The following is a 72089-nucleotide window of genomic DNA, read 5'->3' on the forward strand; positions in this document are numbered from 1 at the left end:
GTTCATATCTGTTATATTTGTTTTTCGTAAATTGTTTTGTTTTAAATCAGGTCGGTAGTTTTCTCAATTGCATTGTTTCATATTTTTCAAGTTGTTTCCTTTTATAGTCGACTATATGGTATGGATTTTTCTCATTGATGAAGGCCGTACGGTTGCCTATCATTGCTTACATCCACTTCATTTCTTATTGGCAATCATATCATATCTCCTCATTTTTTTTTAACTCAGGTAATTTAACATGAACATACGAATCAGCTTTCAGTACCTGGGGGTACTTTAAGATCGGTACTCTGTGTCTTTCATCATAAAAATGTAATTGTTTTGGGCTTAATTCAATATTGATTAGTTGAACTATTTCCAACTGAATTTTACCGGTTTTATTTCTTATATCGTGTGCTGTTACACCAGAGTGTTGAACGCTGGTAAACGCGTTTAATCAGGCCAAATTCTATATTGGCTTTCCTAAGTCAGAAGCTTTCAATTCAGTGGATGTCGTTTTTTTACTTTCTGTCATTTTTGGGTTAATTTTACTCTTGTAAAGATGTCTTATTTTCGTTTGAACTGTTTACATTTTTCAAAATCAATGCCTTATATACTAGTATCTGATAATTATAATACGGTATGAGTTTTTGCTTATTGTTGACGACAGCAGGAGCCACTGTAGTCGTTATTCACGCCATTTGGACTCTGTTTGATATTTGGACGCTCAACACGGATCCAGATATATACATGTCGGATGAAATGGAATAAATCGAAAAAAGAATGCATGCTAAGCATACTAATGCTTTTGGAAAGAAAATTGAAACTATTCGTTGAACGGACAGACTGGCGGACGGACAGACAGGGTGATTTTAATATGAGTGCGGGTACAATACTTTGTCAGTGTATGTATCTTAGATGCTAGTGGTAAGGAAGTCTGGATCAAAACGGGGTAATCTTTACTTGTTAAAAAATATTTTATACTATTTAGAATAATAATTGCATGCTTACTGGATATAAATACAATAGCAAGTCACAAGGATAATGGAAGCTGTGAAACACCATTTTACTATGAAAACTAAGCTTTTTGATACAAAGAATCAAGGAGAATAATCAAACAAATTATGCAACAAAAAATGTTATCAAAACAAAACAAGTGTTGCTAGAATAATAAGATATGCACATAAAGCTTAAAACATATTAACAAGTTTTTATTAAATATGGGATTGACTGGTAGCAGGCTAGCCTCAATTACGGGTTCAATTATTTTGTTGGACCCCCAGTGTGTCTTTGTATCAGGTACGCTAATTTGTTACCTAGCATATGAAAATGCGACTCTTAAGTGTTGGTCATGTACAAAAAGGTATATTCATTTATCATTATCATTTCATCATCCTTAATATATATGTAATATTTGTCGCTGGATATAAGACATACATCAGTATCATCATCATCATCATCATCATCATAAGTATTATAGCCTGAGGTTAAATCTTCGTCGTATTTATTATAGCTTGCAAGTATTATAGCTTGAGGCTAAATCCTTATCTGATATTTTAGTCAATTTATGTCGAGAACTTTTTTTACGCATGCATCTCTTTGCTACATAGTTCAAGTTTTATAAATGTCCAAGTTAAAAGCAATAGAGATCATAGAAGTATGTTTATCAAATGGTCATGTCTATACTTACAGTTAAAACAGTAAGAAAGGGATTGACTCGTCCGACTAAAACGAAGCACAAAAACAGCAATTACTAGTATTACCAAATAAACTCTTAGAGTATTCACAGCTACTGAACACTATCTTGAAAACAACTACAACTAATAAATACAGAATAATTATCCAGTCTAGAATATTAATCAATTATTTCGTACTGTTACAACACTGTCCCAGGTAAGAGGGCCCGTTAACATGTTTAACCCCGCCACATTATGTATGGATGTGACTGTCCTAAGTAAGGAGCCTGTAATTCAATGGTTATCGTTTGTTGCTGTGCTTTCGTTCATTTTTTTGTACATTAGTTAGGCCGTTAGTTTTATCGTTATAGTTGTTTTACATTTGTCATCTGTGGCCTCTTATAGATGACTATTGGGTATGGGCTTTACTCATTGTTGAAGGTCGTACGGTGGCCTATAGTTGTTAATTGCTGTGTCATTTGGTTTCTTGTGAAGAGTTGTCTCATTGGCAATCATACTACATCTTTTTTGTACATATCACAAATTAAGTAAAAAAAAAACATAAACACTCTAGAAAAGCAAGACCTTGTGTCATGTCAAAAGCACAGAGTGTCGGTAGGACCATTAGTGTTCATAACTGTATAGTATATTATATGTAGTTTCTATAAAATGTAATGATAATTCATCAGTAAAAGATACATGATTATTTGTTAGTGGAATTATAAATAACTTAATAAATGAATATTTATATTAAAAGAAACATCAGAAACAAGAATATGTGTCCATTAGATTACACGCCAGTATCACATTTCCGTGTTAAGTGAGTTCTAAATCCAGGAAAAAATCCAATTCAGTATGTAGCCTTAAACTTTTAAATCCCGTGCGAGATGTCTAATATTCAAACATTGTTGTTTTTAAAACGTATTTATCAAAGTCAAACGACAATCCTTTAATTTTTTTTTTGTGCTATACAATTTGTGATTATGGCCGGATCCAAGATATTTGAAAAAAGGGCGTAGTTCCCGATAATTGAATTTATACTGCCGAGCGGAGCAACGCAAACAAAAAATTGGACGATTTTTTACTCAACATTTGTATAGATAACGTGGAAAACGTGAGATTTTCAAAATTATTTGGCGATCGAAAGGGGGGAGTACGCCCTCTCCCCCTGTATCTGCGAATGCACGTTTAGGTATACATGGACAAAAACCTCGTCCAATGCATTATCATAGTTAAAGAATAAAAAGTACTTTTTGATAAATGTATCAATGATATGAATTTCTGCTCACGTCAAATTATCTTGAATTAAATTATAGAAAAATTAGTCGCGTACACCTTTTACATTTGGGTGTGTTGGAATCTACTTTTCAAGCGTTAAAACTTATACAAACAAAAAAAACGAGATAACCTTCTCGCTTCGGATTTCATTATTTTAATATTTTCATGCTAAATTTTTACTTGGTAGTCTTTTAAATTCATATTTTGAGAAGAACTGAAATATGGGTCAAGTGAAATGACAAGAAATTATGGGTGTATTTGATTACAAGTTGCTAGCTTGCTTATTCCATTAAAATATTTTTGTCAATAAAATCATTCAAAATTTAATAACAAAATATTTAAAGATTAAAAAAAAGTAGTTGGGGTTGATTTTTACATTTAGTCTATATCAGCCAAAAATGCGTGTCGAAAGAGCAAAAAATGCATTTAGTGTATGCTCCCCTCCGGCATGCTTCAATGCAATAGGACGAAATACGCTGAGTTAGGTCGGTTATGTCGAGTAAAGTCATTTTATTGGAAATCTCTACTACCGCCTAATCATAGTACGTCACATCCCGTGCATACGAAAAAGGGTAAAAAAAAATATTCCCTTGACTTTGACAGTTGTAGGGCATTAATCCTACATTTCATTGCAGTAAAACAATTCTGAGTCACCAACATATATCTTGGGTGTTTCAAAGCACCATCCTTTTTTATTTAGTGTTTCTATAAAATATTTTGGAAACTTTAGGTAACATGGTTACTTAAGCTTGTAAACAGGAAAGAAAAGGGTGGACATTTGATTGGTTAACTTACAGTGATTTTTTTTTTATCTTATATGCACTGAAATGCTATGTGAAATTTTGTCTGTAGTACTGGACAGGATAAAACTTTACTCATGCTAAATATTTCTATATTTGAAACAAAGATAAATTCTGCAAATTTTTTTTTTAAAGTGCAAATATAACAAAGACTAATAGGGGAACGTCAATGGTGGTATTGCACCTAAAGACATTTAACAATTAATATCACATTTGTTTACATATAATTTATGAAGCCCAAAGTATAAAAACAACACGTTGAAAAATTAGGAAGTTACAAGGAAAACTTACAATACAGCAAAAACAATCATAATATAGAGATAATTTTAACTTTATCAATTAAAATAATACATCAATTGCTTATGGATCATGCTTTTATTCTACATTGTGTACGCCCGTATCACAGTATACTTATCTGTCTTGTAAATAACACCTACTGGCTGAACAATAACAGTAATACAAGTTTAATGTCTGGAAAAATATGTTAAGCTACTCACGATACAAAACATCATAATATCAAAAACATCAATGCATACAATTTATAAAATATAGCAAACATATTGTTGTAAAGGAAGTGCAGATGTCTGTCCAGTTAAATTAATCGTATCAACACAGACCTCAGAAAGGATAGTATGTATAAAGGAATACTACAAGGTATGCTCGATTTTTATAGTTGTAAACTGATTTTAGAGAAATTTAGCCATTTAAGAAGAACAAACATCGAGATATAAAGCAGATCTGCTACTTTCGTTATATGAGGTGTAAGCACTCGCGGAAATGTGGGTTATTGAATTACAAAACATCGTCGATATTTCCGATTGTGGAATCAATGAACTTTGCCAGGTGTTTTTTATCATTTTCTTTGGGATGATTTTGAAAATAAAGTTATGCCTACGGTGCTTATAGTTGCACAAGACATACATAGCAGAAGGTGCAAATCCTGCAATGTTCTCCTGTGTTATACAAATACATGTGACATTTAAACAAAACATCGGAATGACAGTAGTTATTTTATTTTCCTAAGTTTTGTACTCGAGCACCCTTTGATATACAAACAAAGAGATGTAATATGATTGCCAATAAACAAAAACGATTCAAATGACGTGGATACAACTTATAAGTCGCTGTACGGCCTTTGACAATGAGAAAACCTATTCCCCATAGCCAGTTGTACAATTAATATTCAACTTGTAAAACCAGGTTTGTATGTGTGCAACACATCTCACAATTTTACTTTTTTCACGAAATTTATGATTGCTTCATAAGATATGTGGGGTTTTTTCTTCATATAAAAAACAAGAATTGTTTTGTTATTGAATAATACCAACCGAGAGATTAAAAACAAAAAGTTAGTAAAAACGCTTTTGGCAATTATCTTTTTTGCAAACAAATGCTAAAAATATTTAGAAACAAAAGTGGACAACTTTACTTTGAACTCATGATCCATACCGAATAAAATAAAATAAAACAACCTTACCTAGTTCATTTATATGATTTTTAGGTTAAAAGCAACTATATGCACAGGATTCATTTGTTTTATTTTCACAGTTTGATTTTGAAGAAAAGTTTGATTTAGAAGAAAAACAATGGTTATAAAATACAAATAATTACACCATAACAAACACAATTCTATATTAATATTCTTGTAATGGTTAGAAAATACATCAAAATACACCATTACAAACTTAATCCCAATGTCATATTGTATTTTTAGAAATTTAACTGTGATGTCACTTTTTGTGGCGTTGATACATTCGTGTGACGCACAGTTCATTATTCTATTGTGTTGTATTTGTGGTCTGTCGTAAATTAATTTTAGGTGTTCGTTGTTATTCTGTGGTTTAAATGGACTATTATATTATTCATTTATGTATTTCTCTGTCCTGAATGTTCTTGCATTTATTTGTACTTTGTTCCTGTCACGTAATGTTGTCATTTTAGCGGATTTTCTAACATTGCTATATAAGTGGGAGGTTTGGCTAGCCATAAAACCAGATTCAACCCACCATTTTTTCCTCAAAATGTCCTGTACCAAGTCAGGAATATGGCAATTGTTGTCACATAGTCCGTTTTTTTTTTTTTTGTATGTTGGCGTTTGTTTTTATAACAGTTCAATGTTTCTGTTGTTCCGTTTTGTTTCCTCTTATAGTTGATGTGTTTCCCTCAGTTTTGGTTTGTGACCCGGATTTGTTTTCGCTTAATCGATTTATGACTATTGAACAGCAGTATACTACTATTGCCTTTATTTACGTTAAACTTGGACTTCACTAGTGTAATTATTTTCCTGTATTGTTTCTGTTTTGTAGAATTCAAATATTGATACAGATTAGGGGTAACATTTGATATATATGTATGAATTATTGCAAATGTTAACACGACACATGACAATTTTGAATATTGATAATGTTCCAAACAAGGCAACAATGCGTTTTGTATAAAATTTCATATAAAGTATTTCTTTGTGTATTGCAGACAGATGGACGACATTATGAAAAAAAAATACATCGGTCTGACAATTAAATTGGAATACGTATAACATGCGGTTTATATCGACTTATTCAGATGGGATCCTAGTTTTCTTGTTCATTACCAGTATACTAGATGTCAATTCTTCAATTTTGTAAAAGACATTTTAGACAAGATAAAAGGGGTACTGGAAAATCACAATAAAAACAAACAACACCATGTCAAAAAAATAAACGATAAAAGGACAAACAACAATAACAAAGAAAACTAAGACCTAGCATCCGTCGTGTTGGTCATGAAAATCCATTGTAAGGCTTTTGTGGTAAAATAGGAAAGATTGTTGTTATGACAAGTGGAACAGATTCATAGTTATATGGAATACAACTATTTCAAATATGTCAACCAAACTATGATTGCGTCCCCAAAGCCATTTAAGGAAAGCAACTATAATCGCGTCCGAAAAGCCATTCATATAGATATAAGAAGATGTGGTATGAGTGCCAATGAGACAACTCTCCATCCAAGTCAAAATTTATAAAATTAAACCAGTATAAGTCAAACATGTTTAAGGGATGCCACTTACATTAGTATTTGTATTCAATGTCTTCTGTGTTATCAGTAACCCTCTATCATGAAAGTCATGATTTAGTTATTAAATGCCTGGTTGAAAGAAGATAATAGAGAAAATGGAATCTAACAAAACCTAGTCAAACACCTCAACATTGAATTGAATGACCGGAGCATATAAACAAATCTGAATCATGGTAATATATACCTTTATCATAAATGTTGTGTATCAAAGATATCTGTATTTAATGGTCATTGCTAAATATTTAGCCTATAATAACAGGGTGTCTATTATCCGAACGAGCCTAGTGATTAAATATATTTCAAAATCATTGCTGTCAGAAATGACTGTTTTGACTATTTGTCGCTTACAAAAAACGTAGATAATACTTACACATAAGATTTCACTTCCTCTCTGAAAGACGAAACAGATCAATGGTGTCAGTGTCACATGTATAAGTGACAGTTTCCCAAACAAATATACTGATAGATGTGTTTTCGTTTACTCAGATAGCATTTCCAAAGCAAAACACACGGTTTCGAATAAAATGTGGTTGTTTACTTCATTGTACCACCTATTGTTGATTTATATTGTTAGTTAACCACTCAAAATCGTTATTGACAAAGATTACATTATGATGCTAACATTAACGGCATTACATTTTATTTATCAGACGTGCATTACGACAATTAATGGTCTCATAGGTGATGATTGAATCAGCAAATATAAGTATATAAAATAAATACATACGTAAAGTGTTTAAATTGATAAATATTCGCTGCATTGAGAGCTATACATTATGCTTCCATTGACAATTGTGTTATTATTTATGAGTCGTTTTATCGTTCTGAATATGTGAAACATAGCCGTCGAAAAAAGGGCCAATGTCGAATCATTGAAGATAAAGTTCAATGTTAAACTATAATTAGTGTATGTACGATTTGTCGTTCATTAATGAGGATTGTGGTTAAGTTCAATGTTGTTCTGGAATTTTCAATGAATCAAAACTACAATGTTTTACCAAGGTATAAGTAAATGTTTTTATTAACGTATCAAAATTGTCCTTACAACATTTTTTCCCTTAAAGTTACTTTGGGAAATTCGGTATCCAAGTGACTATTATACGTCCATTCATATCAATGATGGCACAACCGGACCTATGTTGCTCGTGACTTGCATATACAGGTGTTTTATTTATTTCAAATCTCAAAGTATTTACAAGTTATGAGGTAGATTTATACTAAGGAACTACTCTTGAAAACTCTTTCTGTTTTTCTTACATTAATGATCTTTAAGTGAATTTCTGAAACATTGCAATCATCTTGGTGTCCTCAGCCAAGTACAATTGAAAGACGTTGCATATTTCGAAGAAAACAGATATTCCGCACATCATTAAAACTTAAACATTTGAAACCTTTTTTTAATTCAAACATCGGATACTCCATATACATGATATAAGATAAATATATATCTTTACGTCATGTCCATAGAAACAATATTAAGGAACTTACCCACACTTATAACATCTGTACAAGTATTTGCCTTCCTCTTTTGGTTTCACATCCTGTTCATAATCACTATAATGAACACCATAATTGATTGAATTAAAATTAAACTTTTTTTTTAGATGATATAAACACTGAGCTATTACTAATTGGTACACAAATAAACAGTGTAAAAGTACCAAACAGCATTTGAATATACATGAGGCACTTACCAAGTCAGTGATTCTCAAGTTAGATAAACACAAATTATAATCTACCCATACCCAGACAGAGATATAACCTTTGCACCAGGAAGATATGTTTCCTAAATTTAGAAATAGTTCCTATGGTGTCCGTGTCGGATATTCTAGTGTTGATGATCATATTGGTCTATATCGTCTCTTTTTTACAAAACCTGATGATATCACCAAAACAATATTCGAATGTACACCAACTGATGTATCGACAAGGTAGTAACGAATTAACGACATTCTCATCTATATTCAAAATCCATGTAGAATTATTTATGTTTTATATATACCTTTCCCTCCTTTTCCCCGGCTTTCTTACAGCAAAAAATATCATGAACTGATGAAGTCTTTTGATTTAACAATACGCAAAACAGTTTAATTGTTCGGCATATTGGTAATATCACATGACTTTTATTCCAAACATTTTAAAAATAACTGGTAGTGTTATGTTAAGGTCATTCAGTGATAGTATACAGTCAAACGAAACAAGTAAATTAACACAAATACCAAACTCCGCGGAAAATTCAAAACGGAAAATCCCTAATCAAATGGCAAAATCAAACCAACTTTACTAACTTTTGTCGCTATTCGTGAATGTAATTGCTAAAGTCGTTGATCTCTTGATCAACAGCAGATTGTGAATGTGACTGCTAAAGTCGTTCATCCCTTTATCAACTGTCGATTGTGAATGTGACTGCTGGAGTCGTTGACCCCTTCATCAACAGTCGTTTCGAATGTGACTGCTGAAGTCATTGACCCTTTCATCAACAGTCGATTATGATTATGACTGCTAAAGTCGTTGACCTCTTCATCAATAGTCGATTGTAAATGTTGACCCCTTCATCTAAAATCAATTGTGAATGTGACTGCTGAAGTCGTTGAACCATTGATAACTACTCGATTGTGAATGTGACTGCGCAAGTCTTTGAACCCTCCATCAACAGTCGATTTTAATAATATTGTGAATCGAGGATATTTAAAAAAAGAAGTGGACCACATCAAAGTGGAGATTCAAAATCATACGTCGAAGACAAATTGGGAAAGATATGGCAAACAACGAAATTGACGAAAGGACACACGACAGTTATCACACAACTACCTAAATAGATACAAAATTAAAAGAAGTCTGCGCACCATGACTCGATAATGTCGTTGGTAAAACAGTATGGTGTCCTCAGCTTATATCATGCACAACTTGCCTTACTAGTGCTGATAATTTTGATGATTTTTTTTTACATTCAGTATCTTGGTTATATCGTAAATTTATAGTATCAAGATTCTAAATCTTCAACTAGACAAGCAGACACATTTTAACGAGCAGTATATTTACGAAATTAAATACAACTAAATTTTAGCGCTATGGAAAATAATCAACGAGATAAGTTTGCATAGCATTATCAGTATTAGTCACTTAATCGTAATCGTGCTAGATTTAGTGCTTCCTTACGTATGCAACCTATTACAAATGACTTTGTAGAAGATGTTAATCAAAACAAAACCAAATATTAAAACCAAATATATGTATCAAGAAATATAAGCAAATACGGCTTTAAAAACAGCTACTTAGAAACAATGTAATGAAGTTAAGTATATAACTAGTAAAAATGTCAACATTTAAACAGTGCTCTGGTTTACACAATATAGGATACCAATTCAATCAGAATCGTCGATAGAGGGGCTTCATTACGTAAAATTTGAAGGTATACATGAACAATTTACTTAAATAATTGACGAAGAGGTTACATTGTCATAAGAGTAAATTTAACACTGTAAAATATACAAACATATTGCCCTACCTCTTTGGTTTAGGTAATTCTTTCTCTCTGTGCCCGGATTGTAGTGTACGTACATCACTGTAAAAATAGTCCAATGAATTTGATTTTAGGTATGTGTTTCTTTAAGGCCTAATATCAAAACAAAACATTCTAACAATTCTTGAAAACAAATTTCACGGTACCGGTTTGAAAACTTAGTATTCCTGAATTACTTCACAATTTTACGAAGTATCGGGAGTACATTGTTATTTCATTTCGTAATGTACATAATTATTGGCCACATCTGTTTTAACTAAAGTACAATGTTAATCAATTATAAATAATAAACTGAAAATAATCACATATTTTGTTTTATTAGATTGTCTCCATCCGTCTTCCATGCGATTTACTTCAGAAATACATTAATATTTGAAAACAGAATTATGATTAACCAAATATATGGACCGGGAAAAACCCTACACGAATAAATGTCACATTATAGTTATCAAGCCATATAAAGCATATGTTACGACTTCATAAAGCAGTCGACTAATCAATACTCTTATCATGTGTTTTTCCTATTGGTTTACCTTATATTGAATGTGCCAAACAGCTGTGTGATGTCATGATTGGTTGTGGACTTAGAACTATAGTGTACGTCGGGATACTCGGTTATAGGCTCTATCGTCAGCTTTGCAATGTCATCTGTAAGCTTCTGTAAAGATTGTAACAATTTATCATCGTTTCGCGTCTTGTCTAGTTCATATATCTTCTTGTCTAAGTCGCTTCCCACTTTCAAATCTATTCTAGTATCTGATATGATCGTTGTCAATTTGTCCTTTTCCGTCCTGGATTGATCCTTGACCGATGCAATCATATGTGCGATACATTTATCAACCATAGCCTTTATATGTGTACCTTCTTCTGTAATAGCTTTGACAACTACTTCAACCTTCATATCAAATGCCCTTCAACCTTCTTCCTTATTCTTCATTTTTTTGGTTGCCTCTTGAACCTTTCTACGCAGTTCTTGTTTATTCTTCGCTTTCAACCGTGAGATGCTGTCATGAAGCTTCGAGAAATCGTGCCGTTTGTGACTTCCTGTCACACAACTGCTGCATACTGCTACGTTACAGGTATTACACACAAAACTTACGTCTTCATTGTGGTCTTTGCATTTTGATTTACTTTCCGGGATTATGTCTAATGCAGACTGAAACTGGTGAGTTTTTGATATTTTCTGCCTATTATGAAATGTTTTACAATTTTCACAAACGTATTGCTCACACTTTAAGCAGTATTGCGATCCTGAAGCACTTATGCAAATTTCACATGTTTTAGACGCCGCCTGAGCCATTTTATCGGAAAGCATATCCACTTATCACACAGGTAATTTTAAAAACCCGTGACACAGTAATCTATATTTAGATAGAATACGATTATATCAATATGTGTCGTTTATTGATTTGAAACGTTAGATATATTCCGATATAAGAGAAACCTCTGTATAAATTAGAAATAATAACGACAAGCGATCAAAATTAATAAAGTCATTATAATTAAGAAATCAGTGCAACCCGTTATACAGCAAAATACACAGGGATTGCACATAACAAAGTTGAAGCTGATAATAAGTTTATAAAAATATATAGAATGATTTTTTATATATACGTCGAACATTATAATTGAGGCATATGTAGTCTCTATATACCAACTACTGTTCCTTCATAAATATATATTATAAATTGTTTGATTGTTTTATTTTTGTATCCGTATGTTAAACACCTCGTGTTGTGGAAATTGATATACAGGTACAATGCCTACAAAAACATAATGCATTACTTAAATCTTTTGACATCAAAATGTGCATTTATTCAAATCATCAACGCAACGCTTTTGATGTTTATATAAGTACACAACAATAAAACATGTTTCATAATTTGTAGATCCATCGTGTATAGGTATGAAAGGTTTTACATGTATGAAATTTAAAGAGCTGTTTCTTTTGTTTGTTGTAATTTGTGCATGTATCTAGCGTGTTTCTGTACTAAGAAACGAACGAATGACCATTTGAGAATAATCAAAGCCAGAGCCATGATTTCATAACATATTCTAAAATTGTTTAATGAATTAGCTAAAACGATCCAGATTTTTATCTGATTCATATCAGAACTAAAGAAAAGTTTTACGAATGCCTTTACGAGTTTGTTAAACATTATATAATTTATGTTTTATAGATGTATTTTCTAATTGTCGTGATCACTATATCGTCCTTTTTAACTCGAATGTGGCATCCCAGAATTACTCTTATTAACGAACGTGTACTCAAATGAGAAACACAACAGGTGCCAAATATTGAGCAGAATCTGCTTTTAGAGCACTTGCATTTTGGTCGCTTTTCGGTTTATCCCATGGCGTTGTCAGTTTGTATTCGACTTATGATATGTACAACAACACAATTTACGAAAAACAAATATGACAAACATGAACCAAAGACAACCACCTAAATATAGGCTCCTGACTTGGGAGAGGCCCATTAAGAATGTGGCGGGATTAACCTTGTTTTGTACATAACCATGTTTTGTACATTGAACAAATAAAAAGACATTCCAAGATACTAACAATATGTTGAACATTTGAGGAGAAGAAGATCATTAGATTCAAACGAATCATAGTCAAAAATTTCAACTATTGCCCAAACGAATGAAAAAGTCCTCCTGAAGTAAACAATCTGTTCTTATTCTGTCTTTTAAGATCATTAAAGTGAAAATGTAAAACGCACTAGCTTCCAATAAAAATGGTGATACATTGTTTAGGTACAGATTTTGGATAATTGATAATGGAAATATAAACTAAAAAAGGGCGTTATCACGAACCAGCAGACATTTAAAAATACTTTATTGACATTGTTTATCGAATGTTTGCTGCAGTATATTCCGATTGGTTACTCAACACCAACTTTGAACGTTTAACAAATATATAGATATAACAGTACTACTACTACTACATCTACTTATACTTATACTACCATGTAGTAATAATTATCCAAATGATAATAGAAATAGATAAGAGAATAACGATAATGATAAAAACTCTACTATTATCAATCAAATAGAGAATAAAGAACTTACATCAGCAAAATTAATAAGACATACGCTATGTATTGTGCAATTAGAATAATAACAAGTATCGGATAAAAAGTTTATGTGTTGGCTCAACCGGCTTAACAACACTTTTTGATAATGGCTTTTTGTGAACAAAAACATAAATCATGAACACTAAAGTTTAAGCAATGTACGTCCATGGAATACTCAAAAAGTTTGTTTATTAAAGATATGTTTGTTCAGTTAAAAGTGTATACTATCTCATATGTTAAATTTGTATGCATGAATTTTCCAAAGTGACAGTTCAATTAGAATTCTAACACAAAAAAAAAGATATCTTTTGGATGATTAGTGTATATATTTAGTGACCATACCAAAATATAATTCCAAAAACCGACGAAAGAAAAAACCCAGTGTCGACAAAACACGTCATAGAAAACTCTTGAAAAAAACAACACACTTCCCACTAAATACCCGACCTGATGCTAAATGAGGATCATTATGTTATATATGATATGCTAATCTAATGAGGCTGACTTCATACAGGAACTTCTTAGATTGAAAGAAAAGAAGTTAGAAGTATCCTTTAACTTAACTATCCGCTATATAGATGATGTGCTCTAACTAAATAATTCAAAATCTGGTGACTATGTCGAACGCATCTATCCCATCGAACTTGAGATAAAGGATGCAACAAATACAGTTAAATCTGCCTTATACCTTGACTTACAACTAGAAATTGACAATGAGGGTCGGTTGAAAACAAAACTCTATTACAAAAGAGATAATTTCAGCTTCCCAATTGTGAACTTTTCATTTATATGTAGCAACATTCCAGCAACGCCTGCATACGGAGTATATATCTTCCAGTTGATACGATGTTACAGGGCTTGTATTTTCTATCATAATTTCCATGATAGTGAGTTGCTGCTCACAAGGAAGCTATTAAATCATGAGTTCCAAGTGGTGAAGTATAAATCATCTCTTCGTTAGTTTAACGGACGCAATCACGAGTTGGTTTACCGTTATGGCATATCCGTTTCACATATGAAAGTGGATGTCGTAACTACAATCCATCCCCTCTTCCACGGAAGTGACTTACCGAAAAAGACTTATTACCTGGTGTGTACCAATATGAGCAACACGACGGGTGCCTCGTGTGGAGCAGGGTTTGCCTATCCTTTCAGAGCACCTGACATCAACCCCAGTTTTCGATGGGGTTCGTGTTACTCAGTCTTTAGTTTTCTATGTGTAATGTACTGTTGTTTGTTTGTTGGTCTTATTTTTATTTGTTTAACCATGACGTTGTCAGTTTATTTTTTTAACCATGACGTTGTCAGTTTATTTATTTAACCATGACGTTGTCAGTTTATTGTTGACTTATTAGTTTGAATGGCCCTTTGGTATCTTACGTCTCTCGTTTAATCAAAAACAATTTCTTGAAATTTTTTGAAATTGTTATGCTGTTAACGCAAACTTAAATTCTAATTTAATACATTTCAAGCAACATATCTTTTAGCAAAAAGATGTTGCTAATATTTAATATTTAAGAATAGCTCATAATGAAACATTTTTATTGGGAAATTGAACTGTTTTGCTCTAAATATTAAACGTTTGAAGCATCTGTGAGACAAACATTAAAAGTATAAATACTTATGTTTTTTTTGTTAAATTGAAAGAAATTATTTCATAGTTTTATAATAAAATTTGAAAAGAGAGGCAAAAGAGTCAAACTCATAAGTCGAAAACGAACTGACAATGACATGGCAAACAATGAAAAGCAACACCACAAAATAAACAACAGTATTAAAAACAACGGACTGAGCAACCAACAAGAACACCACTAAATACCAGGGGTGATATCATGTCTCCGGAAGAGTAAGCTGAAACTGATCAACTTGTGGTACCCGTTTTGTTGCTCATGCAAGTTCAAACGCAGCGATCAATTTAATTCGGAAGTCACATACAATGAAGAGAATGGTATGTTGTGGTTACGACAATCGGACCATATCCGTCGTCATCAGCGAAACAGATATTCCATAGTGGTCAACTAACTAGTCGTAGGGTATATACAATTTTCGAAGGGATGATTTCAATTTCACCTTTTGGCAATCAAATACCAAGGGAATCAGGACAGGAAATGGTAGCTCTAGAATATCGTATCAACTGGGAGATATATATAGAAATAAGGAGATTAGGTATGCTTGCAAAATGAAACAACTATCCACCAAAGTTCAAATAAAGTGGATGTAATCAATTATTGGCAACAGTACGGGCCTTCACCAATGCGAAAAACCCACTCCGCTATAAAAAGCCCCGACATGAACATTATGAAACAATTGAGAAAACTAACGGCCTGATTTATAACAAAACAATTAACGATAAACTGCATATTCGGGCGCAGTTGTAATGTTGCGACATAAAAAAGGACAATTCTTATTTGGAAAGCTGAAATCATATATTTCGTCGTAAAGTTTTGTTTTCAACCGACCCTCATTGTCGATTTCTAGATGTAGGTCAAGATGTGAAGCAGATTTAAATATATCTGTTGTATGCTTTATTTCAAGTTCAAAGAGAAAAATAAGTTCAACATCGTCACCAAACTTTGATTAGATAGGAAGAGGACACCACTTATATAGCAGCATGTGAAACTAAATGATGGTGGTGCTTCTTTTCATTCTTCCGAAAAAGATCCTGCATAAGTAAGCCTCATAAACGTAACATCACGGTAAACAGAGTAGAACCGTTGGTTTCTATTAGAATACCGATTGTTTGTGGAAAAACACTTTCTACAAACGTAACACAATGTTGCCAATCCAGAAATCAAACTTCGAATAAAAAAGACTAAAACAGTCATGACAGTGGCCTTATACTACCTTTTCATTTGATTTCATTATTTTGTTAACGTATTGGCATGCAAATCGAAACTACTTTGAATTATCAATTCAATATTTGATTGTCACAGGAAAAACAGTAAAGTTCCTACTCACGATTATGTACACATAAATTGACTATAAAAATTCTTTTTTTTCAGGCAAGCTTATTTGCATACGTTTTCTCTGGAAGCATTACTATAAACTTCACCTATGATAAGGTGTCCAACCTATTTAAGCAAAGTCGTTCCAATATTGCATCGACACAACTGTCGGGCAAGCGCGCCATATAGGTTAAATGTCAAGTGCATGTGCCTGCTTAGAAGGATCCCATATTGATTCGATTACTACTAGAAACAACTGTAAAAACAAAGCAGCTTGTTCGACATCGGGAAATCTCAAATACGTTTATTGCACAACATTTTTCCCCTTTAGAGACACGCATGATTCACGTAAAGAAATATGTCCAATATCACAAGTTTTTTTTTGTTTCTGTTTTGATAGACTAGCTTATAAAATAGAACAACAACAAAAATGCAAATGTGTCTACTGATGCATATTTAAAGTGTTTATAAAACGTCTGAACGTTGACAAAGTAAACAGTCAGGGGCATTACTTAAACAAGTAACAATTTTTATAACTCAATCAAGTAATAATTTGAATCTGCTGGAGTTATCTCTCTTTATTTACTGGTTTTAAAAAATTACTTATTTAAGTAATTTTTTTTAAACTAGAGTTATCGCCCTTTTGGATAAAAATTACCTGTTTAAGTCATTTTTTGGTAAATAAAATAATTGAAACAAGTTATCTTTTTTAGCTGAAATAAACAAATATGTGTGAGCTTTTGGTAATGTGAATAACTTGGATTATTTCCCTTGTTTTCAAATATTTTGATTTGTGTTGTCTATGACTCTGTATATTTATATTATACAGTTGTATATTCAAATAAGAGAGGTGAAATATACCAACGGAACATTCAAACTCATAAATGTTTGGAAATATAAAACAAACACAATAAATTCTTTAAGTTTTAATTTTGATTGAATGAAACAAGGTAGCATTTATTATGATTATACATAAAAAAAAATGTGAACATCTATACCTTTCATTACACAAATCTGAAGTATGTTGCATTGATTGTGGTTTATACATATACTTTTTTATGTCATGCTTTATTTCTGAAAGATTTATTATTTTATTTTTGATCAGAGAACCTTTTATCATCTTATAAGACAATTTAATACAAAAATAATGGATTAACATGCATGTGATCACAACTAAGGTTCTTCTGAATTGAACATCCAAACTATCTAATAAGTCTTTGTAAGGTACATAAATGAAAGAAATGTTGATGCTTCATTATTTTGTTAAAATATTTATTTCAAACATGTAAATTTTGGGGATCTGAAATACATTGTCAACCATAAAAAAATTCCCACTGCTTTAAAAATTAAAATATGACGAACTTCCATTTCTTTATTCATTGTAAACAAAGGTACATTATCCCAAAAAATAAGCATAAAGAGTATTATGATTTTTTTTAAATCTAAGGTTTAAAAACAACAAAACAAAGATTACACATTTACTATTTGTATAAACAGTAATGATCAAAAACTATAATATATCTAAATAACGTTATCAAGATATTTAAAAAAATAGTTACCTTAAAGAGGTTTTTTTAATTACCAAAACATTTTTTTGTGGGGAAAATTACTCAAAGGAGTTATTTAAAATTTCAATAAAAACGTGGGCTACATGAACATTGTTGAGGTTGAAATGAGCGTTTTCATTACTTTATACAAAAAAAAAAGTAGATCTTACTTTGCTTAACATTTTTGCCATAACAGTTTATCTCTATCTATAATAAAATTAAGAGAAGTATACAGATGTATAACATTAATTTAAAAAAATTACAAAAATATAACTTATTTCAGTTATTTTTTAAATAATTAATTCCTTCATGATTTCTATAAAAGAACAAGAGGCTCTCAAGAACCTGAATCGCTCACCTGTAATTTTTTGCTTAAATCTTTCATCAATAATGAAATGCTATGTTCTATTCTTAGCCATGGGGGCCATGTTTCCTGAGGTAACAGAAAATAAAACACAAACGTTATACTAGTTACCCTTTAGAATTATTCAGCTTAAGTTTGATTGATTTTGTTTTGGTAGTTTCAGAAGATTTTTATTTAAGTGGGCAGCAAACATGAGGATAAAATTCTGAAAATTGTCATTAAAGGGCAATAAGTCTTTAAGGGGTCTATTGACAATTTTGGTCATTTACGTTATTTGTAGGTCTTACATTGCTTAACATTTTTGCCCTAACAGTGTATCTCTATCTATTATAATATTCAAGATAATAACCAAAAACTGAAAAATTACCAAATTACCAAATTAGTGGCAGCAACCTAATAATGGGTTGTTCAATGTGTCTTATAATTTCAGGGCTGATAAATCTTGACATAATAAACACTTATAAAAAATTAAAGTTCTTATTCATAGTTTTTAAAAATGAGAGAGAATTGAAAATTGTTTGAAATCAAATCAGAGATTTTGCTCAATAACAAAAAATCCTGACCTGAAATTGTTAAAAGGAAAAACAAATGTTATAACAGAAAACACTACTCACATTTCAACAGTTTTTTAAAAGACCCTGAGATGTATCACAACATATTTTAACTTTCACAAAACCAGAAACAAAGCCCTCCCTTAAGTATCCTACCATTGCCTACATCCAAAATCATAACGAATGACATAAAACACTACTTTAGATTTATACAGCAAATCAAAGGATCCTCAAAATATTAAGATGTGTTAAAAAACTGAGATTGTAGCAAGAAACCATGCACACCCTTTTCTGCATCCACAACAAATGACATTAAAACCTTTTCTATACACAAAATCACTTATCTAGTCAAACATAATAGGTTTATATCTAAAAAGTATAAAAACAAGAAACATATTCTATAAAACTTGCATATCATAATGGTCATACATATAAACTACAACAAAAATATGTAAAATCGTACTAAAAACATGGATATCATGCAGATTGTATAAGCAACACATTCAAAACTTGTTCAATGCTCATAGAACAGTGAACTAGGGGCCAAAATCATAACAAATGACATTAATCACTACTTTACATTAATACAACCAATAAAACAGACCCTGGTCATACATATAACTACAATAAAAAAAAAAACATCGAAATAAAAACCTAGATTTCATGGAGATTGTATAAGTAACATTTTCAAAACTTGTTTCAAAAAGAAACCTGCTAAAGTGAAATATCAACATCATAACAAATGACATAACACCTACGTTACATTCATACCGCAAGTAAAAAGAGGTTGAGATTAAACTTTTCTATTAACATCTTCACTTATCCATTAACAACTTCTATAAACAGCATCACTTATTCATTAACAAAATATAACTATATAACTTTAAAAGTTTACAAAACATCTAACACATTACAGTCATTGCACCATTAAAATAAACCAAGACTGTATACATGGTATAAACAAGATTAAAATAATTTCAATGGACTGTATTGTTGGCTAAAATTTTCTAACCTGCTACTTGATAGGACAGACAAAACCATTTACCAGAAAAGTAACTCAACAGAGTTATATAAAATTTTAAGAACATCATGGGCTGCATGACATTGGTGGATTTAATGAATTGTATATCTTGTTTGAAACAACATGATCAAAACAAAGTTATTTAATTTCAATATCATTTATCTGTTTATAGAAAATATTTTCACAATTGAACTGTCAAAAAAACTAACCTACTCTCTGCTTAAGTACAAAATACTTGAACTTATAACTGTAAAAATGGATAATAAAATATAATAACATAAAAATCTTCTTCATATTCATACAGCATATAAACATGATAAGGACCCTGAGATTGTATAGCAACATATTTCAACTTTCTCTCTCTAAAAATGAGAAATAACACTCCCACTTAACTATCCTACATCCCAAATCATTGCAAATGACATAAAACCTACCTTATATTCATACAGCAAATTAAAATACCCTGGGATAATATTTTCTTTGAACAACATCACCTAAACACAGGGGTAAAAATTAACACTGGGACAGGACAAAAAAGATTTTTGTCTGACTAGATTTTGTCAGCTATGGGTCTGGCTGACCAGTAAACAATTGTTGATAAAAAGCTTAAATTCGACCCTGCTTACACATCATGAACATTGACAAAAAAAGCTATATAACTAAAAAGGTACAAACGACTAAAATAAACTGATAAAGTCAACATGTTTCTTCATTGAGGTTTGGGAAAAACATTTTTATGGACCTCCTTTTCTGTACCTTTTCTGGAGGGTCCATTTGCTTCAAAATCTTAGTTTCTGCTATATTACATATGTCAGGTATTTCTGGCCAATTAAAGAGATTTTCCTCTACTCTCTTCAAGCATTTTACTTTGTAGAGGGGTTCATCATCTTCCCCTTTTGCCAATTCTAAAATCTAAAAAAATAAGAATAAAATATAAAGTACATGTAGTATTAATTGCACGTGCAAATTGACATAGCAGTCACAAGTAACACGTGTAGAACTCATTATATATAAATTGAAAATATTTCTTGCAATTGTTAAGCCTTTACCATGTTAATCATGTTTACTGTACGATTAAGCATTGACCAGCATGTGTTTTCTTGAATTATCAACATATTTCTTAAGTGAACTGACTTCTGAGAGTAGCATATATTCAGAAAATTCAGTTCTAATTTCTATTAACACATGAGAACAGGAAAACATCTTTTCTAAGTAGATAACATTTTATCATGCAGAACACCGCATCATAAAAATATGAACTCTTTAGTAGAAGTGGACAAATCCTCAAAAATACTTGCCTCTGCTATGTATTTTCTTTTCTTGCTGCTTTTCACCAGGTCGAATTCAACTAGTAAAAAATCACCTGAAAAGATCAAATTGCAGTTATCTTTTACTGTAAAGGGCAAGGCACAAAAAACAATTGGTAGCCCAAGAATAAAAGATGCTTTTTCAGCTTTGCACCAGTTTATTTTTTATACCTTTCTAGTTCGAACATTTATTATGTCCTTTATACATTGTGTGTAAGACTACCCTTTTCTTGCAAATTAGATTCCACTGAAACTTTCACATTTCAGACTTGAAATATATAGGGTATAATACTAATCAACTCCTGCTACAAATACATAGAAAAGGTACCAGGCTTATAATTTATATTACGCCAGACGTGGGTTTCGTCTATTAAAGACTCATCAGTGACGCTCGAATCGAAAAATATACATACCTATCTTAAATGCATGAGTATTTTTCACCACTTCTAACCATCCTGAAAAACAATGAACTCATTTCTATAATTAATTAGAAGTTTTTTTCCTAAACATGATAAACGTCTTCAACTAATAAATTTTCAGTAATTGGTAAATTTTGGTCATCCTGTTCATGTTTCACTTGATAGTAATGATTTTTCAATCATTAATCAGGCTCAAGAATATTTGATTAATTTGATAGGAATTCCATGGTATTGTTATTTATGCACATGTTGACCTAATTATGGTAATTGTTAAATAATTTTTTAATAGCTATTCATTTAATGCCATCTAATGCCTATATTTCACTCATCTCGACAAAAGGAGTCGTGAGTACTTCATGAAAGAATCAGTTCCTATAAAAATTGTTTATTTAAAACATTGGTAGTGGTAAAATCATGTTTGGTCAACTCCTTCGAATTCATTCAATACTCATCTTAAAACTGACACATTAAGAATTTTAGTCCATTGATTAAGACCTTCCAGCATTTGCTCGCTTTACACTTAAAGATTTGACAGTAATGTACAGGTTTTAGTAATTCAAGTAAAACAACAATACAATAAACTGTAAATATGAAGCAGGCAAATCTCAACATTCTGATGAAGTGTGCCTTTTTATGATTTTCTAGTGGTGTTTAAATTAAGATTAAACCATGCTTAGCTATCGGTTACTAGACCTGCTATCAACTTCGGTGAGGTAGGGAAACTATGGTGTTTGATTATCTTCATGCATTGCATACATTTATAAGAAAATGAATTAGAAAAAAAAGGAAAAACAAATTTGCTGTTATTTCTGAAAAATATACCATGCACATGTTAAATCTACCATCTATAGCAAAAAAACATGAGCAGAAAAACCAACTACCTTGTCTGGGACCTCCATCAACTCAGAGGCCAAAGCTGTTAGAAACGATGATTCACTATTCAACAATAAAATAACCTAATATTAACATGTTTTATAAAATATAGAAATGCCAAATTTATTACATGGGGTTGCTGAAATGTTTTCAGCTCTGAGGGTATCACCAGCCCAGTAGTCAACACTTTGGTGTTGGCATGAAATATCAATGATGTTTTTTTTTTTTTTTTATAAATTTACTGTTTGAAAAACATAGAATTATTATAAATACTAAGGATTTTCTACCTCAAGGCACAGGTTACCTTAGCCGTTTTTGGCACAACTTATTGAATTTTTGGTCCTCAATGCTTTTATTTAGCCTTACAATTATTTTGATTTGAGCATCACTGATAAGTCTTGTATAGACAAAACACACATCAGGTGTAGGAAAAATTAAATGCCTGGTAACTCTGATAAGTGTTGTATCAATTTAAATTGGAAAATGTATGACAGCTAGAAAGAATGAAATGTTAACTCTTAAGACAATGCAAGACATTCTTCATTTGGTAAATAAAACGTTCAAAAACACATTCTTGATACTAAAGCTCCTTTCCTTATGCTGAAGCCTGTAATAAACAGGAACAGTTAAATTCGAACACAGTGCAATATCGAAAACAGTGAAACAACAATAAAATAAATATATATAATGGGTTGATAATTCAATGTCAACTATGTTTGCACAACATTCTCAAGTGAACAGAAAATTTATTAACATATGATCAATAAAATAATTCTATTATTTTACCTCAACAAGGAACTATCCAGAGGGTAAAGTGGACTCATCTCATCTTCACTATTATAACCATAACTGCCATGAAAACTAAAAAAAAAAAAAGAATAAACTCAATAATTTTGTAAACTTTATAAAAAACAAAATGCTCTCAAGAGCCTGAACATGCTGAATCTCTCGCCTGTAGGTTTTTGCTTAAATCTTTCATCAATGATTATTTTTGCTTTTCAATGTATATAAATATACTTACAAATGCCATTTAAGTGTTGTTTGTACATGTATCTGTCATATTTTCTTCTATGTTCTATTTTAGCCATACATGCCATGGTCTTTATTTTTAGCAGTTTTTGAGATATAAGCCTAAAACTGCTTTTTACATCTTTGCCATGGTGGCCATAGTTTTGGACTTAACAGAAAAGAAATCATAAACTTTAAAGATACCCTCTAGATCCTTCAGCTTAAGTTTGGTTTGAATTGGTTGAGTTGTTTCAGAAGAGAAGATCTTTGAAATAGTTTACACCAGATGACGGACCATGACGACAAACGCCAAGTAATGGCAAGAGCTCACATTTCCATTCAGGGAAAGGTGAGCTAAAAATCAATTCAAGCAAGAAAATAAACAGCCTGATTTAAGGAAAAATAATAAATGAAAATTTGGATTAAGATAACAAAGACAACCGCTATATCAAAAAAATGGTCATTACTGTTTTATTGATTTACAAACCTATCATCTATAACCATGTCCTCATCTTCAAATAGTTTCTTTTGACATTCTGGTCTATAAAAAATAAGTATTAACTTGTAGTATTGTACTAAAAGCATTTTATCCTGCCAGCAACCTTTCTACTATACAAATAAAGGTGAACAAATAACAGAAGCATTGAACATATACTGGTATCAGTTTTCTGTTGCAAGCTGTTATGTTAAAGCTCAGTTCAATCTGGATTCCACATTTAATACATATGTATGCCGTTTCAACTTTTATTAAATGATCAATATCAACTTTTATTTGTAAATTGTAAGATACAAACAAAGGATAATAAGAATAATAACTGATATACGTTACATTCTAAGTCCATTTTTAACATAACTTATATAGGTAATTTTAAAAGTTACTTTTTAAGTAATGCTCTTTTTCTTGTCAATCAGATTTATTTAAAGATTGATCTTAATCTTCACTTTCATCTCTCAATACCAGATATTGATTAATTAGTATTGATTTGATTAATTGCATTTTATCAGCCAGTGGTTACCTAAACAAGTTATACATTTTTTTAATTACCTAAACAGGTAATTTTTAAGAAAAGTTACTCTCAAGATAATAATATTAAATTTCAATTGAAACAAAGGTTACAGAAACAGTGATGAGTTTTAAAAAAAAAAGAGTCTTTACATTCTTCTAAAACATAAATAAAGAGACCATTGTTTTGAAGACAACCTTTAATCAATCTACACATCAGTGTGCTTCTTTCTTAAAAGGTTTAAATCATTTCCCCAATACCAGATATTTATTAATTGCATTTAAGTATCACGACTTACCCTGATTCATTAAAGGATGCTGCTCTTCATTTTCTTTGTCATCATTGTCATGTGGTCTAAAATTAAATATAAGCAATTACTCAACTTTCCTTCAAAATGAAGTTATTTAACAAATTCTTTATTTTCCTTTACCGTACAAATGTTGTTAAGTACTTGTTAATTATTTGATGTTAACTATGAGCAGGATGAAGTCAATATTTTAATCAGCCAGTGGTTACCTAAACAAGTTATATTTTATTCTAATTACCTAAACAGTTATTTTTTGGGAGATGACTTCATCAGTTTGTTTTAACTTGGGTCGCATCCCTTTTGTATGTTAAACAAATAAAATATGTTTAAACTGGGGCACTAGCTGTCAAATGTATGTTCACCGATTTGACTGAAACTCTCATAATAAAATTTACTAGGAGTACCTCGATCAACACATGATCAAGTCAACATTTTTCATCAGCCAAGGGTTACCTAAACAAGTTATATATTTTTCTAATTACCTAAACAGGTAATTTTTAAATGTGCTTCTTTCTTAAAAGGTTTATATCATTTCCCGAATACCAGATATTTATTAATTGCATTAAAGTATCACAACTTACCCTGATTCATTTAAAGGATGCTGCTCTTCATCTTCTTTGTTATCATTGTCATGTGGTCTAAAATTAAATATATGCAATTACTCCACTTTCCTTCAAAATGTAGTCATTTAATGAATTCTTTATTTTCCTTCACCGTACAAATATTGTTAAGTACTTGTAAATTATTTGATGTTAACTACGAGCAGGATGAAGTTAATATTTTAATCAGCCAGTGGTTACCTAAACAAGTTATATTTTATTTTAATTACCTAAACAGGTATTTTTTGGGAGACGACTTCATAAGTTTGTTTTAACTTGGGTCGCATCCCTTTTGTATATTAAACAAATAAAATATGTTTAAACTGGGGCACTGGCTGTCAAATGTATGTTCACCGATTTAACTGAAACTCTCATAATAAAATTTACTAGGAGTACCTCGATCAACACATGATCAAGTCAACATTTTTCATCAGCCAAGGGTTACCTAAACAAGTTATATATTTTTCTAATTACCCTAACAGGTAATTTTTAAATGTGCTTCTTTCTTAAAAGGTTTAAATCATTTCCCCAATACCAGATATTTATTAATTGCATTTAAGTATCACGAATTACCTCGATTCCTTTAAAGGATGCTGCTCTTCATCTTCTTTGTCATCATTGTCATGTGGTCTAAAATTAAATATATGCAATTACTCCACTTTCCTTCAAAATGAAGTCATTTAATAAATTCTGTATTTTCCTTCACCGTACAAATATTGTTAAGTACTTGTAAATTATTTGATGTTAACTATGAGTAGGATGAAGTCAACATTTTAATCAGCCAGTGGTTACCTAAACAAGTTTTTTTTTTTTAATTACCTAAACAGGTATTTTTTGGGAGACGACTTCATAAGTCTGTTTTAACTTGGGTCTCATCCCTTTTAATTTGTATATTAAACAAATAAAATATGTTTAAACTGGGGCACTAGCTGTCAAATGTATGTTCACCGATTTAACTGAAACTCTCATAATAAAATTTACTACGAGGACCTCGATCAACACATGATCAAGTCAACACTTTAATCAGCCAAGGGTTACCTAAACAAGTAATATATTTTTTCTAATTACCTAAACAGGTAATTTTTAAATGTGCTTCTTTCTTAAACGGTTTAAATCATTTCCCGAATACCAGATATTTATTAATTGCATTTAAGTATCACAACTTACCCTGATTCATTTAAAGGATGCTGCTCTTCATCTTCTTTGTTATCATTGTCATGTGGTCTAAAATTAAATATATGCAATTACTCAACTTTCCTTCAAAATGTAGTCATTTAATAAATTCTTTATTTTCCTTCACCGTACAAATATTGTTAAGTACTTGTAAATTATTTGATGTTAACTATGAGCAGGATGAAGTCAACATTTTAATCAGCCAGTGGTTACCTAAACAAGTTATCTTTTATTTTAATTACCTAAACAGGTATTTTTTGGGAGACAACTTCATAAGTTTGTTTTAACTTGGGTCGCATCCCTTTTGTATATTAAACAAATAAAATATGTTTAAACTGGGGCACTAGCTGTCAAATGTATGTTCAACGATTTGACTGAAACTCTCATAATAAAATTTACTAGGAGTACCTCGATCAACACATGATCAAGTCAACATTTTTCATCAGCCAAGGGTTACCTAAACAAGTTATATATTTTTCTAATTACCTAAACAGGTAATTTTTAAATGTGCTTCTTTCTTAAAAAGGTTTAGATCATTTCCCCAATACCAGATATTTATTAATTGCATTTAAGTATCACAACTTACCCCGATTCCTTTAAAGGATGCTGCTCTTCATCTTCTTTGCCATCATTGTCATGTGGTCTAAAATTAAATATATGCAATTACTCCACTTTCCTTCAAAATGAAGTCATTTAATAAATTCTTTATTTTCCTTCACCGTACAAATATTGTTTAGTACTTGTAAATTATTTGATGTTAACTATGAGTAGGATGAAGTCAACATTTTAATCAGGCAGTGGTTACCTAAACAAGTTTTTTTTTTTTTTTTTAATTACCTAAACAGGTACTTTTTGGGAGACGACTTCATAAGTTTGTTTTAACTTAAGTCTCATCCATTTTTATTTGTATATTAAACAAATAAAATATGTTTAAACTTGGGCACTAGCTGTCAAATGTATGTTCACCGATTTAACTGAAACTCTCATAATAAAATTTACTATGAGGACCTCGATCAACACATGATCAAGTCAACATTTTAATCAGCCAAGGGTTACCTAAACAAGTTATATATTTTTCTAATTACCTAAACAGGTAATTTTTAAATGTGCTTCTTTCTTAAAAGGTTTAAATCAATTACCCAATACCAGATATTTATTAATAGCATTTAAGTATCACGACTTACCCCGATTCATTTAAAGGATGCTGCTCTTTATCTTCTTTGTCATCATTGTCATGTGGTCTAAAATTAAATATATGCAATTACTCAACTTTTCTTCAAAATGTAGTCATTTAATAAATTCTTTATTTTCCTTCACCGTACAAATATTGTTAAGTACTTGTAAATTATTTGATGTTAACTATGAGCAGGATGAAGTCAACATTTTAATCAGCCAGTGGTTACCTAAACAAGTTATCTTTTATTTTAATTACCTAAACAGGTATTTTTTGGGAGACAACTTCATAAGTTTGTTTTAACTTGGGTCGCATCCCTTTTGTATATTAAACAAATAAAATATGTTTAAACTGGGGCACTAGCTGTCAAATGTATGTTCAACGATTTGACTGAAACTCTCATAATAAAATTTACTACGAGGACCTCAATCAACACATGATCAAGTCAACATTTTTATCAGCCAAGGGTGCCCTAAACAAGTCATATATTTGTTTAATTACCTAAACAGGTAATTTTTTAGAAAAGTTACTCTCAAGAGAATAATTTTAAAATTCAATGGAAACAAAGGTTACAGAAACAGTGATGAGTTTTAAAAAAAAAGTCTTTACATTCTTTTAAAACATAAATAAAGTGACCATTGTTTTGAAGACAACCTTTAATCAATTTACACTTCAAAGTGCTTCTTTATTAAAAGGTTTAAATCATTTCCCCAATACCAGATATTTATTAATTGCATTTAAGTATCACGACTTATCCCGATTCATTTAAAGGATGCTGCTCTTCATCTTCTTTATCATCATTGTCATGTGGTCTAAAATTAAATATATGCAATTACTACACTTTCCTTCAAAATGAAGTCATTTAATAAATTCTTTACTTTCCTTCACCGTACAAATATTGTTAAGTACTTGTAAATTATTTGATGTTAACTATGAGCAGGATGAAGTCAACATTTTAATCAGCCAGTGATTACCTAACCAAGTTATATTTTTTTTTAATTACCTAAACATGTATTTTTTGGGAGACAACTTCATCAGTTTATTTTAACTTGGGTCGCATCCCTTTTGTATATCAAACAAATAAAATATGTTTAAACTGGGGCACTAGCTGTCAAATTCATGTTCACCGATTTGACTGAAACTCTCATAATAAAATTTACTAGGAGTACCTCGATCAACACATGATCAAGTCAACATTTTTCATCAGCCAAGGGTTACCTAAACAAGTTATATATTTTTCTAATTACCTAAACAGGTAATTTTTAAATGTGCTTCTTTCTTAAAAGGTTTAAATCATTTCCCCAATACCAGATATTTATTAATTGCATTTAAGTATCACGACTTACCCCGATTCATTTAAAGGATGCTGCTCTTCATCTTCTTTATCATCATTGTCATGTGGTCTAAAATTAAATATATGCAATTACTACACTTTCCTTCAAAATGAAGTCATTTAATAAATTCTTTACTTTCCTTCACCGTACAAATATTGTTAAGTACTTGTAAATTATTTGATGTTAACTATGAGTAGGATGAAGTCAACATTTTAATCAGCCAGTGGTTACCTAAACAAGTTTTATTTTTTTTCAATTACCTAAACAGGTACTTTTTGGGAGACGACTTCATAAGTTTGTTTTAACTTGGGTCTCATCCCTTTTAATTTGTATATTAAACAAATACAATATGTTTAAACTTGGGCACTAGCTGTCAAATGTATGTTCACCGATTTAACTGAAACTCTCATAATAAAATTTACTACGAGGACCTCGATCAACACATGATCAAGTCAACATTTTAATCAGCCAAGGGTGCCCTACACAAGTCATATATTTGTGTAATTACCTAAACAGGTAATTTTTTAGAAAAGTTACTCTCAAGAGAATAATTTTAAATTTCAATGGAAACAAAGGTTACAGAAACAGTGATGAGTTTTAAAAAAAAAGTCTTTACATTCTTTTAAAACATAAATAAAGTGACCATTGTTTTGAAGACAACCTTTAATCAATCTACACTTCAAAGTGCTTCTTTATTAAAAGGTTTAAATCATTTCCCCAATACCAGATATTTATTAATTGCATTTAAGTATCACAACTTACCCCGATTCCTTTAAAGGATGCTGTTCTTCATCTTCTTTGTCATCATTGTCATGTGGTCTAAAATTAAATATATGCAATTACTACACTTTCCTTCAAAATGTAGTCATTTAATAAATTCTTTATTTTCCTTCACTGTACAAATACTGTTAAGTACTTGTAAATTATTTGATGTTAACTATGAGCAGGATGAAGTCAACATTTTAATCAGCCAGTGATTACCTAAACAAGTTATATTTTTTTTTAATTACCTAAACAGGTATTTTTTGGGAGACGACTTCATAAGTTTGTTTTAACTTGGGTCTCATCCCTTTTAATTTGTATATTAAACAAATAAAATATGTTTAAACTGAGGCACTAGCTGTCAAATGTATGTTCACCGATTTAACTGAAACTCTCATAGTAAAATTTACTACGAGGACCTCGATCAATCCATGATCAAGTCAACACTTTAATCAGCCAAGGGTTACCTAAACAAGTAATCTATTTTTCTAATTACCTAAACAGGTAATTTTTAAATGTGCTTCTTTCTTAAAAGGTTGAAATCATTTCCCGAATATCAGATATTTATTAATTGCATTTAAGTATCACAACTTACCCTGATTCATTTAAAGGATGCTGCTCTTCATCTTCTTTGTTATCATTGTCATGTGGTCTAAAATTAAATATATGCAATTACTCAACTTTCCTTCAAAATGTAGTCATTTAATAAATTCTTTATTTTCCTTCACCGTACAAATATTGTTAAGTACTTGTAAATTATTTGATGTTAACTATGAGCAGGATGAAGTCAACATTTTAATCAGCAAGTGGTTACCTAAACAAGTTATATTTTATTTTAATTACCTAAACAGGTATTTTTTGGGAGACGACTTCATAAGTTTGTCTTAACTTGGGTCGCATCCCTTTTGTATATTAAACAAATAAAATATGTTTAAACTGGGGCACTAGCTGTCAAATGTATGTTCACCGATTTGACTGAAACTCTCATAATAAAATTTACTAGGAGTACCTCGATCAACACATGATCAAGTCAACATTTTTCATCAGCCAAGGGTTACCTAAACAAGTTATATATTTTTCTAATTACCCAAACAGGTAATTTTTAAATGTGCTTCTTTCTTAAAAGGTTTAAATTATTTCCCCAATACCAGATATTTATTAAGGTAGAGAAGGACACTGTAGGCCAAAAAAATCTAGCCAATGAACTTTCTTAAATTTCCCATATATTGTTCATTGGGGTGTACCTAACAAAATATCAAAATTTGAGAATAGGTTTCCAGGCTATTTTTAGAAATATTCTTTGAAAAAGTTACCTCCCTTTGCAGTCCTAAAAATGTCATTTTTTGGCCATTTTTAAGCTATAAAGGTACCTGCCAAAAATGGCATATATATTTTTTTTTACTTTTTCTCAGAACAATATGATAAATTAATATTTTGAAATATTTTAGACATAATATTTAAAAAAAAAAAAATATTTTTTTCAAAATGGCTACCCTTTTTTGTAATATGCCTGTTGCCGTCTTGTGTAAAATTTTGCTAAAAAAATATTTTAAAAGTAAAAAAAAAAAAAATTGTGTCAATGAATTTTTTTTTTAAATTGGTATATAAAATACTTTATATCCATGCTACAAGTCATAAAAAAATAAAGATATGTTTCCAGGGAAAATAAAAAGTTACGGGGGTAGAATGACACCCTGTCACACTCCCTTTTATGCATATTTCATGAAAAATATCAAAATTTTTCACTTATTTTTTTAACTCTCTTAACTAAAGGTGGGATTATTTCTTAAATGAGCATTGGTTTTGCAGCATCCATGTCTTTGTAATATTATTTTGTCCTTTCAATTAACCTTAAAATAAAACGACATTTTTCCTGTACATTTTTCAATACAGACGTTCCTAAACAGTCCCGCTGCAAATGTTTACACCTGTCCTAAGTCAGGAATCTGATGTACAGTAGTTGTCGTCTGTTTATGTAGTTCATACATGTTTCTCATTTCTCGTTTTTATATAGATTAGACCGTTGGTTTTCCCGTTTGAATGGTTTTACACTAGTAATTTTTGGGGCCCTTTATAGCTTGCTGTTCGGTGTGAGCCAATGCTCCGTGTTGAAGGCCGTACCTTGACCTATAATGGTTTACTTTTATAAATTGTAACTTGGATGGAGAGTTGTCTCATTGGCACTCATACCACATCTTCCTATATCTACATAGACTGAATAGTGTGATGTTTGATCTGAATGATTGTTGTGAAAGTCTTGGAAGTGTAAAAATCAACATACTCATTAATCACTGTTCATGATTATAATGATGCAGCAAAAAAGAATATATATATATATGTAAAATAAATTTTATTTTTACATCATTTTTTTTTATGTAATTACCATCCACATTCATAAATGTAAACAAAACTCAAGAGCAGACATTTTACAGACACCAATTGATTTTTATCTAGATGGACCATGTCTCAATGATATAAAACAAACCACTGTAATTATCAAAACATTATGATAATATAACATCAATTTACAAAAAATATCCAGAATGAGAATGTGGATGACACTTGCAAAAGTGTATATTCTCAAAAACAAAAAAATAAATATGGGGCAGATTCAGTTTCCAAGGGACTCACTGAAACGTTTAATTTGTCCAATTTCATGAAAACTACAATCTCTGAAAATATATTTGCGAGTGACTTGGTCCAGTTTATACACCAATAAATTCCTTTAAAAAAGTGTTTAATCATATTATTCTTTAATTTTTTACCAAAAAAATTATTTTTCCACACTCGTTATCATCATCATACGTCAATACATGTAGTATATGTGTGTCATTGAATTGGCCAGGCGTATGAATTTATTTGTTGGTTAACGCAAAAATATGTACTCCGTGTAATTTGTTATCTGATAAAAAAATAAACTACAAAAAGTCTTATTTTCATTCAAATGAATTTTTTGTGTTTGTATTCAATTTAAAGATTAATGCAAAGTGAAAATAAATAGTTTTAACATTGAGTCGGATTGTGTTACTATCGCCTCATTGATTACAAAAAGAAGTTCGGTCAACATCGTCTATTGAAAAATAAACAATTTCAAGAACAACTACCCGAGGTCCTCTTGACCAATTATATCAAAGTATTCCCTAATATGCAAATCATATAAGAAGCATGATAATATAACATCAATTTACAATACATATCCAGGATGAGAATGTGGATTAAACTTGCAAAAGTATATATTCTCAAAAATAAAAAATAAATATGGGGCAGATTCAGTTTCCAAGGGACTCACTGAAACGTTTGTCCAATTTCATGAAAACTGCAATCTCTGAAAAATATTCCATTAAAAAAACTTTATATAAAGCAATAGTCTTGCCCTTAGATCAGATTGCTACAACAAATCTTAGAAAAATGTGGAAAAAGGGGTGGGGTAGGGATGGGCAAGATGGTAAAACTTTGGAACTGATACATTACTATATTGTTACTTTTATTCAACCTTATGAGTCCCCTCATTTCTGATTTATGGCCTAGCCTAATGCTTCTTATGTTGGTTCATGTAAATGAAGTGAAGTTATCTCCCCTTTATTAATATTCAGTTGACTTGTATTGTGAAATAAGCACCTACTTTTGTATAAAAGTTCATAAAAATCTGTTGAAAAATTTGTCAATCAAAATAAAAATCTGTAAGAGAAATAATCCTTCAGGCTTCAGAAAGTTATCCACCAATATTGACTAATTGGAAAATATTTATATGTCATGTGATACTTATTGTTGCGTATCTGTCGAGGCAAACTTGGGTTATTGTACAAAATAGGAAACTGTGACAGATGTACATACAGAGTAATTACTAAAGGATGCTGCAATTTTATAACAGATCCCTAATTCTTATATATTTGAAGTGTAAGTACTCTTTGGTTACTCAAATTTTAGTAAAAACTTCAATTTATTCATAATCAACTTTTAGCAAGGGTTGTTTCAAAGGGTTAGATTTTTAGATAGGCAGAACCAATTTTTCTACTGAATTATAGCATATAAATATCAAATTTTCAGTCTTTAACCACATATACAGTCTATTCCTCTTTTTCAGAAAAAAACTTCTTGAACACATTTGCCGTTTTCCCTTTCAAACCATGTTCCTGCATGATGGATTTTACGCCTTCTTCATTGTTTCTTTTGTAAGCAAGCTCCAAGTGATGGAGGCTGAGACCTGTGCAGGAAAGTTTCCTTGCAGTGTCTTTTGAAATAACTTTTTTAACAATGACACTAGAAAAACCCTCTACAATTGACAAATAATTAAACGGAAATAAATCCTTTGCAGAACATGTCTGTTTCAGTTTAAGATGGAACAGTTTGTATAAACTTCTTACATCCTCCTCAGAATTATGAGCATCATAAACAATCTCCAGAAACTTTTGAACTAATGTTTGTTGCTTATAATTTTGAACATCAGCTTTTGGTATTTCACGCCTAAATCTACAAGTTGGCTTGATCTTTTCTTGTAATTTTCTGTCACTGTCTCTAACTGCTTACGCAGGTTCTCATTTGTCAATGGTTCACCTTTTGGGAGATGTTTATATCTGAAATGATATCAAAGAAAATAGTTGAAATGTCATACATTATATGAATGTTGATTTATGGGAATGTTTCAAATTGATCTATACTGTACAATTTTATTTACCTGTCCATTTAGTTAAATAGCTTGCTTGAATATTCCTAAAGAGGCTGAACTGTGTTATTCATTATGTATTGTAATGCGTTTTTTTTTATAACAAGGATTTTGATTGGACAACATCACATATCTTCAGGGGGTAAAACTGATGATGTACCTGTTGGATGAAATTTTTTGCGCTGTGCCAGATGACATTTCCAAAATATAAAAACAACAAGAATGTGTCCCAAGTACATGGATGCCCCATCCGCACTATCATTTTCTATGTTCAGTGGACCGTGAAAATGGGACAAAATCTCTAATTTGGCATTAAAATTAGAAGGATCATATCATAGGGAACATGTGTACTAAGTTTCAAGTTGATTGGACTTCAACTTCATCAAAAACTACCTCAACCAAAAACTTTAACCTGAAGCGGGACAGCCGAACGGACGGACGAACGAACCGACATATGGACAAATGGACGCACAGACAGACCAGAAAACATAATGCCCATAAATGGGGCATAAAAATTTATTGAGAAAATAAGACTTGTGCATAACAATAACTGTGTTGTATTTGAATATTTGCTGATGGTTTTATCTTACATTTTTTAGTCACCCGAAAAACTCATTTGGTGATAGTAACAGCACAGATGGAATAGTCCATTGGCAAGTATTCAAATACAACACAATTATTGTTCAATTCCAGGAAAAAATGTTCTTCAATTAACCATTACAAGTCTTTTTATTGTCTGTAAATTATTTTGGTACTAATGATCCTATAATTGTATTTACCTGGAGAAAAACCTTTTGTTTTTGTTTGTTTTATAGAATGAGAGGATGTACTTGTTTTATTGTATATTGTTTTTTTTCTGCATTTATATGACAAAACTGGTTGTCAGCATTTAAAATAGCAATAACAGCTCCCAAACTTAACTTTTGTTCTGGCATATATCACTCATAATAAAAATATAAAAAAAACGTTCATATATATGTATAACATCCTTCAAATTTAAAAAAATTCAAACCTGTATGTTGATGGTTGCTTGGAATATGTGCACCAATCCCCAGAACAGCCTGAATGGTCTCCAAAGAGGTGTGGAACTATACTGTCTAATCTTTCACAAAGTTCATCCTCCTTTGACTGTTTTGAACTTATAGCATACATATAGCATTTAAGTATGTAAGGAATAACTCCTTTCCCCTTCAGCTCTCTGTACTTATTTGCTGCTGCATACAGTTGTTTCGACAGATTTTTCTTGACATGGTTCTTGTCGTCTCTTTTTTTAATTTTTTCAAATTTTTGCTTCAGCCTTGATGTTGTTGTAGAGTCATTATCTGCGTGAATAATGCCAACTGTGCACCCTCTGTCGTCCATCCTTGTAACCATGGATAAAGCCATGTCAGGCTCCATGCCTTTACTTGACCCTGTAACAAAAAAGGACATTGTAATTAATACAATTAATTACGTGAGAACTGTTTTGGATGACTGAAACATATTTCATCTCCCTTCTTATAACTAACACAAGAGTGCACACACTGAAATGTCTCGCCTTCTTTACTAATCATTGATATTATGTTGATAGTCCTAAATATAAAGCTTTATTACAACTGTCACATAAACTTAACATTAACCAAGTAAACTAAACATTGACCAATGAACCATGAAAATGAGGTCAAGGTCAGATGAACCATGCTAGGCAGGCATGTACAGCTAACAGTTCTTCCATACAACAAATATAGTTGACCTATTGCTTATAGTTTAAGAAAAACAGACCAAAACACAAAAACTTAACACTGAGCAATGAACCTTGAAAATGAGGTCAAGGTCAAATAAAACCTGCGTGACTGCCAAATAGATCATAAAATATTTCCATACACCAAATATAGTTGAACTATTGCATATAGTATTAGAAAAAAAGACCAAAACTCAAAAAACTTAACTTTGACCACTGACCATGAAAATGAGGTCAAGGTCAGATGACACCTGCCCGCTAGACATGTACACCTTACAATCATTCCATACACCAAATATAGTAGACCTATGGCATACAGTATAAGAAAAACAGACCAAAACACAAAAACTTAACTAAAACCACTGAACCATGAAAATGAGGTCAAGGTCAGATGACACCTGCCAGTTGGACATGTACACCTTACAGTCCTTCCATACACCGAATATACTAGACCTATTGCTTATAGTATCTGAGCTATGGACTTGACCACCAAAACTTAACCTTGTTTACTGATCCATGAAATGAGGTCGAGGTCAAGTGAAAACTGGCTGACGGGCATGAGGATCTTGCAAGGTACGCACATACCAAATATAGTTATCATATTACTTATAATAAGAGAGAATCTAACATTACAAAAAATCTTAACTTTTTTTTCAAGTAGTCAACCATGAAAATGAGGTCAAGGACATTGGACATGTGACTGACGGAAACTTCGTAACATAAGGCATCCATATACAAAGTATGAAGCATCCAGACCTTCCACCTTCTAAAATATAAAGCTTTTAAGAAGTTAGCTAACGCCACCGCCGCCGGATCACTATCCCTATGTCGAGCTTTCTGCGACAAAAGTCGCAGGCTCGACAAAAACTAAATTATTTGACATTGTAGTCTAAGAATAAGGTAATTTAAAGGTCATGGTGGTACACAACACACATACTTGATTTGTAAGTGTATAGCCATAAGGCGGTGTTATGACTATGCAATCATAAACCAAATATCATTGTCCTTTTTTCAAGGACCAAAACAAAAAGTTATGTTTTTGTAACTGTAATAATTAAAACTAGACTCATTGAGATGGAAGCCATCTCTGTGGGTCTCGCTGTGAATAATGTGTGGAAATTTGTTTGTATCTTTACCATTATGGTCATGTGATTGTCAACAGAACCAAAGTTTTTTTACCTTGACCTTTGACCTAGGAAGTTGTACATACATAAAGACACACCCTCTGGTGTTGGTTAATATACATGTTAAGTATAAACTTTGAAATCATAATGGTTCTGAAGATATAGAGCAGACACAATCTTCACCATAGGACATGGGTTGTCAACTGAAACCCAAGTATGAAATCATAATGATTTTCTAGATATAGAGGGGACACAACTTGTTACAGACGGACAGACTGGTCACTATAGGGCAACCTCCATTCGGAAAGATTGCTATAAAAAATTATTTGTTACAAATGTATGTGCTAGCTATAGTTACAACTTGTGATATTCTTATTGTTGTCTGGATAACTAATTTGCATAAACTAAAACAGATTGTGGATATGGTGACGTTTTCACAGAAGGCTGGATTAACCTTAAATCTTTGGATTTTGCTGGAAAAAAAACGTTTTAAAAAATTGTTGTTTGTGTACCTTGCCAATTACTGTTGCATTGATGATTTGGAATTGTTTCCTTTCTTCCCAAATGATGCTGGCATATACTGCAAAGTTTAGTTCTTATATCATAGTCTAGAATTTTCCCTGTCTTTACACCAACTAGACTGGAATTTCCTGAAATATACGAAGTCCGTGTCCTTTTTAGTCACATAAGAAAAGGTCAAAAACAGTTTCTGATAATTATATTCAAAATAGAAAAAAAAGGATAATGTTTGCAAATATAACTTAAAAGGTTTATCTATATGACACAGATGTAAATGTGAGTTTTGCTTAGCTTTTTTTGCTGTTTAGCCATAAGTTACAAATAAACCTAAAAATTCCAATGTCAGGTATCTGTTCCAATATCACAATCTACCTTATTACCAAATTTCATTGAAATAAAATAGTAGCTGAGAAATGGACCTTTAATTAGGCCATTAGTTTTCTTGTTTGAATTGTTTTACATTGTCCTTTCTGGGCCCTCAATAGCTGACAATGCGGTATGGACTTTACTCATTGTTGAAGGCTGTACAGTGACCTATAGTTGTTAATTTCTGTGTCATTTGGTCTCTTGTGGAGAGTTGTCTCATTGGCAATCATTATGAATCATACCACATCTTCTTTTTTATACTCAACACATTACTGTAGGGTAGAATGGCCTACTTTTTAGTGAACCCCAATGTGCAGTACTACTAGTTATTCATATGGTATACCTATTGATCAAATATCATTGGTCTACCATGTACAGTAGGTGAGATATGGACTTAAACATAAAAACTTAACTAAAATTGGGAGGAAAGGACAGATATACAGAGGGACAAGGGTAAACCTAAATGTACCTATGATTTTCATAGTTGGAACCTAAATAGTTATTTTGGACGAGTTTATTGATGTGTAAACCTGACAGAATTAAAGACTAACATGCATATTTTAATTTTTACATAAAGTCCTTCTGACTTGATTCAGTTTATATGCAATTCGGTAACCTAGTGAGCACACATCAATAAACTCCTCCACTTTTATTTCTATAATATTACTGATGTTGACATGATACCTGTGTTACTGTTATATTGCCAACCAGAGCCTCTTGTTTGCCAGCCAGCATCAAAACTGCATTCTAATTCATCACTTGGGGAAATAGCTTTTTCTTCTGCACTAGCAGTTTTACAGGAATCAGATGCCTCATCCATAAGTGACAATGCTATACATTTCTCCTTCTTTTTCAGTGTCTTGGGATCAGGTGGGGGTATGTTACATGTGCTGAGAAAATTCACAACATGATCAGGACCCATTCCAGAGTGCATCATTGCTGAAATCATTATGATTTACTATGATTATCAATTTTTACCACCTACATACTGCATATATATATATCTTTATCAATTAAATTAATTACAATTCAATAATAGAGCTCAGGTGACAATTGATAAAGCTACAACCTAGTGAGCTCACAAAATTCAATGTCAAAGTTCATTATGACATTTTTAATATTCAAGCAGAAATACATAGAAATTATAACTTCCTAGCTTACTTAAATCAATTTAAGGCCATCTTTAATAAATTATTGCTTTGCTGTTTACCAACTAGTGTGGGTATAAAGATAAGATTTTTTTTTCTTTTCTGAATGATGCTTAAAACCCTCTTAATTCAAAATAGTGTTATAAAAAAATAGAATAAAAATTTTCATCCCAGGAAATGAGAAAATCTTTTTCTTAGTTTACTTAGGCAAGTTTTAAATTAGAAAGAACAATATATACATCCCCTGCAGTGATTTGTAATAGCTACGCTGTAAGCCATAGACATATTAGCAATCCTTGGTGTAAGCAACACTGTAAATAATAAATTACACTACATAGTACACAAATTTGAACACCCCATACCCATGTCATGAGTTTGAAAGAAACTACTTTAAAAAACATTAAACGTGTCAGAATGATAAATAAAATAGAATTAATACTGTAAATTCAGAAATTATTGCGTGCATTTATTATTGCGATTTTGTCATTTTAGACTAAAATGCGATTTTAATTTTTGCGATATTGTGAAAAATCCTGTTTAATTCATGTACAAAGTTTTAAAATGCGAGTTTAAATTATTGCGATTATAACCCTGTCGCATTTTTCGCAATAATAAAAACATCGCAATAATTTCTGAATTTACAGTAATCTAACTTTCCTACTTTTTTTCTTACAATAAAGCTTTTTGCACATACCAAGAGCAACTTTTGAGTTGATATCAAATGCTCCTTTTTCATTCCGCTTGCCTGTAGATACCAGTTTCATACCAGAGCATATCTGACATACCACCTCCAAAAGACTTCCTAAGCCGTACCTGTAAGATAAAAATTTAATATACTGAAAGGTAGCTGATATCATTTTGTTTTATCGTGAGGCCAAACTTAAAATATATGTTGTTTCCCCTTTTTAGACCCAAATTTTATATAGTGGGTAAGTACTGGGTAGGTACATGTACAAAAATGTACCTGAAGGTTCATGTAGGAAAAATATCTTATTTAACATTTATGAAAGGAAATTTACAAAAATGTCATGAAATTTATATTTTTTATTATTTATCAAGAGACTTGAAAGAAAACAACTACATTTTGTATTTCTATTCAGAATGTCAAAACAAAACTTTTTGAGTAGGGACATTTTTCTTGTGTAGGTTGCATTATATAAGGGGAAGGGAAAAGAAACAAAATTCAATATATATAAGATGTGGTATGATTTCCAATGAGACAACTCTCTAAACAAATCTCAACAAGAGACCAAATGACACAGAATTTAACAACTATCGGTGAGTCAGGGCCTACAAAAATGAGTAAAACCCATATCGCATAGTGAGCTAAAATGTATAATAGGCAAAGAAACAATCGCTGTCCTGTTAGTAATGATTTCCTACAAGGGTTTGGATTGAGAGAAAAATTGTAAAGATATCTGCCAGCAGGACATATTTTAAAGTGAATTGCAATCATATTCCTACAAACTTCACATGGTTTTGATAGTTTGTAAAAAATGAAGGGGTGCTAAAAATTATTGTTTACCTCATTTCACCTACTATATCCTTCAGAAAGAGTGGGGTGTTGCATCTGTTGCAGAAGAGTTGTTCCGCTAGCACTTCCAACTCAACAACCCTCCTGCCTTCATTCCATAAGATGTTTTTACTGTGTCCGATATCAGTTGAAACAGTAACATTGGAGGCTATGTTCTCAACTGATACCGGTGTCTCTTGAATCATTGTCGGTTCTAATGGCAATTCTCCCCTCGTACCGTAATCATGGTCTCCCCATTGAGTAACTTTATCTCTCTCGTTCAAAGTGTTCATCCTTTTAGATTTTTTGAATCTGTCGTTCTTAATAAACCGACCGCGAACACGAAGGCGGTCGCAGTCGTCTGCCATTTTCTTTGTTTACCTTGTCTACCGATTGCGTAAAAAAAGAATCGGAACCGATTTTAATTACGCAAAATGCACGTGCTATAATAGGTCATGTGATACCCGTCCGTCTCTACCTTAATTGCATTTAAGGATCACAACTTACCCCGATTCCTTTAAAGGATGCTGCTCTTCATCTTCTTTGCCATCATTGTCATGTGGTCTAAAATTTAATATATGCAATTACTCCACTTTCCTTCAAAATGAAGTCATTTAATAAATTCTTTACTTTCCTTCACCGTACAAATATTGTTAAGTACTTGTAAATCATTTGATGTTAACTATGAGTAGGATGAAGTCAACATTTTAATCAACCAGTGGTTACCTAAACAAGTTTTTTTTTTTTTTTTAATTACCTAAACAGGTACTTTTTGGGAGACGACTTCATAAGTTTGTTTTAACTTAAGTCTCATCCATTTTTATTTGTATATTAAACAAATAAAATATGTTTAAACTTGGGCACTAGCTGTCAAATGTATGTTCACCGATTTAACTGAAACTCTCATAATAAAATTTACTATGAGGACCTCGATCAACACATGATCAAGTCAACATTTCAATCAGCCAAGGGTTACCTAAACAAGTTATATATTTTTCTAATTACCTAAACAGGTAATTTTTAAATGTGCTTCTTTCTTAAAAGGTTTAAATCAATTACCCAATACCAGATATTTATTAATAGCATTTAAGTATCACGACTTACCCCGATTCATTTAAAGGATGCTGCTCTTCATCTTCCTTGTCATCATTGTCATGTGGTCTAAAATTAAATATATGCAATTACTCAACTTTCCTTCAAAATGTAGTCATTTAATAAATTCTTTATTTTCCTTCACCGTACAAATATTGTTAAGTACTTGTAAATTATTTGATGTTAACTATGAGCAGGATGAAGTCAACATTTTAATCAGCCAGTGGTTACCTAAACAAGTTATATTTTATTGTAATTACCTAAACAAGTATTTTTTGGGAGACGACTTCATAAGTTTGTTTTAACTTGGGTCGCATCCCTTTTGTATATTAAACAAATAAAAATATGTTTAAAATGGGGCACTAGCTGTCAAATGTATGTTCAACGATTTGACTGAAACTCTCATAATAAAATTTACTAGGAGTACCTCGATCAACACATGATAAAGTCAACATTTTGCATCAGCCAAGGGTTACCTAAACAAGTTATATATTTTTCTAATTACCTAAACAGGTAATTTTTAAATGTGCTTCTTTCTTAAAAGGTTTAAATCATTTCCCCAATACCAGATATTTATTAATTGCATTTAAGGATCACAACTTACCCCGATTCCTTTAAAGGATGCTGCTCTTCATCTTCTTTGCCATTATTGTCATGTGGTCTAAAATTTAATATATGCAATTACTCCACTTTCCTTCAAAATGAAGTCATTTAATAAATTCTTTACTTTCCTTCACCGTACAAATATTGTTAAGTACTTGTAAATCATTTGATGTTAACTATGAGTAGGATGAAGTCAACATTTTAATCAGCCAGTGGTTACCTAAACAAGTTTTTTTTTTTTTTTAATTACCTAAACAGGTACTTTTTGGGAGACGACTTCATAAGTTTGTTTTAACTTAAGTCTCATCCATTTTTATTTGTATATTAAACAAATAAAATATGTTTAAACTTGGGCACTAGCTGTCAAATGTATGTTCACCGATTTAACTGAAACTCTCATAATAAAATTTACTATGAGGACCTCGATCAACACATGATCAAGTCAACATTTCAATCAGCCAAGGGTTACCTAAACAAGTTATATATTTTTCTAATTACCTAAACAGGTAACTTTTAAATGTGCTTCTTTCTTAAAAGGTTTAAATCAATTACCCAATACCAGATATTTATTAATAGCATTTAAGTATCACGACTTACCCCGATTCATTTAAAGGATGCTGCTCTTCATCTTCTTTGTCATCATTGTCATGTGGTCTAAAATTAAATATATGCAATTACTACGCTTTCCTTCAAAATGTAGTCATTTAATAAATTCTTTATTTTCCTTCACTGTACAACTACTGTTAAGTATTTGTTAATTATTTGATGTTAACTATGAGCAGGATGAAGTCAACATTTTAATCAGCCAGTGATTACCTAAACAAGTTATATTTTTTTTTAATTACCTAAACAGGTATTTTTTGGGAGACAACTTCATAAGTTTATTTTAACTTGGGTCGCATCCCTTTTGTTAATCAAACAAATAAAATATGTTTCAACTGGGGCACTAGCTGTCAAATTCATGTTCACTGATTTGACTGAAACTCTCATAATAAAATTTACTACGAGGACCTCAATCAACACATGATCAAGTCAACATTTTTATCTGCCAAGGGTGCCCTAAACAAGTCATATATTTGTTTAATTACCTAAACAGGTAATTTTTTAGAAAAGTTACTCTCAAGAGAATAATTTTAAATTTCAATGGAAACAAAGGTTACAGAAACAGTGATGAGTTTAAAAAAAAAGTCTTTACATTCTTTTAAAACAGAAATAAAGTGACCATTGTTTTGAAGACAACCTTTAATCAATCTACACTTCAAAGTGCTTCTTTATTAAAAGGTTTAAATCATTTCCCCAATACCAGATATTTATTAATTGCATTTAAGTATCACGACTTACCCCGATTCATTTAAAGGATGCTGCTCTTCATCTTCTTTATCATCATTGTCATGTGGTCTAAAATTAAATATATGCAATTACTACACTTTCCTTCAAAATGAAGTCATTTAATAAATTCTTTACTTTCCTTCACCGTACAAATATTGTTAAGTACTTGTAAATTATTTGATGTTAACTATGAGCAGGATGAAGTCAACATTTTAATCAGCCAGTGATTACCTAAACAAGTTATATTTTTTTTTAATTACCTAAACAGGTATTTTTTGGGAGACAACTTCATCAGTTTATTTTAACTTGGGTCGCATCCCTTTTGTATATCAAACAAATAAAATATGTTTAAACTGGGGCACTAGCTGTCAAATTCATGTTCACCGATTTGACTGAAACTCTCATAATAAAATTTACTAGGAGTACCTCGATCAACACATGATCAAGTCAACATTTTTCATCAGCCAAGGGTTACCTAAACAAGTTATATATTTTTCTAATTACCTAAACAGGTAATTTTTAAATGTGCTTCTTTCTTAAAAGGTTTAAATCATTTCCCCAATACCAGATATTTATTAATTGCATTTAAGTATCACAACTAACCCTGATTCCTTTAAAGGATGCTGCTCTTCATCTTCTTTGCCATCATTGTCATGTGGTCTAAAATCAAATATATGCAATTACCCCACTTTCCTTCAAAATGAAGTCATTTAATAAATTCTTTACTTTCCTTCACCGTACAAATATTGTTAAGTACTTGTAAATTATTTGATGTTAACTATGAGTAGGATGAAGTTAACATTTTAATCAGCCAGTGGTTACCTAAACAAGTTTTATTTTTTTTCAATTACCTAAACAGGTACTTTTTGGGAGACGACTTCATAAGTTTGTTTTAACTTGGGTCTCATCCCTTTTAATTTGTATATTAAACAAATAAAATATGTTTAAACTTGGGCACTAGCTGTCAAATGTATGTTCACCGATTTAACTCAAACTCTCATAATAAAATTTACTACGAGGACCTCGATCAACACATGATCAAGTCAACATTTTAATCAGCCAAGGGTGCCCTAAACAAGTCATATATTTGTTTAATTACCTAAACAGGTAATTTTTTAGAAAAGTTACTCTCAAGAGAATAATTTTAAATTTCAATGGAAACAAAGGTTACAGAAACAGTGATGAGTTTTAAAAAAAAAGTCTTTACATTCTTTTAAAACATAAATAAAGTGACCATTGTTTTGAAGACAACCTTTAATCAATCTACACTTCAAAGTGCTTCTTTATTAAAAGGTTTAAATCATTTCCCCAATACCAGATATTTATTAATTGCATTTAAGTATCACAACTCACCCCGATTCCTTTAAAGGATGCTGCTCTTCATCTTCTTTGTCATCATTGTCATGTGGTCTAAAATTAAATATATGCAATTACTACACTTTCCTTCAGAATGAAGTCATTTAATAAATTCTTTACTTTCCTTCACCGTACAAATATTGTTAAGTACTTGTAAATTATTTGATGTTAACTATGAGCAGGATGAAGTCAACATTTTAATCAGCCAGTGATTACCTAAACAAGTTATATTTTTTTTTTAATTACCTAAACAGGTATTTTTTGGGAGACAACTTCATAAGTTTATTTTAACTTGGGTCGCATCCCTTTTGTATATCAAACAAATAAAATATGTTTCAACTGGGGCACTAGCTGTCAAATTCATGTTCACTGATTTGACTGAAACTCTCATAATAAAATTTACTACGAGGACCTCAATCAACACATGATCAAGTCAACTTTTTTATCAGCCAAGGGTGCCCTAAACAAGTCATATATTTGTTTAATTACCTAAACAGGTATTTTTTTTAGAAAAGTTACTCTCAAGAGAATAATTTTAAATTTCAATGGAAACAAAGGTTACAGAAACAGTGATGAGTTTTAAAAAAAAAGTCTTTACATTCTTTTAAAACATAAATAAAGTGACCATTGTTTTGAAGACAACCTTTAATCAATCTACACTTCAAAGTGCTTCTTTATTAAAAGGTTTAAATCATTTCCCCAATACCAGATATTTATTAATTGCATTTAAGTATCACGACTTATCCCGATTCATTTAAAGGATGCTGCTCTTCATCTTCTTTATCATCATTGTGATGTGGTCTAAAATTAAATATATGCAATTACTACACTTTCCTTCAGAATGAAGTCATTTAATAAATTCTTTACTTTCCTTCACCGTACAAATATTGTTAAGTACTTGTAAATTATTTGATGTTAACTATGAGCAGGATGAAGTCAACATTTTAATCAGCCAGTGATTACCTAAACAAGTTATATTTTTTTTTAATTACCTAAACAGGTATTTTTTGGGAGACAACTTCATAAGTTTATTTTAACTTGGGTCGCATCCCTTTTGTATATCAAACAAATAAAATATGTTTAAACTGGGGCACTAGCTGTCAAATTCATGTTCACCGATTTGACTGAAACTCTCATAATAAAATTTACTAGGAGTACCTCGATCAACACATGATCAAGTCAACATTTTTCATCAGCCAAGGGTTACCTAAACAAGTTATATATTTTTCTAATTACCTAAACAGGTAATTTTTAAATGTGCTTCTTTCTTAAAAGGTTTAAATCATTTCCCCAATACCAGATATGTATTAATTGCATTTAAGTATCACGACTTACCCCGATTCATTTAAAGGATGCTGCTCTTCATCTTCTTTGTCATCATTGTCATGTGGTCTAAAATTAAATATATGCAATTACTACACTTTCCTTCAAAATGTAGTCATTTAATAAATTCTTTATTTTCCTTCACTGTACAAATACTGTTAAGTACTTGTTAATTATTTGATGTTAACTATGAGCAGGATGAAGTCAACATTTTAATCAGCCAGTGATTACCTAAACAAGTTATATTTTTTTTTAATTACCTAAACAGGTATTTTTTGGGAGACAACTTCATAAGTTTATTTTAACTTGGGTCGCATCCCTTTTGTTAATCAAACAAATAAAATATGTTTCAACTGGGGCACTAGCTGTCAAATTCATGTTCACTGATTTGACTGAAACTCTCATAATAAAATTTACTACGAGGACCTCAATCAACACATGATCAAGTCAACATTTTTATCTGCCAAGGGTGCCCTAAACAAGTCATATACTTGTTTAATTACCTAAACAGGTAATTTTTTAGAAAAGTTACTCTCAAGAGAATAATTTTAAATTTCAATGGAAACAAAGGTTACAGAAACAGTGATGAGTTTTAAAAAAAAGTCTTTACATTCTTTTAAAACATAAATAAAGTGACCATTGTTTTGAAGACAACCTTTAATCAATCTACACTTCAAAGTGCTTCTTTATTAAAAGGTTTAAATCATTTCCCCAATACCAGATATTTATTAATTGCATTTAAGTATCACGACTTACCCCGATTCATTTAAAGGATGCTGCTCTTCATCTTCTTTATCATCATTGTCATGTGGTCTAAAATTAAATATATGCAATTACTACACTTTCCTTCAAAATGAAGTCATTTAATAAATTCTTTACTTTCCTTCACCGTACAAATATTGTTAAGTACTTGTAAATTATTTGATGTTAACTATGAGCAGGATGAAGTCAACATTTTAATCAGCCAGTGATTACCTAAACAAGTTATATTTTTTTTTAATTACCTAAACAGGTATTTTTTGGGAGACAACTTCATAAGTTTATTTTAACTTGGGTCGCATCCCTTTTGTATATCAAACAAATAAAATATGTTTAAACTGGGGCACTAGCTGTCAAATTCATGTTCACCGATTTGACTGAAACTCTCATAATAAAATTTACTAGGAGTACCTCGATCAACACATGATCAAGTCAACATTTTTCATCAGCCAAGGGTTACCTAAACAAGTTATATATTTTTCTAATTACCTAAACAGGTAATTTTTAAATGTGCTTCTTTCTTAAAAGGTTTAAATCATTTCCCCAATACCAGATATTTATTAATTGCATTTAAGTATCACAACTTACCCTGATTCCTTTAAAGGATGCTGCTCTTCATCTTCTTTGCCATCATTGTCATGTGGTCTAAAATTAAATATATGCAATTACTACACTTTCCTTCAAAATGAAGTCATTTAATAAATTCTTTACTTTCCTTCACCGTACAAATATTGTTAAGTACTTGTTAATTATTTGATGTAAACTATGAGTAGGATGAAGTCAACATTTTAATCAGCCAGTGGTTACCTAAACAAGTTTTTTTTTTGTTCAATTACCTAAACAGGTACTTTTTGGGAGACGACTTCATAAGTTTGTTTTAACTTGGGTCTCATCCCTTTTAATTTGTATATTAAACAAATAAAATATGTTTAAACTTGGGCACTAGCTGTCAAATGTATGTTCACCGATTTAACTGAAACTCTCATAATAAAATTTACTACGAGGACCTCGATCAACACATGACCAAGTCAACATTTTAATCAGCCAAGGGTGCCCCAAACAAGTCAAATATTTGTTTAATTACCTAAACAGGTAATTTTGTAGAAAAGTTACTCTCAAGATTATAATTTTAAATTTCAATTGAAACAAAGGTTACAGAAACAGTGATGAGTTTTAAAAAAAAGTCTTTACATTCTTTTAAAACATAAATAAAGTGACCATTGTTTTGAAGACAACCTTTAATCAATCTACACTTCAAAGTGCTTCTTTATTAAAAGGTTTAAAACATTTCCCCAATACCAGATATTTATTAATTGCATTTAAGTATCACGACTTACCCCGATTCATTTAAAGGATGCTGCTCTTCATCTTCTTTATCATCATTGTCATGTGGTCTAAAATTAAATATATGCAATTACTACACTTTCCTTCAAAATGAAGTCATTTAATAAATTCTTTACTTTCCTTCACCGTACAAATATTGTTAAGTACTTGTAAATTATTTGATGTTAACTATGAGCAGGATGAAGTCAACATTTTAATCAGCCAGTGATTACCTAAACAAGTTATATTTTTTTTTTAATTACCTAAACAGGTATTTTTTGGGAGACAACTTCATAAGTTTATTTTAACTTGGGTCGCATCCCTTTTGTATATCAAACAAATAAAATATGTTTAAACTGGGGCACTAGCTGTCAAATTCATGTTCACCGATTTGACTGAAACTCTCATAATAAAATTTACTAGGAGTACCTCGATCAACACATTATCAAGTCAACATTTTCATCAGCCAAGGGTTACCTAAACAAGTTATATATTTTTCTAATTACCTAAACAGGTAATTTTTAAATGTGCTTCTTTCTTAAAAGGTTTAAATCATTTCCTTAATACCAGATATTTATTAATTGCATTTAAGTATCACAACTTACCCCGATTCATTTAAAGGATGCTGCTCTTCATCTTCTTTGTCATCATTGTCATGTGGTCTAAAATTAAATATATGCAATTACTACACTTTCCTTCAAAATGTAGTCATTTAATAAATTCTTTATTTTCCTTCACTGTACAACTACTGTTAAGTACTTGTTAATTATTTGATGTTAACTATGAGCAGGATGAAGTCAACATTTTAATCAGCCAGTGATTACCTAAACAAGTTATATTTTTTTTTAATTACCTAAACAGGTATTTTTTGGGAGACAACTTCATAAGTTTATTTTAACTTGGGTCGCATCCCTTTTGTATATCAAACAAATAAAATATGTTTCAACTGGGGCACTAGCTGTCAAATTCATGTTCACTGATTTGACTGAAACTCTCATAATAAAATTTACTACGAGGACCTCAATCAACACATGATCAAGTCAACATTTTTATCAGCCAAGGGTGCCCTAAACAAGTCATATATTTGTTTAATTACCTAAAGAGGTAATTTTTTAGAAAAGTTACTCTCAAGAGAATAATTTTAAATGTCAATGTAAACAAAGGTTACAGAAACAGTGATGAGTTTTAAAAAAAAAGTCTTTACATTCTTTTAAAACATAAATAAAGTGACCATTGTTTTAAAGAACACACTTTAATCAATCTACACTTCAAAGTGCTTCTTTATTAAAAGGTTTAAATCATTTCCCCAATACCAGATATTTATTAATTGCATTTAAGTATCACGACTTACCCCAATTTATTTAAAGGATGCTGCTCTTCATCTTCTTTGTCATCATTGTCATGTGGTCTAAAATTAAATATATGCAATTACTACACTTTCCTTCAAAATTATTTCATTTAATAAATTCTTTATTTTCCTTCACCGTACAAATATTGTTAAGTACTTGTAAATTATTTGATGTTAATTATGAGCAGGATGAAGTCAACATTTTAATCAGCCAGTGGTTACCTAAACAAGTTATATTTTATTTTAATTATCTAAACAGGTATTTTCTTATGGAGACGACTTCATCAATTTGTTTTAACTTGGGTCGCATCCCTTTTGTATATTAAACAAATAAAATATGTTTAGACTGGGGCACTAGCTGTCAAATTCATGTTCACCGATTTGACTGAAACTCTCATGATAGAATTTACCACGAGGACCTCAATCAACATATGATCAAGTCAACATTTTTATCAGCCATGGGTTATCTAAACAAGTCATATATTTGTTTAATTACCTAAACAGGTAATTTTTAAAGTTACTCTCAAGAGATTAATATTAAATTTCAATGGAACCAAAGGTTACAGAAACAGTGATGAGTTAAAAAAAAGAAGTCTTTACATTCTTTTAAAACATAAATAAAGTGACCATTGTTTTGAAGACAACCTTTAATCAATCTACACTTCAATGTACTTCTTTTTTTTCATTTTTGTTAGATGATTCTTTTGTATTAGAAACATAAAAACAATACTTACGATTCACATCGTCTTTTTTCCATTTTCTCCCACTTCCATTTGTTGGAGCACCATTTCCTCTATTAGATCTACAAATGTAATACTTTTTACTTTTGCATTTAAATAATTTACGCTCAATGTTTAATAAAAACAATGGATAAAACATTAGTCCTTAATCATGTTAATTTGGAATGTCCCTTATTGTTTATAAAAAAAGAAGTTCATGTTATAATAAAATGACAAGTTGCTTACATCTATACTTTTGCATATCATAGCACTTTAGCATACAGAGGCATTGAACTTTCACCCTTTAGTTATTAGTATTATCATCAAATTTAAGCGTTCCAATCGAACTAAAAAAAAAAGAAGAGTCCTACATTTTTATATCTACCTTCAAGATTTCTAAGGAAAATGACTTCTGAATAGTCTTAAAAGACCAATCTTTTAACCCAAAGTGTCAACTTCAAATGTTTATGAAAGTTAAATTTGTATGGACAATCACCTCTGTAAAGTATATTAAGAAAAATAACTCATAGAAGATATATTTGAAATAGCCTCAATTTCAACATTAGGTAATTTTAAAGTTAGTTTGACTTACCCAGATTCATTTGAAATATTCTCATCCTCTTCATTTTCACTCGTTCTCAAATTAAATAGTTGCAGTTAATTAACATTTTTCTTTCAAAACTAGAGGTACTGTGATCAGAGCTCACAAAATTATACCCCTGCTCCTAGCAAAGTTCATGTTTTGGTATTGGAAACCCTAAAAATCAATTTCACCAAAAACCAATTAGGAGGTGCACAAAGACATTATATGATTAAGAATCTGAAAAAGTTTCATTTCATTCTGATAAGTGGTTAAGGAGGAGTTGTGGATACAAAGTGAAACATTGTGCGGGAGGGACGAACGGAAGGACTGACGTCCCCATCACTATATACCTCCACTTTAAAAAGTGGGGTTATAATAAGACTTGCAATGAATTATAGTAAATATTTACTTTAAAAAAATCTTAACCCTAATTAAAGTGTACACAAACAGGACCACACTTTGAATAATAAATCTCAACCATATTTGAAACACTTTTCAATTGTAAGACATAGATGTTGCCCTATGTTTTTTGTTATCCTGTTTTAGAACCTGTTTTAGAACTTTTTCATTAATGTTTTCCGAACATCTTTTAATCAAAACAATAAGCAAATATTTCATGTAACATTGTGTAGTTATTTGCATTAGACATTCATGAAGTCAAGACAATGACAGAGGTGACGTTAACATTAAAAGAATTGTTGTGATTAGAAAAGGAGTTGTTTTAATTTTTTTTTTAACTAAATGGTGATTTAGAGTATCAAACTTCTATCAATAATCTTGTTTTAGTGAAAACTCTTCTGTTTTTACTGGGATGATTCTACTATATAGTTTAGGGCCCCAACAAAATGTATGTGAATATAAATTCCCAATTCAGAAAAAATAAATAAAAATCGATATTTCCGTCACCGATTTAGGCAACTATAATTTTTGATAGTTTGTCGTCAAAACGTTTTAAAATCCAGATAAGAATGCTGTCAACGATCGTATGGTAAACGATTTTAGCAGCCGGATTCAATAGTGATGTAAATTTTATGGGTGTTTTTGATCTCTTAAAAGCAGATCGCCCAGTAAGTCAATAAAAAAGATGTTTTTTTTTGTCAAAATGGGTCTCATTAAAGCAGACCTCGGCAGAGTTTTGCTATAACATTGATGAACAAATTTTAATCATGGGGCGCTGATCTCGTAAAAGCAGATAGCCCAGCAGAGCTGGTTATATAATATGATGAAAACTTGTTTTGTAAAAGAAATTATTTTATATTTAGTCAGGCTCTATTTCCCGAAAAGACGAAAGTTTGAGCGTGTTTGAAGATGCATGTGGATGATAGATTATTCATGAAATAGGATCAATGTCAACATTATGGAAATGTTTCAAAAGTTGTGAAGATGATCTAAATAATAATAAAATACAATGGTTCAATGCTTTAATTTCCTGTTTCTTCATGTTCTTATGGTTACACCTAAAGTAAAAACTATGGCAACCTTCTACATATTAAACAGCAAGCAAAAATCACAAAAAAATATCTTATCAATTAAGTACTTAAACTTTTATAATTGCTTTTCTAAATTCGATAATTGGTCAGTTCAATTTGAAATCCATTTGTATCGAGGTAAATTTATAAAGATGACCTGTTGTAGAAAAAAATACCCAATGGATGATTTGTTTCAGTGGTTAATGTTAGCTGTTATATATGTAAAAGATCGAGGTTACCATAGCTTAGATGCAAGCCTACAAAATATTGTGCATCATGTGCAATGATATTCATGTAACAACTTCCCTGGTCTCAATCCAATAACTGTCAAGCGATCTGGTAATCATATATATCATTTTTATCAGTATCCCTTCCAGGATTATTCAAAATGTTACAACTAATTACAGCAGTGTAAAGGTGAAACTTAATATACAGTTTCAGTTTTTACAGGAATATAATGTTATTTCGTCTCAGATTTTATGCATAAAAAATTCCCAATTGGGATGAAAATTCCCAATTTGATGGTCAAGGGACCCATTTGACTCAAAACCTTAGTGATGACAGGCTTGAGATACAATAGCTGTGAATACTCAGCCACTGAGTTCTCATCAAACAAAATGTCTTAATTTAGCTCTTAGGATTCTAATTATGTGTCTTTAATACAAAATGCCTTCATACAACACATGTACAATATAAATTTAATTGTCCAGGGGACTGTTAAATCTGTCAAAAGTGCAATCTGATATACAATTTTGAAGTTGACATCATAATCATGAAAATGAACTTAAATTCTAAGCTTCAGTTTAATGTCAAAATTAATACCTTGTCAACGGAATGCCCCTTTATTGTTATGCAGTCTAGGGTACAGACTGCAAGCCACCAATTTTAATGTTGATATTATTTGGTTTAAAATTTAAGGCATACCTTTATCCTCCATTTCTTACACATAAATTGCATTCTAAGTTGGTCTTCAAATTTGTCTAAAACATAAAAAAGAGAAAAAACAATAAACATGATAAACATTACATTGTAAAAGTTACCTTTTTTATTCAAATACAATATGAATATTAAAAGACAAAGCTTGTTGAAACACTTAGTATTCCCTTTGTATCATCACTATCTGATTATAGGTTTATAGGTCTTGAAATTAAACAATTTATTGAAACTAGAGGCTCTCTCAAGAGCCTGTGTCGCTCACCTGTATTTACTGATGCTTTGGAAATCATGTAAAATAAGGTTAAATCATAATTAATAGTATTAGATATTAGATATTATAATGATATCTAAGATAATAACAAAAAACTGCAAAATTTGTGTAAAATTACTAACTCAGGGGCAGCAACCCAACAACGGGTTGTCAGATTCGTCTGAAAATTTCAGGGCAGATAAATCTAAATCTGATCAACATTTTTGCCACCTGTCAGATTTGCTCTAAATGCTTTAGTTTCAGAGATATAAACCAAAAACTGCATTTTACTCCTATGTTCTATTATTAACCAAGTCGGCCATGATGGTTGGAAGGCGGGGTCATCGGACAAATTTTTTAAACTAGATACCCTGATAATGAGTATGGCCAAGTATGGTTAAATTTGTCTCAGTAGTTTCAGAGAAGAAGATTTTTGTAAAAGATTATTTACTAGTCATGCGATTCACTTTTAACGACTCGTTAAAATTAATCATATGATTAGTTTAACGCCAAGTTGAACAACAGACCCCTGGTGTCGAATTAACGAGGGCCTGATTTGACTAGGTGCTGAAATAACAATCACATGTGCCGATTTGACCAGGTGCCGATTTAACCAGTGTCGAGAAAAGTAAAATCACAAAAATACTAAACACCGAGAAAAATTCAAAAAGGAAGGTCCCTAATCGAAGTGATAAGAATTCTCCCTAGTGACGTTTTAGTTTTCAATTAGCGTGAACCATGTATAGTTGGTAAATCATGAAGTCAGGGATTCCGACACCACAAGTAGCTTAAAACCTGTTTCTTTTTTATAGAAAAAAATGGGTTTCAAATGTAGCTTAACGTGAAGATCTTATTTAAAACGAAATATTGCATTCTTATTTTTATTGTGATTCTGTAAATAAGTTCGGCAAATTAACATATGATCCATGAATACTTATAAATTCGTTGACAAAACTTATGTATCAATTTACCACTGTACATGTAGTAAGTTTTTTGACTTTTGTGTTCGTCAGTACTTACATTGATATTTTGTATAAATAAATTAAAACATAACTTAACATGTATGACTATACTACATGTACGATACGTATGTTACTTGTATTTTACAAGGTCTTAATGACATGTGCCCTTCAAATACATATAATAGTGATTTTTTTTATGAGTTTCAATTGACTTTGAAACATTTTTCAGTAATCTAGAGTACTTTAAGATCTATGCCTTGCGTTGTCTTTTGTTGTTGTTGGGTAATGGGTGTGTGTTAATTAGTGCCGTTCTGTTTAATCAACCCTTTGAACTGATTTTCATAGCTTTTTGTAGTGATGTTACACCATTATCTCGGATTATGGATTGTACAACCTGCCACATTCTGTAAGTGTCTGTCAACAGTCATGAACCCGTGATTTAATGATTGCCATTAGTTCCTGTCACATTCTGTATGTATCTGTCAACAGTCAGGAGCCTGTGAATTAGTGATTGTCATTGATTCCTGCAATATTTGTTTTTGGATTCCTTCATTTAGGATATATAATGCTGTTGGTCTTTTCTTCTGATTTGTCAACCATTTTGTCATGTTGGATCCTTAAATAGCCTACTTTACGGTTTGAGCTTTGCTCATTGTTGGTTTATAGATGTTTTCATATTCGTCCGTTGTCCTCAAGTGGATAGGTTTCTCATTAGCAATCATTCTACATCACCTAAACTCAAGTGGATAGGTTTCTCATGAGCAATCATTCTACATCACCTAGACTCAAGTGGATAGATTTCTAATTAGCAATTATTCTACATCACCTAAACACAAGTGGACAGGTTTCTCATGAGCAATCATTCTACATCACCTAAACTCAAGTGGATAGGTTTCTCATTAGCAATCATTCTACATCACCTAAACTCAAGTGGAAAGGTTTCTCATTAGCAATCATTCTACAGCACCTAAACTCAAGTGGATAGGTTTCTCATTAGCAATCATTCTACATCACCTAAACTCAAGTGGATAGGTTTCTCATGAGCAATCATTCTACATCACCTAGACTCAAGTGGATAGATTTCTCATTAGCAATTATTCTACATCACCTAAACACAAGTGGACAGGTTTCTCATGAGCAATCATTCTACATCACCTAAACTCAAGTGGATAGGTTTCTCATTAGCAATCATTCTACATCACCTAAACTCAAGTGGAAAGGTTTCTCATTAGCAATCATTCTACAGCACCTAAACTCAAGTGGATAGGTTTCTCATTAGCAATCATTTTACATCACCTAAACTCAAGTGGATAGGTTTCTCATTAGCAATCACTCTGCATCACATAAATGCATAGTTGTTACAGGATAGCATTGGTCGGATTTGAAAACGGTTTTACTAGACATCAATGCAAAATAAAGTAAATTTCAAATTTGAATACTATTAAACTAACATTGACAAAACCAGCGACATTAAGGAATGAATTCTACCCCAGTGCTAGGTAAATCTTATATATTTCCTACTCAACTTTGAATGCCTACATTTTATTTTAAAAAAACTAGCAATTTGAAAGCTCTAGGTCTTGCCAAGTGCAAGTAACAATCTTTTATTTTGCAAAAGAGCTAAACAGTTTTTTTTTCTAGTATAATATATTTGCTAAGAACGAAAGATATTTACAAACAAATTTAATCAAATCACAAAAACTCGGTCATATTACAAAAGCACAACTTTATCTGAAACACAACTCAATCAAAGAATACTACTAGATGTTGCAAGTATTTTATTTGCTGAGTCTCAAAACTGTTACTAGTATTTAAATATCATAAAAATCTTACTGTTTACGTATATTAGACCCCACAAATCCTTATTTGTATTTTTACTGTACCTTGTATCTGTAGTGAAATATACCCGGGATCACTATGAACAATAAAATGATCGTTGTGCAGCTTTTTTTTATTTGAAATACGCCTACCAAATTAATCAGAAATAAACAATCATGTGCAAATACTTTATCCTGAAGGACGATAGTACTTGAACGTTTGAAATGCGAATAACACAGGAAACAAACTTTCTAAAAGTCATCAGGTTGATTTAATCAAGTGGAGACTTATCATCTTCAGATAAAGGATACCCTTGGTGTGATCATAATTAATTGTTAGCCTTTTGAGTCAAGTACTTAATACTTGACAATGAAACACAGACTCAGATGTTTATTCGTATAAAAAAACCTCAAACGTTGAATGATGATGAATATGTTAATATATGTCCTGCTGTAATTAGTTGTTTGATATACTAATTCAAGACATCAATGAAAATTAATTCATTTTGTAGCAATATTATTTACAAAATATACTTAGCCCTAGTCAATCATAGTTATCCAGAAATACAGCACGATCAACATTATTGTATGAAAATTATCCGAAATGCATTATTCATCACCTTTTGTTTCACAAAAGTCTTTAAATTTTAACTGAAACTCACATATAAAAAATCCATGTTGTTACATGTACTAGCGTCAATTTTACATATTCTGCAGCATGAACTCAAATCTAGAAATCTTGATGATTCAAATTATCAATTTGTTTGAAGATTTTTGGGCAAATATTAAGGTGGTACCTAACACTACAGGGAGATAACTCTGTAAAATATTAAGTAGTTTAATCGATAGATAATGATGAATGAGAAGGACATTCTTGTAAACATTAAAACAATTAACATCCTTTTTTTTTAGGTACAAATTAACTCACTGAGGTTTCAACTCCCGGAGGCAAAGTTGACCTCAGATGGATTTGGCTATTTTAGGTACTTTTGGTCATATAGTTCTTCAACTGTGTCGGTTCTTAAACACCCTTGGCTTTCAAATATTCGGCTTTGAGTGTCCTGATGAAGGTTAATCCAGAAAAGCGATTCGGACGTATAGAGTTTATAACGTGTTGTTTTCATTTTTTAAAAAAGCACTGGGTCGATACTTTTGCTGGTGGACTATTAGTCCCCAATGGTATTACCAGCTCAGTAGTCAGTTCTTCGGTACTCACATGATTTGAAACAAACATTTCTAAAATTCTTCGTATATAAATTTTAAATTATAAAAAAGGAGGTTTAAACTCCCTCAGGCTAACTTGACCTAAGATCGATCTGGCTATTTTTTAGGTACAATTGTATCTGTTAACACAAAAAAAGTGGAAGATACGAAATGACAAAGAAATTTTATAAATAGTTGAAAAAAGGACAAACAGATGACAAAACATGAGAAGAAAATCACAGGCGTGAATGAGGCATATTTCATATAACAATTCACGGAAACATAAAAAAAATGATTTTGTCGTATAATCAGTATGCAATTCATGTTATCAGATAGACGATAATTTTCATGCTCACGATTTCGCTTCTGTTACACTATTTTCACAACATGACATTACTTATCTAGCAGAGCAGAAAATGGTTTCGATAAACAAGTTTAACACCATAATTTTGTATTTGGGCCTGTTATATTATACGCACAAAATACAAATTCTAGCAATTACAAGTATAAAACATCCACCGGACAATACAAAAATATTTGCCACTGGATGTTAAGCAACCAACAATCGATCACCTACATCTTATGTTAAAATCAATATATCTGTTTTTTTTTTCATATTCAGATTGATATAAACCTGTATAAAAAAAACGATAATTGATTTGACAAGAAACAAAAGGAGTGTTAAGAATCACAAAAATGAAACATAACAAATCAGACATTACTAGCATACAAAAAAGGAACAATGCAATACTAAAACATCAAACTAGAACAACACGAAGTCAGTAACACAATTGAACGCACGGACTAATCGATAGTTCATACTCTACTGGTGTCATCCGTCGATTTATTTATGATAGGCAAATTATGGTGACAAATTATTAAATGTTATACCAAGCTAAAAATCCGGCTTGTATGACAGTTGTTTATAAAAGTAGTTTCGATTACATCGTTTAACGATCAAAATAATAGACAATTGAAAACAAACTGTTTTTATAAAATTGCATACATTAATGTAATATTATTGCATTTTGTTGTGTAGGTAGTAACATGCATTAAGTCATGTAGTCAATAATGAAACAGATTTGTGAAGAAAAAAGGGACTCATCGATAAAAAAAAATGTGAGACACACATCCACCTGCAGCGTAAAAGGCAGTCATCATTGTGTTCCAAAATCATAAAATAAGGTGTACAAAGAATTATCACAACTAATAAGGTGATAAAGCTATACTAGATGGAGATTGCCTTAATCACGACATGTTGTAAAGTTGTAATTTGTATATGATAAAGTGTCCGGGATAGTCCCGCAATCGATAATGAGTAACAGTTACTTATTGTTTATCGAGTACAACTAGTCTTCTTATTAATACCCAAAATCAGTAATGTACACACGTGTGGTTATGTCCTGATGTGACACGAACAGGTACACATTTGCCAACTAAAAGCCCCTTGTTTTCTTTCTTTTGTTTTTTCAGGTTAATTTTTATCGTCCGTATTCTGTTCTGATAGTAACAGGCTTAATGCCAAGAAGTTAATAATGATACAGATTTGAGAAGAAAAAGGGACTTCTTGATGAAAAACTGTCACAACTAAATTGTGAGACACTCATCTACCAGCAGTGTAAAAGGCGGTCATCCTTGTTTTCTAAAATCTTAAAATCAAAAAGGTGCACACAGAATTAAAACAACTTATAAAGTAGCATCTTTACTGCAGAAGTTAAGGCGATAAGTTTGGCCTTGCAGTTTATTGCTACTTTTGAAAAATCGAAGTTTATTATATGTTCTGATTCGCTAACATGTCTTCATGCAACACAAAATACCAAAGTTAAAAACCCGTTAATTCTAAAAATCCTTTACGTGATGAGAAATTTGAGAAATAAAGAATTATATTTCTATGGGTGCCAAGTCATACCGGCATTCACGGAAACACAGTTGTAAATCAGGTAGCAAAGAATTTCCTGACCGACCCTATACCCAAATGAGAAATAACATATAATGATTTTAAATCTAATAACAGAGAATATGTTTTAGATGTATGGAAAAACGCTTGGAGTAAAAGGAACGACAATAAATTGCATAAAATTAAACCAACTTTATGAAAGCATTTAAACAAATTTATAAGCAGAAAAAGTCATGCTAGAAATACACACGAAATATCTTTTAAAAAATGAAATTCAACCAGTATGTATACCTTGCAATTGCAAGTATACTATTAAAAACCAATTGTTCAGAGAAAAATTGAAGGTCTTTCCACATAAAATTTCTAAATAATTAAAAAGAAGCTACTTTCAGTTTACTCAGAGTTACTATTGGTGTCCAATCATAAGTTTCTTCATACTGATTAAAAGAATTTGGTTTCTATATACAATTGTCAGAAATAAGAGAGATAATTTGCTACTTCTGGTTTAGAAAATGTCACTATCGGTCTCATATGATAGCTTTAGTCACACTGATTCCAAAAATATATGTTTTATATAAACTTTTGCTTGACATAAGGATGATAAATTGCATCTTCCGGTTTAAAAAAAAATCACTTCTTGTACCATATGATTGGTTACCACACACTGATTCCAAAATTATATGGTTCTAGGTAATTTTAAATGAAATCAGTGCAGGAGCTGGCTACTTTCGGTTTACAAAAGGTCACTTCCGACTACCTTTTCAAGGTCATATATCTACCAACCTAATGCATAAGACCCAATAGCTTTATCATGTAAAATATGAATTTATTGCAAAGGTCAAAATCTAGAACGTCATATTTACCCGAGAACTTGAACTAAATTTCAAGATCATAAAGCAAGGACCTCAAATCAAAAGACCCTAGGTCTTTACTATATATGGTTACTGATTTGTATCACAGCTAATTTTAAATATAAGAGGGGAGAAAACTCATATTAAATATCAACGTACCCTTTCAACCAAAATTTATGTGTTGCAACATGTCGCAAAAAAACAATTTCGTCAAATATAATATCCATATCTTTTACGGTTTCTGAGGAAAAGCCAAAATAAGCAATAATCAAAATTTAGAACATGACATTGACCTTTAACCTTCTTCTTTTCTTTTTTGTGGACCCTGGACCTCAAATTAAAATACCCTAGGTGTCTGTCACTTACGGTTTACCAGTTAAAAATACATTTCAATTATACCAAATATATAAGGGAAAATAACTCTCGTATGGAGTCTCTGCATTGCTTCGGTCAAAATTGATTTTGACAACCTGAAGATGTAACGTGCAATTTGGTCAAATAATTTTGTCGGTTTCTTTTACGGTTACGAGTAGCAATCACAAGGAAAACAGTGTTCGGGGAGATAACTCTTACAAGGACAAGTGTTCATTTAAACGATGTCAGTTTCAAAAGCGTAAAAACTGATCGATATCATATAAAAAATATCTTAGCGACATCTTATAAAATCTTCTCGCAAGAAATAAAAGTGGCGGAAGAAAAAACAAATAATACTAATCAGAACAAAATCCAAAAGGTTTTTCCACGGAAAATTAAACATATTTTGTTTGAATGTTGACTTTTCCAATATCCGAAAAAAAACATTGTTTTGTAAATAATGTAAATAATATGTATGATTTATTCAATAATATTCCTGTTGAAATAATTGTTTCATTTAAAAAAGAAATTTGAATATATTCCAATTTGTTGTATTAGTTTAAAACGATTTAAAGATTTTATCAGGTTATCTTATTGATGAAATTTTATTTGTGAATAAGTAATTTCGATTTTAACTAAAGTTTTAGTACATTGAAAGACCTTTTGTTTAATTTAAAAAAAAAACGTCTTGTTATAATGTTTAAAATAGCTCTCGACGCGATATAACCTATTTGTGGTGATGCGTCGTAAGTTAATCAACCATCAATCAATAAAGTAGCAAAACATGGACAATGATAATTGTCTTACAAATACAACTAGTTGCAGATTTCTTTTTTGAGTTGTGCGACATGTTATACAAATATTGTCCGCATATGAAAATGATTGAAGTGTCCGGTAAAGTCTCTCTATCGAGGGTGAGTTACAGTTACTTAGCATTGATCAAGTACAACTAGCCTTCTTATGAATACCCAATATCGAATAATGTACAACTGCATAGTAATGTCCTGATGTGACATGCATATGTACAAATTGGCCAAATTATACATGTTGGAAATGTTTACTCCTCCGTAGCACATGAGTTTACAACTAGGTTATCTTTTATCGATGTATCGTGATAACTAATTGGTTTCTTACATTAGTTATGTTTGGATATCGTCAGTAGTCTCTTTTGATTGACTATTTGTGGTGATATTTGTTGAGTCTCTCTGGTTCTTTTTTCTATTTCTATTTCTTACGCCAGTTATAATCTTGTTTTCGGTATAAAAAAAATATGTTTTTTAATTTTTTATTTTCGACAATTATAAACCATTTACACATGAAGTTGTGTTTATCATCTGATTATGATATAAATGATATATGATATTAAGTCGTACTCCTTCCATGTTACAGAGCATAGGAGGCGTCACAATTGTCGATATAGTTTAATTCAATCAGTTTTCCTTTTTTTCGTCTTTGTCTTTTGCCTTTGTATTGTCAGTTCTTCTCTTAAAATTACCAATTTATCATATTCCACCAACAATACGGTAAGGTCTACGTTTAATGGTCGCACATTTTCTTTAAATTTTGAAACTGATATAACTTGAAAAACAAACATTATTATTTATTTACTCACATGAAACAAACCGGGATGTACGTAGGTGAAACTGGACTATATTTATCTAAACGCACTCAAGAACATCTGTATCGTTTTAAAAGACCCAATAAATTCAAAAGTATCATTTATCAACACCTTAAGAAGCACAATCATCCTATTAAATATTTAGCAGTTCAACCTTTAGAAGTAGTAAATAAGCAGCCTGGTGAATCTCATTCAAAGTTTGTATGATCACGGAAAATAATTGAATTAAATTGGATTAAAAAATTACAGACAGTCTACCCTCTTGGTCTTAATGATAATATCATGGGCATTGGTAATATATCAAGAACCGATTCTGTTAACAATCTGGATATAGTTTCTTAAACTGTTCGTAAAAACCGTTCTCATGGTCGTAGAAAAAATCGCAATCAAAGAAAATTTCGGACCAATCATACCAATATTTCGGACCTAATTTCTATTTCAAAAAACAACGGCAGACATTATCTGTTAACAAAGCTCTGTTCATTACCGGTTAATAAGTTAAATAAAATTTTAGAGGATTGCAACACAATTTCATATAGCAGTCCTAAGTATGAAATCGTTCAAATTATAATGGCATATTGTTATTCTAAACTGTTTCCCAAAATTGATCGCCCTGAAGATCATAAAAAACAGTTTATTAAAATAAAGTATGTAAATAAAGGTTTTGATTTTGTAAATTTTGCCGGTATTTTTAACGACCATTCTGTTAAAGAACAAATTCCGGGATATTTTGATAATACTGAGCTCCCTCTTATTTGTTATATTTACAAGAAATCTACCCGGAAATTTGTGTTTAATTATAGTCAATTGTGTAAAGATGTTAAAATCAGTGAAAATACACCTCCTTCATGTAATTGCAATAATTCCGAATACATTTATGGACCCATTTCCCATGTTATAACAGGAGATCTTAACAACGTTCAAGACCGAGAGTTAAAATCATTCCTCAGTAAAGGACCTAAATATCGTCCCCCTGTCAATTATTAATTGGAATGAGTGTCGTAATATCATCCACGACTCAATCCATACTTACTGTTTGAAATGGATAAAACGGGTAAAAGCTGACAAAAAATCTTTGGACTCTTTTTTTAATTCAGTAATGAACATAGTTGATATACGTATTCAACATTTTAAAGAACATTTTACTCTTAACAATAACCACAATAAACCTATTTCTCGTATCAAACATAAACTAAAAGAACTAGCCAAGGAATTTGTTTTTGTCCCGGCCGATAAAGCTGCTAATAATATTATTATTGTTTGACGTTAATTTAACATTGAGGTTCTGAAAAAAAAATCACCAATTCACCAACATTCCAACTAACTCCATTTTCAGAAAACGACATCTGTAACAAACATAAACTTTTAGCTACCGCTTTACAAGCAGAACCAAATTCAATGAAAGTCCCAACTATGTATTGGCTTCCGAAGCTACACAAAACACCTTACAAATATAGATTTATTTCGTCTTCAAGCCATTGTTCCACTACTAAATTGTTTATTCTTCTTACCAGTACACTAGGTACAATCAAAAACCTGATAATAAATTGTTCAAATAAGGCCTTCGAAAATAGTGGAATTAATTACTTTTGGAGTGTCAAGAACTCGTTGGAAGTACTTGATAAATTACATGCATATATTGGTGATTTTGAATCTGTTCAAAGTTTTGATTTTTCTACCCTATATACCACGTTGCCTCACATTCTTATTAAGAAAAAATTCACACACCTAATTAAATGGGCATTTAAAAAGTCAGAATGTGAATATATATGTTCAAACTCTTTTAGGTCATTTTTTAGTAGCAATAAACAAAAAAACTATGTCAATAGGACATGCTTTGATACTATATATGCCCTTGAATTTTTACTAGATAACATTTTTGTTCGCTTTGGAGATTCCGTATATCGTCAGGTTATCGGAATTCCAATGGAGACTAACTGTGAACCACTTATTGCGGACCTTTTTTTGTATTGCTATGAGTTACAATTTATGACAAAAATCAGCAAAGACCCATCGAAACAACATCTGATACACAAATTTAATAATACTTTTAGATATTTGGATGATATTTTGGCTCTCAATAATGACGACTTCAGTATGTATACTAAAGAAATTTATCCTGTTGAACTTACTTTAAATAAAGCTAATACTAACAATGACCACTGCCCTTTCCTCGATCTTGATATCTATATCATTAATGGAAAGCTTAATACTAAAATATATGATAAAAGAGATGATTTTTCATTTCCTATCGTCAATTATTCATTTTTAGATGGTGACGTTCCCTTGTCACCATCTTACGGTGTTTATATATCTCAACTTGTACGATTCGCTCGTGTATGTAACAATGTTTTAGATTTTAACGAGAGAAATTTATGTATTACTGAAAAATTATTACACCAGGGTTTTCGATATCACAAACTAGTCAAAACATTTACTAAATTTTATCATCGGTATAAGGACATCATTCGTAAATATAGCTCAACATGCAGACTTCTTATACGTTCAGGTATTTCACATCCAATTTTTTATGGAAATATTCTTTATAAAGCACAAAAAATGTCAGTTTTCACCTCTGAAGCTAACAAAACCTTTAAATAGACTTATTAAGAAGGGATATAGTTACGATACTGTTGTCAGGTCATTAAAGATTGCATATTTTGGCGTTAATATTGATTCATTTATAAGGTCTTTGCATCGGCACTAAACACAATTATTTAAAAACCAGTTGTTGGCATGACACGGGTTATGTTCTTCTCATATGTGTTATGATGGTATGATACTAAACCCCTAACAGGAAGGATTGTGCCTGATATTCATATGATGAAGACATAATCTTTCAATCAGTTTAATTGAAGTCTGGAGCTGGCATGTCAGTTAACTGCTAGTAGTCTGATGTTATTTATGTATTATTGTCATTTTGTATATTTTCTTTGGTTACATCTTCTGACATCAGACTCGGACTTCTCTTGAACTGAATTTTAATGTGCGTATTGTTATGCGTTTACTTTTCTACATTGGCTAGAGGTATAGGGGGAGGGTTGAGATCTCATCAACATGTTTAACCCCGCCGCATTTTTGCGCCTGTCCCAAGTCAGGAGCCTCTAGCCTTTGTTAGTCTTGTATTATTTTTAATTTTAGTGTCTTGTTTACAATTTGGAGTTTAGTATGGCGTTCATTATCACTGAACTAGTATATATATTTGTTTAGTGGCCAGCTGAAGGACGCCTCCGGGTGCGGGAATTTCTCGCTGCATTGAAGACCTGTTGGTGACCTTCTGCTGTTGTCTGTTCTATGGTCGGGTTGTTGTCTCTTTGACACATTCCCCATTTCCATTCTCAATTTGACATACAGTAGCGCTTGCCTATGGGAACATTTTGTAAATTCCAATATTACAAAAGGATAGAGTTCGCCAAAATAAAACAAAAGGCATTTAAACTTAGACAATAGCATTTCCTGAAATGTTTATTAATCAACAATCACAATGAAATATGCCATCATTAATTTCTGAATTCCTTGTTTATACGATTTTCAAATATTGATTTACTTGTAAGTGTCTGCTGGCAAGATAACCATTGAACAATGTGTTCCTATTGGAAACGATGAAATTATATCTTCAAATATTCAAGATTCACTGACGCCATCTTGAAATACTTTACGGTTATGGAATAGCTTTGTCACAGATGACCACGCGTATGTTCCAATTATTGTACCCACAATCTCTTGTTCTTTTCCTCAGACACAACATACAACGTATTATCGACACGATACATTTATATGTACACGGCAGCAAATCATGTTCCTCCGACTCATGTATGTAATATATACCCTTTATGTTCCCTGTTAGTGTTAAAGCCAGAAAGAGTTTGAAAGCCACCGAAACTTATCTACCACTGTCTACTGGAGTCTTGGTAATAGATTGAAAACCATTGTTAAGCTGTTGCTAGCAGAAAAACAAATTTGTTCTAGTTGGTTTACAAATAAAAACGAGTGTAATCAAGGTTACATGGCATTTCCTCGCACTATCACATTATTTTTTGTGTGTTTAAATTTTAATTTCAGATTAAAAATATTAATAATATATATATTTTACTTTCTGAAAATTCGTAGATGTTAGAAATGAATGCTGTGTCACTAAGTCAAAATATAACAATCTGTCATAATTAGACAATGATAATTTCATCAGAAGAACTAAGACCGCGAAACCATGTCGCTAGTGAGTTGATACACATACATACCATATTGGTCAATACATTCTTAAAATTTATGTAGTATATAACTCTATTCGAGCAAGTATTCAGTAAGGAGCAAACCCGTGTTAATGAAGTATTTAAAGTGTGACCATGGAAGAGCTGCAAGTGTTTACTAAGATATTAAACACCATACGATGGAGCAGATGGTGTGTTACTTCTAAGAAAATGGAGGTAAAATTGAGCGTTTACTTTTTATCTGATATCCGAACAACTAATGCATGTGTTTGATTAGTCAATAAGTGTCTCTTACGTGTTTAATACAAGGCCAATACCGTGTTTAGATCTGCGTCGCTGCATACAATTATTTGAGATGACATTGTTACGGCCAGAAATCACCTTTAACTTGTAGCCAACAGAAGACACAAATCAATCATAAAATTTAACAAAATTTATTATATACAAGTTTACAAGAAATATTATACAAATTGAAATGTTAACTTAACTGTTAAATTATATGTCCGATCCTTTGTCTTTTCTTTATCTGGAATTATTCTCTTAACTGTACGGAATATGTCCAATCTAGTATGATGTAGTTAACGTAAATAAAGTGTCAATCCAACAACTCCAGAGAACTTCCGTGAATCCAAGTAAATTAATGTTTAAAAAAGTTTAATTTCGGTATCTGTATATATAGTTGTCATGGAAACTTCTAGAACACTGTAGAAGGGAAACTCCTTAAAAACTATAGAACGGAAACATCATGAATACGGTTGAAGTTTCAATTACACATCGTTCGTATATTATAATCATTCCATAATTATTATGTGAGTCAAATAGAAAGTTCTAATCATTCCATCAGTATCTATGATTGTTTCATGATTTCTAAACTGCACAATTATAACATTATTTTGTAAACAACTATAAATATGATGTAAACATATTATACCTATTATAAGGCCCCACAAAAAAAATTAGGCCAAGATAGATAAACATGATAATAACAATATCATAACAACATGTATACTGAAACATAACTAATCATTCCTTTCAATCAAGTCAAGTAAACTTTTACGAACATTTTCCTTGTACAATCACAGTTGTTATATTTTGAACTATCGACAAAGTCGCCACAACTCAACATTATCAAGCTGCACACCAAGTATAAAATAATTCCCTTTCAACGAAGCCGTGAACACTTTGACGAAAGTTTTCTATCAAAGGCTAGACGAGGTGGGCGAAACAGGTAAAACACATTCTAGTCAAACCAGTCGCAAATTTATTTCATGATATCGAAAGACTACACATTTAAATATAATCATAACATTTTATAAAACAAGAAAAATAACGTTCATAAACATATTACAGAAATATGTAGATTAGTCTCATGCGTTAAATATAATACAATTTCAATCTTCATGTTTACTAGTTTAATGGCAGAAACAACGTATAAATCAAATATATGTCTGATAATTGAATTCACATTAAGAAATACATTGTAGGGTAATAGACATATTGTGTACAATTTGAATAATAACTTGAAGTACTATAAAAGTCCACAATTTTGATTTGTTTCGAATCAATTGCTTAAAGACTATTCCGACAGTCTATAATGCTTTTCAATACGTTAAGTTCTATAATAACATTATTTGTAGGATAAATAGAAAAACTGAAATCAATTTGAATGAGTAACGGACACTATGATATAAATTGTAGTTTTATAACACTTGATTGGTAAGATGTGTAGCAAATTATTTTTAATTTGTTATAATACTCAGTCACGAGAGAGCATTTAATAATTATCTGACATAAGAACATATCAAAGTATGAATGATTCGTGTGATGCAACACGTACGACATAATTCTTTTGTGGTTAAAACAGATTTTAGTAAAAAAATTATAAAGTTTCTATTTTGATGTATCAGAATCATATATATTTTAAACATAAAACGTGCATGCAAAAAAAAACAAGGAAACATTATATTCAAAATGTTTAATATTGTTTTTACATCGGAAGGAAGTGTTTTCCATCATTTGTGTGTTTTGCTAATGTTTATTACTAGCTGTCCCTGTTGTCTTATGAATGTCATCCATCTGAAGAAATAAATTCAATGGTTGTTTTTGTTTAACTTAAAATTATACATCATACATGTTTACAAGTGATTTTATAAATTTGTGCTATCTGCTTCCTGGATGCAATTTGTTTATCCTTCTTAAAACGCATTGAAAATTAACACTTAGTTCATCAACGATGTAAGTGAAGGTTTGCTTAAATGTTCGCAGTTTGTTGTCCACAACATTAACTTCCATATTTTTAGTTTTTAGATAACAAACTAGTCTATCGCTGTGTTGAGGATTCATTGGTGGCCTTGGGCTGTTTTCTGATCTTTGTTCGGGTTGTTGTCTCTTTGACAAATTCCTCATTTCCATTCTCAATTTTATAATATACTGAACAACTCCTTAAGGTCTGTTTTTGGTTCATTTGTTTGATCTTTTATGTGGGCACAATTTGACGCAATAAATAGTGTGGACTGATGTTGTTTACGTTCAGTTTTAAGGAACAACAGTCATACAAGTCGCGTTAACATTTCAACAAGAATATTATCTCCCCTTTGTAAAAGTGTACTATTGATTCTCTATTAACAAACAGTACTTGCTAGCTCTGTATTTTGATAAGTATATATAGTCACTTTATTTATTGAAATTATTTGTATATGATGAGTATATATCCGGTCTTTAAGAGTACCAATCTTTTCAAATTGAACCGTTTTATGTCAGAGACGACCATACTACTTAACTGCATAACTAGTGTCCTTCATAAGAAGCAACTTGCAAACATAAATTACGTTATCTCTTTACAAAAACAAGTTTAAAAGATACTACCGCAGAAAAAAAGCCATTTTTGTGCAAGTCCTTATTGATCAGTTAGTGATTAGATGTATTGAACTTTTTCGTGCAAATTTTAAGTATGAAACAAATTAATTGAAAATAAACATGTTATACTACGTGTACAGCTATCAGTGATACAATTTTGTATAATCATTATATGTACTTAGTTTGATGACTAATGTATATAATGTACATCCGCGCCATCGAAGAAAAATATAAATCGTAAGCTTTATCTTCAATACTTACTTTCCACAGGTACAGCTACAATGAGAACATATATCATCGTCGGACTGTTGTCAAATTTATGTTATCTATTGGACCTAACAGTGTAAGTTGTATAGTTTGAAATGGTTCACATATTGTCATTTTGGAATCTTTTTAGATTACTTAATAAACGGTATTTGTATCTCTCATTATTGGAAAAGCCCGTAATGTGACTTATTGTAACTACCATCAACATAATTTACTCTATGTTGGGTAGCTGTCTCATTGTCAATTCTACCACATGTTGTAATGTTTATCCTATAGGCTAATAGATTAATGACTGAACACATAATTTATCAAATTAAAATATTCAAGTTTATTTGATTTTTTTATAATCAAAGTAACAGTGTTATTTATGCATCTTGATAACAATTTTCGAACATTGCAACTATCACCTTTTTCCACTTTTATAAGAAGACAGCCATTTGTCATATGATTCCTATGGCAACAAATGCTCAAAGTTTTTAGTTTAAGTTTTCGATTTGTTACTTGACAGTTACTGACTAAGGTTAAATAATGCATATATTTGAAATTGTAATGGTATGATATATATATATATTAAATAACACAAAGGACAATACATATTTGTTGTTTTGTAATTCTAGAACCATGTTTTAAAAACAGACGTCATACATTTATTATTAATCGGAAACAACTTTGAATGGCGACGATTAATCAAATAACCAGGAATTCTGGTTTACAGCATAATATGTACATATCAGGAATTGATACATTGCTTGGACATATATATATAACAGAAATACGGACATACTAAACATATACGATATTTTGAGAATTTGGAATATCGTTACGCAATAAAACCATTCCGCTTATTGCAACCTGCATAATTAAGTGCATTGTTCAAGTTTCAAAGACTATCGTCATGTTATAAATTGCGATATAATTGTAAACTATACTTATCTGTTTGAAACAATTCACTTACCGACTGCAAAAAAAAAAAAAAAATAAAATCAAGTAAATGATCATGCAATACAGCATACCATTAAGCAATGAGTTATAGAAGCCATCGTAGTATAAGTAGTAAAGTTATAGTAGAACTAACAGCTTTTTGTTGAATGTTATAGTCAGTAATCATGTCAAAAATTAAAATTTTGTGTTTGTAATATTTTATAATAACAAACATATAATGTTTTCTAAAGCACTGGTTGTACTTCAGTCTTATGTGTTTGTAATATTTTATAATAACAAACATATAATGTTTTCTAAAGCACTGGTTGTACTTCAATCTTATGTGTTTGTAATATTTTATAATAACAAACATATAATGTTTTCTGAAGCACTGGTTGTACTTCAGTCTTATGTGTTTGTAATATTTTATAATAACAAACATATAATGTTTTCTGAAGCACTGGTTGTACTTCAGTCTTATGTGTTTGTAATATTTTATAATAACAAACATATAATGTTTTCTGAAGCACTGGTTGTACTTCAGTCTTATGTGTTTGTAATATTTTATAATAACAAACATATAATGTTTTCTGAAGCACTGGTTGTACTTCAGTCTTATGCGTTTGTAATATTTTATAATACCAAACATATAATGTTTTCTGAAGCACTGGTTGTACTTCAGTCTTATGTGTTTGTAATATTTTATAATAACAAACATATAATGTTTTCTGAAGCACTGGTTGTACTTTAGTCTTATGTGTTTGTAATATTTTATAATAACAAACATATAATGTTTTCTGAAGCACTGGTTGTACTTCAGTCTGATGTGTTTGTAATATTTTATAATAACAAATATATAATATTTTCTGAAGCACTGGTTGTACTTCAGTCTTCTATTGCCTGTTTTTTCTTACTGTCATAACAAATAACAAAAACAACTGAAAAACAAGTTTGTTCTTTTATCAATTAAAAATATAAAACTTCCATATGTGAGTGATAATTAGTTAACTGTCCATATCAAAGGTTATAAAACTTTCAAACATTGTCCGTTTACAGATACATGTACAACATTATAAACCAGATCTCTTTAATAAGTTTCTATACTGTTTTATGGAATACTCTGTTACTGCTGGCAGTGTATTTGTCAGGTTATTAAGTCGAAATGATTTACCAACACAACGTTTAAATCAATTTTGAAGCATTTTGTCTAAA

General features: G+C 31.0%; 3 protein-coding genes across 3 annotated transcripts; all 3 read right to left on the reverse strand.

Annotated features, from left to right (window-relative positions):
* Positions 1-8274: 8274 nt before the first annotated feature.
* On the reverse strand, positions 8275-11532 carry LOC127731822 (uncharacterized). Its single transcript, XM_052240662.1, has 3 exons — positions 10847-11532; positions 10299-10355; positions 8275-8344 (listed from the first exon to the last, which is right to left on the reverse strand). The coding sequence occupies exons 1-3, from the start codon at positions 11212-11214 to the stop codon at positions 8275-8277; spliced, it is 495 nt and encodes a 164-aa protein (XP_052096622.1). The 5' UTR covers positions 11215-11532.
* Positions 11533-23201: 11669 nt separating this feature from the next.
* LOC127731823 (ABC transporter F family member 4-like) lies at positions 23202-50276 on the reverse strand. The gene is made up of 23 exons (XM_052240663.1): positions 50266-50276; positions 49970-50026; positions 49224-49280; positions 48633-48689; positions 47884-47940; positions 47293-47349; positions 46549-46605; positions 45211-45267; positions 43870-43926; positions 43126-43182; positions 42530-42586; positions 41938-41994; positions 41341-41397; positions 30376-30432; positions 29781-29837; positions 29031-29087; positions 27695-27751; positions 27097-27153; positions 26505-26561; positions 25911-25967; positions 25320-25376; positions 23915-23968; positions 23202-23280 (listed from the first exon to the last, which is right to left on the reverse strand). Exons 1-23 carry the CDS (start codon positions 50274-50276, stop codon positions 23202-23204), a joined length of 1284 nt encoding a protein of 427 aa, XP_052096623.1.
* LOC127731611 (uncharacterized) lies at positions 33968-41090 on the reverse strand. The gene is made up of 6 exons (XM_052240395.1): positions 40846-41090; positions 40015-40133; positions 38857-39111; positions 37800-37937; positions 35456-35855; positions 33968-34354 (listed from the first exon to the last, which is right to left on the reverse strand). The coding sequence occupies exons 1-6, from the start codon at positions 41037-41039 to the stop codon at positions 34195-34197; spliced, it is 1266 nt and encodes a 421-aa protein (XP_052096355.1). The 5' UTR covers positions 41040-41090; the 3' UTR covers positions 33968-34194.
* Positions 50277-72089: the final 21813 nt, after the last annotated feature.

The sequence above is a fragment of the Mytilus californianus genome, unplaced genomic scaffold (genome assembly GCF_021869535.1).
Source record: "Mytilus californianus isolate M0D057914Y unplaced genomic scaffold, xbMytCali1.0.p SCAF_20, whole genome shotgun sequence".
NCBI lineage: Eukaryota > Metazoa > Mollusca > Bivalvia > Mytilida > Mytilidae > Mytilus > Mytilus californianus.

What these genes read in the sequence shown, in the direction of transcription:
- LOC127731822 (XM_052240662.1), bottom strand. Translation starts at nt 11,214, where the DNA reads ATGAAGGTTGAAGTAGTTGTCAAAGCTATTACAGAAGAAGGTACACAT. An exon ending in TTTGGCACATTCAATATAAG is followed by an intron (nt 10,356 to 10,846) that starts GTAAACCAATAG and finishes CTATTTTTACAG; the next exon opens with TGATGTACGTACACTACAAT. An exon ending in GAATTACCTAAACCAAAGAG is followed by an intron (nt 8,345 to 10,298) that starts GTAGGGCAATAT and finishes TGTTCATTATAG; the next exon opens with TGATTATGAACAGGATGTGA.
- LOC127731611 (XM_052240395.1), bottom strand. Translation starts at nt 41,039, where the DNA reads ATGATTCAAGAGACACCGGTATCAGTTGAGAACATAGCCTCCAATGTT. An exon ending in CAACTCAAAAGTTGCTCTTG is followed by an intron (nt 39,112 to 40,014) that starts GTATGTGCAAAA and finishes TAATGATTTCAG; the next exon opens with CAATGATGCACTCTGGAATG. An exon ending in ATGCAACAGTAATTGGCAAG is followed by an intron (nt 35,856 to 37,799) that starts GTACACAAACAA and finishes TTTTTGTTACAG; the next exon opens with GGTCAAGTAAAGGCATGGAG.
- LOC127731823 (XM_052240663.1), bottom strand. An exon ending in CATCCTTTAAAGGAATCAGG is followed by an intron (nt 47,350 to 47,883) that starts GTAAGTTGTGAT and finishes ATTTAATTTTAG; the next exon opens with ACCACATGACAATGATGATA. An exon ending in GACATGGTTATAGATGATAG is followed by an intron (nt 23,281 to 23,914) that starts GTTTGTAAATCA and finishes TTTTTTTTTTAG; the next exon opens with TTTTCATGGCAGTTATGGTT.